The following is a 71449-nucleotide window of genomic DNA, read 5'->3' as shown; positions in this document are numbered from 1 at the left end:
ATTCAAGACCAGCTTCAGGAAAAAGATACATCAAAAACTACACTAGGCGTGGTGGCACACACCTGTAGCAACTCAGGAGGCAATGATAGGAAGATTTCCAGCGTGGGCAATTTAGCAAAATTCCATCTCAAAGAAGGCTGGGGATGTAGCTCAGGGATGTAGCAACCCTGGGTTCAATCCCCAGTACCAAGAAGAAAAGAAAAAGGTACTTCTTTTTTTCGTATTTTTCTATTTTTTTATTGGTTGTTCAAAACATTACAAAGCTCATGACATATCATATTTCATACATTAGATTCAAGTGGGTTATGAACTCCCATTTTTACCCCAAATACAGGTTGCAGAATCACATCGGTTACACATCCACATTTTTACATAATGCCCTATTAGTAACTGTTGTATTCTGCTACCTTTCCTATCCTCTACTATCCCCCTCTCCTCCCCTCCCATCTTCTCTCTCTAACCCATCTTAATTCATTTCTCTCCTTGTTTATTTTCCCATTCCCCTCACAACCTCTTATATGTAATTTTGTATAACAATGAGGGTCTCCCTCCATTTCCATGCAATGTCCCTTTTCTCTCCCTTTCCCTCCCACCTCATGTCTCTGTTTAATGTTAATCTTTTCTTCCTGCTCTTCCTCCCTGCTCTGTTCTTAGTTGCTCTCATTATATCAAAGAAGACATTTGGTATTTGTTTTTTTTAGGATTGGCTAGCTTCACTAAGCATAATCTGCTCTAGTGCCATCCATTTCCCTGCAAATTCCATGATTTTGTTATTTTTTAGTGCTGCGTAATACTCCATGGTGTATAAATGCCACATTTTTTTTATTCATTCATCTATTGAAGGGCATCTGGATTGGTTCCACAGTCTAGCTATTGTGAATTGTGCTGCTATGAACATTGATGTGGCAGTATCCCTGTAGTATGCTTTTTTAAGGTCTTCAGGGAATAGTCCAAGAAGGGCAATAGCTGGGTCAAATGGTGGTTCCATTCCCAGCTTTCCCAGGAATCTCCATACTGCTTTCCAAATTGGCCGCACCAATTTGCAGTCCCACTAGCAATGTACAAGAGTACTCTTTTCCCCACATCCTGGCCAGCACTTGTTGTTGTTTGACTTCATAATGGCTGCCAATCTTACTGGAGTGAGATGGTATCTTAGGGTGGTTTTGATTTGCATTTCTCTGACTGCTAGAGATGGTGAGCATTGTTTCATGTACTTGTTGATTGATTGTATGTCCTCCTCTGTGAAGTGTCTGTTCAGGTCCTTGGCCCATTTGTTGATTGGGTTATTTGTTATCTTATTGTTTAATTTTTTGAGTTCTTTGTGTACTCTGGATATTAGGGCTCTATCTGAAGTGTGAGGAGTAAAAATTTGTTCCCATGATGTAGGCTCCCTATTTACCTCTCTTATTGTTTCTTTTGCTGAGAAAAAACTTTTTAGTTTGAGTAAGTCCCATTTGTTGATTCTTGTTATTAACTCTTGTGCTATGGGTGTCCTATTAAGGAATTTGGAGCCTGACCCCACAATATGTAGATCGGAGCCAACTTTTTCTTCTATCAGGTGCAGAGTCTCTGATTTGATATCAAGCTCCTTGATCCATTTTGAGTTAACTTTTGTGCATGGCGAGAGAAAGGGATTCAGTTTCATTTTGATGCAAATGGATTTCCAGTTTTCCCAGCACCATTTGTTGAAGATGCTATCCTTCCTCCATTGCATGCTTTTAGCCCCTTTATCAAATATAAGATAGTTGTAGTTTTGTGGATTGGTCTCTGTGTCCTCTATTATGTACCATTGGTCCACCCGCCTGTTTTGGTACCAGTACCATGCTGCTTTTGTTACTATTGCTCTGTAGTATAGTTTGAAATCTGGTATCGCTATACCGCCTGATTCACACTTCCTGCTTAGCATTGAAAGGTACTTCTTATTATATAATTTTTAAATTTTTTAAGGTGCCATCTTGGTTCTTTGCAATCCACAGGTCGTCAGTGTCTCAGACAAGGGTCTTAAACTTTTGTGGGTTAATAGACCATTTTAGGAATCCAAGGAAAATTATATGTACTGTCCTCAGACAAATGAGCTCCATGGGTCAGCTTTCTGTCATTGTGACAAAATACCTGAGATAAACAACTTAAAAGGAAGAAAGATTTATTTTGGTTCTTGGTTTCAGAGATGTCAGTCAATCCTGGTCCCCTTGCTTCTGGGCCTGCGCAAGGCACAGTATCATCTCAGAAGCACACGGAGGCGGGAAACTGCTCATCACAAGGCATCCAGGGAACAGAGAGGAAGGAAGGAAGGAAGGGGTCAAGTCCCCTTCAAGGGCACACCCCCAGTGACCTAACTTGCTTCCCCTAGGCCTCGCCTCTTAGAGATTCCACAGTTTCTCAATAGTGCCACAGGCTGGCAACCAAACAGACATTTAACATCTGACCTTTAGGGGCATTAAAGATTGCAACATACAGTCGCATACTCACAAAACTACATGTATTTTTTCTTTTTTTTAAGAATTTTAATATTTATTTTTAGTTATTGGTGGACACAACATCTTTGTATGTGGTGCTGAGGATCGAACCTGGGCCGCACGCATGCCAGGCAAGCGCGCCACCGCTTGAGTCACATCCCCAGCCCCACATGTATTTTTCCTGAGGATATACATTGAAGTCTCTCTTTAGGGTTGTGGTTCTCATGTTAAGAACCCCTGTAGCCTAGTGATAGAGTTCTTACTCAGGGCTGGCTCAGAGGCATAGGCCTATAATCTCAGCTACTCTGGAGGCTGAGGCAAAAGGATCACAAGTTCAAAGCCAACCTCAACAATTTAGCAAGGCCCTAAGCAATTTAGGAAGATCCTGTCTCAAAATAAAAAATAAAAAGGGCTGAGGATATGGCTCAGGGGTTAAGCACGCCTGGATTCACTCCTCAGTACCAAAAAAAAAAAAAAGAGTTCTTAACTAATATGCACGAGGCCTTGGGTTTGATTCCCAGCACCATCAAATAATAGAAGAAGGAGAAGGGGAAGAAGAAGAAGCCCTATAAAGAAGAAAATAGAGGGGCTGGGGATATAGCTCAATTGGTAGAGTACTTGCCCTGCATACACAAGGCCCTGGGTTTGATCCCCTCCACCACCAAAAAAAAGAAGTAGAGAGTAGAGTCTGCAAATGACACTCAAATGGAAAGAAGAAATTTTAATATTGAACTATCCACTCAGGACAAAATATGCTGGGACCATGGGCCAAAAGCTAGTAAGACTGTCACTAAAAGGAAATGTCAAGTTTTACATGTTACTTATATTTTTAAAAAAACAACTATAAAAATGTATGATGGATAAGACTAGGTAGTTCATACCAAAAAACACCAAAGAGTTCAAACCAATTAACTCAACAGAAATGGTTGAGAAGAAAATGTCAGTTGAGGGTGAAATACTCAGCATATTCCTTCTGTTGGTCAATGCCTGGAACACTGACATTGATTCTGTTTTTTTTTTTTTTTTTTGGGGGGGCGGGGTACCAGGGATTGAACTCAGGGCACTCAGCCACTGAGCCACATCCCCAGACCAATTTTTGTATTTTATTAGAGACAGAGTCTCACTGAGTTACTTAGCACCTCCAAGTTGCCGAGGCTGGCTTTGAACTCGAAATTCTCCTGCCTCAGCCTCCCCAGCTGCTGGGATTACAGGCATGCGCCATGGTGCCCAACCCTGAGGTTGATTCTGGAGGCCCTGTTTAATGAGGCACCTTAGCACACATTTAATGGCAACAGGATGGCAATAGCAGTTGTGTGCTAATGATAGTGACTGACTTTAAAACAGGGCATGTGGCACATCAGTAATCCCAGCTATTCAGGAGGGTGAGCAAGAGGATCTCAAGTTCAAGGCCAGCCTGAATGACTTAGCCAGAACTTCTCAAAAATAAATAAATGAAGGGATGGGAAGGTAGCTCAGTGGTAGAGTGCTTGCCTCACACATACTAGGCCTTGGCTTAATTTCCCAACACTATCAAAAGAAATTTTTATTTTAAAAAATAACTGGCAAAGAAAGAAAGAGGCAAAACCCTAATTTATAGCATTTTCTGATTTCTCTAATGTAAACCCTCTCACCATGACTGACAATGTAAGTTTGTCAACTGACTCATAAAACTTCTGGGTATTTAGCATCTGGTTCTCCTGAGCTGGTGTGGCTGATTCCAGCATATCACAGACAAAGGGGGTCTGGAAATGGGGTCATCTAACTAAACAGTCAAAAAGGACTGAGGCTCCCGAGTTGGTTGAGAATGAAGACTTTTCTGGGGAACAAGAAAGGACCCCTTAATGACTTGAAGACTCGTCTTGAGGAAGTGTCAATAGATTCCTGAAGAGTCAGATGGTAGAGCTAGCATCAAGGACGAGAAGTTAGCAAGAGACAACCTTGAACTTGAAATAAGAGAGAATCTCCCGTCTTGCAGGGAGAAGGGACTCAGCTAAGGCAGAAGGTCCACAGATGGGGATGTGGTGGAGCTGATTCTTGCACCAGGTAGGAGGAGGCCCGGACCAGGGATGGAGCTCAGTGATAGAGCATTTGCCTAGCATGTGCAAGACCCTGGGTTGGAGTCCCCAGTACAAAGCTAAATACATAGATAGATAGATAAATAAATGGTGGGAGGTGACAAGAGGTCCCAAGATGGACTGCAAAGGACAGACTCAACTGTCTACAATCCACAATCCATTGTTTTGTCTGAGTTCTACGATTGCCAGGGTATTGTTTTCCTGGTGGTTGTCTAGTGTTTCCACCGCCTGGTGTTGACTCAGCATTGGAGAGGACGTCTGACAGCCCAGCCTCCATTGGTAATGCGGTTTCCATGGGAAGATGTGTTGGATTTCTGACAAATGATACAAAACAAACTTTTGAAACATGATTCTCTCGGAACTGTCTGTTCTATTTCCCTTGTCCTTAAACTCCTTGAAGAATCCAGCTGCCTTCCTTGTGCTACTGTTCTGAGATTTGGGGCCTGAGACTCTGTTGGCTTCATTAAATCGTGATTTTTCTAGATTTCAGATTCCAATATGGTTTGGACCAAACAAGAAGGAAGGACGGAAACCTGGCCCCACCGGAGTCCGATTTTCTCAAAGTAACTTCATAATTCTATCTGAAGTAAACAGCCAGGGGGATTGTATATTTTTTTTTAAAGAGAGAGTGAGAGAGGAGAGAGAGAGAGAGAGAGAATTTTTAATATTTATTTTTCAGTTCTCGGTGGACACAACATCTTTGTTGGTATGTGGTGCTGAGGATCGAACCCGGGCCGCACGCATGCGAGGCGAGCGCGCTACCGCTTGAGCCACATCCCCAGCCCCAGCCAGGGGGATTGATCATCTTGCTCTGCTAAGAACATACCCTGACACCTGCAGCGACATTCTCTTCTCTTCTTAGGCCCCGGTAGCTATTTATATCTGTACAACACAGACATTGTGTTTCTGGTGCTTGGTTACAATTTGTCTTATCATCTTTACTATGTACCTTTTGGCTACTCTCCAGTTTGTTCCAGGTGCCTTACTCCTGCTTTCCTAAGACTGGAAGCCTTGACCTTATACTTGCCTCTAACGTAGTCATCTTTTAGGGCCTCCCTAAAACTAAGGACAGGCTAGGCTCTGTGGCACACACCAGTGACCTCAGCTACTTGGGAGGCTGAGGCAGGAGAATTGCAAGTATGAGGCCAGCCTCAGCAACTTAGAGAGGCCCTAAGCAATTTAGCAAGAAGCTATCTCAAAATAAATTGATTAAGTGCCCCTGAGATCAATCCCTGACACCAAAAATGAATAATAATAAAATAAAATAATAAAAGATGCTGGGATTGTAGCTCAGTGGTAGAGCACTTGCCTAGCATGCATGAGGCCCTGGGTTCAATCCTCGGTACTGTGGGGAAGACGGGGAATTTCAAGGACATTAGCAGTGTGAGGTGAGGGGTAAAAGAAAGCTGGGCACAGTGGGGCACGCCTGTGATCCCATCCTCCCGGGAGACTGAGATAGGAGGTCTGCAAGTTTGAGGCCAGCCTCAGAAACTTAGTGAGACTCTATTACAAAATAAAAAGGGCTGGGGATCTAGCTCCATGGCAGAGCACCCTTGGGTTCAATTCCCAGAACCAAAAAAAAAAAAGGTGGGGAGAGACCCTGACCTTGGAGACACATACATTTAGTCAGAATGCTGTCATTTATTAGCCGTGTGACCTTGGTGAACTATTTAGTTTCTGAGTCTTGGTTTTCTCATCTCTAAAAAGGAAATGATCGTCTGCTTATAAAGTGTCTGTCACATGCTGGGCACCCAATCTATGGTCATTCCTACCAATGAGCACGTGCTGTATGACACCATTCAAATGGAATTCTGCAACAGGCAAAACTAATCTATAGTGACAGAAAGTAGATCATGGGTGGCCTGGAGCCAGTGCGGGCAGGACGGGGAGATGGACAGCAAAAGGCCCAGGGAACTTGTTGGGGGGTGGAAATGTTCTAGATCCCGACTGTGGTGGTGTTCTCATGGGTGTGGACGTTGCTCGTAACACGTCCAACTGTGCGCGGAAAGTGGGTGCGACTACCCCTCATTAAGCTGATTTAAAAAAAGAAAAAAAGTTCATTCACTTCCTCTCTCCACCAATGAAAATGTGTGCTGCTGGATTAAGGGACACATTCCAGAGCCAAATCCACATTTTAAATTACCTTTCATGTAGGAGGCAGGAGGATCACAAGTTCAAAGCCAGCCTCAGCAACTTAGCAAGGCCCTAAGCAACTCCGTGAGACCCTGTCTCTAAATATGAAATAAAACTGGGAATGTAGCTCAGTGGTAAAATGCTCCTGGGCTCCCTGCCCCGCCCCCCCCCAAAAAAAAATTACCTTTCATGTTAGATTATTCATACTACTGGGGACTTTGCAGCACAGATTGATATAAATAAGACTTGGCTTGATATTTGTTCTCACTTTCTAACTAACTTCAGTGTAAAATTAGAGAGATGTGTCATAAGGGGGTGGAGGGGGCCATGAAATGATGAAGGTATACTCAGAGACCACGCATTTTCAAAAATCACTAACTTAAAGGAAAAAAAGTATTTTCCTGGTGAAATATTAAAAGCTTCTTGGGCGAGGCTGTTCAAGCCCTTGGAGGCCCACTTCCTGCCACAGTGTGCCCAGGATGCCATACATGGACCTTAAAATTTAATGTTTGCCCTGCTGGGTTACTGTCTTGCTTTGGTCTGATCCCTCCTTTCTACTTTCCTTTTCCTCTCTTTTGGAATGGGTGTATTTACCCTGTGCCAATGCATCTTTCAAGTATGTAACTTCTTTTTTATTTGTATAGGGGCTCACAGATAAGAATTTCCCTTGAATCTCAGAGGAGACTTTTTTTTTAATATTTATTTTTTAGTTTATTAGGTGGACACAATATCTTTTGGGTAAGCTTTTGTGTTCTCTTTATGTGGTGCTGAGGATTGAACCCAGTACCGCACGCATGCGAGGCGAACGCGCTACCACTTGAGCCACATCCCCAGCCCCTCAGAGGAGACTTAAAATTAGACTTTTTTCTTTTCTTTTTCTTTTTGGTGCAAGGGATTGAGCCCAAGGGCGCTTGTATACTGAGCCACATCTCAAGCCCTTTTTTATATTTTTGAGACAGGGTCTGGCTAAGTTGCTTAAAGCCTTGCTAAACGGCTGAGACTGGCTTTGAACTCAGGATCCTCCTGCTTCAGCCTCCTGAGCCTCTGGGATTACAGATGTGTGCCACTGCACCTGGCTAATAATTTTTATTCTAAATACTAATGTATAATTTAGTTTTTGGGGTTTTTTTTTAAATGATGAGGCAATAAAGTAAAAAACATTTGAAAATTTTAAAAATATATATATTAAAAGCTTCTTACAGAGCTGGGAGCAGTGGCGCTCTCCTGTGATACCAGCACTCAGGAGGCTGAGGCAGGAAGATCACAAGTTGGAGGCCAGCCTCAGCCGGGTGTCTCTAAAAAAAAAATAAAATCAAAAGGACTGTGGATGTAGCTCAGTAGTAAAGCCCCCCTAGGTTCAATCCCCAGCACTAAAATAGTAACAACAACGTCAACAAAATAATGACAATAATAAAAGCAACAGCAACAGCAGCATCTTCCAAATCAGGATGATGGCAATGAGGGCTCAGATGGCATAGTGGTCTGAGGGCATCACATGGTCCACTCACAGTGTTTTCCCTATCCCCTCATCACCTGCCCTCACCAAAGCTCCTCTTCTCTTGTAGGAGGGCGTGGGGGCATAGCAGAATGTCTTGGAAGGCATTTGCCTGGAATCTGCCCTTGCAACCTTTTTGCTTCCATTTCATTGGCCTTGACTTTGTCATGTGTCCTCAGCTAGCTACAAGAGAATTTGGGGAATTTAATCTCTACTTAAAACAGGCCACATGACTGGATGTGTAAGCAGGTATACTTTTGTAATCTCAGCCACTTGGGAGGCTGAGGCAGGAGAATCACAAGTTTGAGACCCTGTCTCAAAATAAAAATGTAAACCAGCTGGGGCCGGTGTCTATAATCCCAACGACTCAGGAGGTTGAGGTAGAAGGATCACAAATTCAAAGCCAGCCTCAGCAACTTAGCAAGATCCAGGCTCAAAATAGAAAATAAGAAGAGCTGGGGATGTAGCTCAGTGGTAATGCACCCCTGTGTTCAATCTCCAGAGCCAAAAATAAATAAATAAATAAAAAGGGCTGGGATGAGCTCAGTGATAGAGGACTTGCTTGGCATGTATGAGGCCCTAGGTTCAATCCCCAGTCCTGCAAAAAAGAAAGAAAGAAAAGGCCACATGACTAGCTAGAAGGAAAAAGAGGATAATGGATATTGGCATAGGTGACAATCTCTGCCCAAAGCTCTCTTTGGTAATAGAACATTTTAGAGGCTAGGGATATAGCTGCTCAGTTGGTAGAGTGCTTGCCTTGCAAGGCCCCAGCACCACAAAAAAAGAACATTTTATTCATAATGGCGGAATTTGGGAAATGATCTAAATTAATTATGAGTATCCATATTGTGGTCATATTAGGTGTATCAGGTGATTATGTTTATCCATAATTCTTGAAGTGGAAACAGATCAAGGATAGCATATTATTAAATTATAAAAATATGAGCTTTGCTCTATAAAATTGTATATATACATATTTATTTGTTTGTTTATAGTCTGGATGTGCTTGACCACTAAGCCACATCCCCAGCCCTATTTTGTATTTTATTTAGAGACAGGGTCTCACTGAATTGCTGAGCACCTCACCTTTGCTGAGGCTGGCTTTGAACTTAGGATCCTCCTGCCTCAGCCTCCGGAGCCACTGGGTTAACAGGTGTGTGCACCTGGCTAACATATCCATTTTTCAAAGCAGAAAAAAAAAAAAAAAAAAAAACCCTACTCTCACTTGCGTGGATCTCTGTGTTTCTCAGGCATATCGTGAGTGCAGCTGAAGCAGGTGGGATTCTGAGGGTGTCTCACCTTCCCTTAGCACCCAGTAACATTCCGTGAAGGGTTGCCTGGGGGCTCTGGACAGTGGTATTTGGGATGCTGTTGATCACAGGCCTGTTGATCCCAGGAGAAAGCTGTGTCTGAAGTTCTAGGAATCATCATAAGTGTCAATCCCAGCTACTCGGGCAATCTAGCAAGCCCTGCCTCAAAATAAAAACAGGTGAGGATCTAGCTCAGTGTCCAACACCCCTGGGTTCAACCCCAGTACCAAAAGAAAAAAAAAAAAAAGTCAGTGATTCCAAGCGTAGCTTCTGGTTGGGTTCAGCCAATGGAAAGGCATGGAAGGACACAGAGAGGCCAGGGCAGCTGGGTGTTACTGCAGGTTGTTTGCTTTTCTAGAATGAAGGTCAGAACTCTTGTTAGACAGCTTTGTTCACATGCTGCAGCCCCCTCTCTCCCTATTCCCTCCCCTAGCCCTCAGCCCTGCAGGAGGGAGTGCCCCTACCTGACCAGCCTCAGGGCTCAGCACTGCCCCCTGGGGTTTCCCAGCACCTGCCCCAGGCCTTTGCAAATGGCTCTTTTTTTTTTTTTTTTTGTTCTATCCTCATATTGCCTCACTTGAGTGTGCCCTCTGGACCCACAGCAGGGACTTGGAAGACAGGAAGGGAAGCAACACCCAGCACTGAGAGGAAAAAGAAACCAAATCTACATGGCAGAGAAGTTGAAGGCAAGCCAGGGGTTATGAAACCAAGGGAGAAGTTTCAAGTAGGAGGCAGAGACCAAGAGTTTTTTTTGTTTGTTTGTTTGTTTGTTTTTCCTGGCACTGGGGATTGAACCCAGGAGCACTGAGTTACATCCCCAACCCTTTATACTTTCTATTTTGGGACAGGATATCTTGCTAAATTGCTGAGGCTGGCCTCAAACATGAGATCCTCCTGCCTCAGCCTCCCCAGTCACTGTGCCCTGGGAAAGGCCAATAATTTCATGAAAATTGTGAGAAAGTAAAAAAAAAAAAAAAAAAAAAAAGATGAGAAGGCTGGGAGTGTACTTTAGAGGTAGAGCACTTGCCTAGCATGCATAAGGCCCTGGATTCATCCCCAGCAAAGAAAATAAATAAAAGAATGAGATCTCAAGTGTGTATGGGAAGGTCCGTCTGCAGCATGAATGGAGGAATGAGAAATGGAGAGAAATGAATGGTGGTTATGGCAAAGGGGTCTGATTCACAGGTTGGGAAGAGTAGAGAAGGGAGTGCAGCTGAGGAGAGAATTGGGACAGAGGCAGGAGGAAAGGCAGCCGGGCTAAGCAGTGAAGAAACATGGATCTTTAGTCCAGGTGACATGGGCAGGTGGCAACTCCAGGAATGCGTGTATGCGTGCAGATATACAGCACCCACACTCACTCTGCACACGCACCAACACATACACACCACGAGCTTCACCCCAACCACCACGCACACACCAAAGAGAGCTAAGTTTGTACACGTGCACACACCATATCACATACCCGACAGTCACTGTGCCAGAGCCACAGTTCTCAGGAGCCCTTGGAACATCTGATTTTTGCTTTGCTGTGATAAACTTGTCAATTTGTTGGCACTGAGGGAAAACCCTGGTTGTTACTCTCCCCGTGATAAAGGATAGCTCACTGGGCAGAGTAGGTACTCCATGGGTGGCTATGCTTCCTGGCTCCCACCAAGGTGTTGGCAAAGGCTACACCTGTGTGTGCTGATCTCCTAAGCAATAACCCAAGGAGCACCTAAAGATGGGCCTCACCAGAGCAGGGCACACACCTGTAATCCTACCTACTCTGGAGGCTGAGGAAAGAGAATCACAAGTTCAAGGCCAGTCTAGGCAATTTAGCAAGACCCTGCCTCAAAAAAATTAAAAGGGGGGCTGGGGATGTGGCTCAAGCAGTAGCGCGCTCGCCTGGCATGCGTGCGGCCCGGGTTCGATCCTCAGCACCACATACCAACAAAGATGTTGTGTCCGCCGAGAACTAAAAATAAATATTAAAAATTCTCTCTCTCTCTCTCCTCTATCACTCTCTCTTTAAAAAAAAAAAAAAGTGGCTTCTATACTTTAAAAAAAAAAAATTAAAAGGGTTGGGGATGTAGTTAATGACAGAGCACCTTGGGTTCAATCCCCAGTCCCATGAAAAGAAAGAAAGAAGGGGAGAGAGAGGGAAAGACAAGAAGGAAGGAAGGAAGGAAGGAAGGAAGGAAGGAAGGAAGACGGGGAGCCGAGTGCAGGAGTGCACTCTTGTAACCCTAGTGGCCCAGTGGCTCAGGAGGCTAAGGCAGGAGGATCACAAGTTCAAAGCCAGCATGAGCAATTTGGCAAGGCCCTAAGCAACTCAGTGAAACCCGGTCTTTAAGTAAAATATAAAAAAGGGCTCGGTAGGGCTGGGGATGTGGCTCAAGCGGTAGCGCGCTCGCCTGGCATGCGTGCGGCCCAGGTTCGATCCTCAGCACCACATACAAAGATGTTGTGTCCGCCGAGAACTAAAAAATAAATATTAAAAAATTTGGGGCTGGGGATGTGGCTCAAGCGGTAGCGCGCTCGCCTCGCATGCGTGCGGCCCGGGTTCGATCCTCAGCACCACATACCAACAAAGATGTTGTGTCTGCCGAGAACTAAAAAAAATAAATAAAATAAATATTTAAAAAAAAATTCTCTCTCTCTCTCCTCTCTCACTCTCTCTTTAAAAAAAAAAAAAATTCTCTTAAAAAAAAAAAGGGCTGGGTATGTTGCTCAGTGGTTTAGTGCCCCTGGGTAGGGCTCCACCAGTCACAACCAAAATGCCTGTTCACTCAATGGACTATTCTAGAATGAAAATGAACTACAGCTACGTGCTACACAATACACACATCCTTCCTTGTAACATGTTGAGTAGGAAGAGCAAGATCCAGATCACTACATACATGCACAGTACTGTTTTTATAAAGCTCAAGAACTTTAACAACACTCAACCTGGGGCTGGGGTGTAGTTTAGTAGTAGAGTTCATACTTGGCATGCACAAAGCCCTGCCAGCCACTCCCTTGCCACCCCCCAAAAGTAAATACTACATAGTTTAAAGAAAGAGGCCTATAAAATAAAAACTCTTTCAAAAGAAAATGCTGCCAGTGCATACCTATAATCCCAGCAACTTGGGAGGCTGAGGCAGGAGGATCCCAAGTTTGAGGCTAGTTTTGGCTATTTAGGGAAGCCCTAAACAACTTAGTGAGACCCTATCTTAAAATACAAAATCAAAAGGGTCAGAGATATAGCTCAGTAGTAAAGCACCTCTGGGTTCAATTCCCGGTATTAAAAAAAAAGGCTGAAGATGTAGCTCAGTCGCCTGATTACACAAGACCCTGGTTCAATCCCTAGCATTGGGGGGGGCGGGGAGAGTAAGAATGCTAAACACAAAATTAGGGAGGGTGGCTATTTCCACAAAACAGAACTGCTTGCTTGCTCCATTTCTGGATCCTGGACTTTGAAGGGACCTTGATATGACTAATCCAAGCAGATTTTTTTTTTTTTTTAATCTGGGTGAGGTGAGGGACTGGCTTCTGAGGATCTTTTAGGTGGCTAGATGTCATTGCCAGTGACCTGTTTCCTGGGCTGCGTTCACTACCCACCCTAATAAGTCGCAGTAGCAGCGAGCCATGCTTGGACCAGCTATGAGACTGTATTATGGAACAGGGGTCCTGCTGAACCCCATTCCGCATGTCCTGTTGCTACAAATAAAAATAAATAAAGTCCTCTCAGCTTGACCCTAGTTCTGCTTATTTTTGTACTTCCTCCCACAGTGAAGCCGAGGGGTCACTGCAACCTTGCTCTTGGCAATCGGGGTTAGTAGTGTGAGGCTGGGCCGGAAACGAAGGGGGGATGAGGCCATATCTGCTTTAACACTGTTTTAGATAGGCCCTTTGTGGTGAGGGTTTCCAAGAACCAGCGCAGCAGTTAAAGGAGCTGAGCAACATTTACAAGAAATGCGCCCCTGCCCCACCCCAACCCCCACCTCTTGTCCCTCTTCTCCTCTTTTTTACCGCCTCCGACTAGTCCTCCCTCCCAGGCCAGAGTAAAATAGCGCTCAGACAGCTCCACTGTGTATTTCCACAAAACAGAACTGCTTGCTCCATTCTCTGGACTCTGGAATCCAGACCTGACCTCTGGATCCTGGACATGGAAGGGATCTTGAGATGACTAATCCACACAGGCTTTTTTTTTTTTAATACTAGAGATTGAACCCAGAGACGCTCTACCACTGAGCTGCATCCCCAGCCCTTTTTATTTTTTGAGACAAGGTCTCACTAATTGCCCAGGCTGGCCTTGAACTGGTGATCCTCCTGCCCAAGTCAAAGAATTACAGGTGTGCACTATTACACCTGGCTACACAAACATCTAACTAGCAAGGCCCTGGGTTCCATCTTTGACACTGCATAGAAAGAGAGAGAGAGAGAGAGAGAGAGAGAGAGAGAGAGAGAGAGAAGTGGTAATGAGCACAGATGGCTAGGGTCTCAAATTCTAACCTGTTATTTCTTTTTGGGGAGGTACCGGGGGATTGAACTTGGGGCCACTCAACCACTGAGCCACATTCCCATTTCTATTTAGAGACAGGGTCTCACTGAGTTGCTTAAGTGCCTTGCTTTTATTGGGGCTGGCTTTGAACCCGTGATCCTCCTGCCTCAACCTCCCTAGAGGCTGGGATTACAGGCCTGCACCACCACACTAGGCTCTGACCTGTCATTTCTTCATGTGACCTTTAACGTGATACTTAGGCGGTCCACTCAGTTTCCTCCATCTGTAAAATGGGGATAAATAATGTCATCCACCTCATGGAGAGTCTTTGTGAGGATAAATAAGTTAATTCATGCAAAGCACAGTACGGGCTGGGCATGCAGAGGCACAGAGCATTGGCTAATATCACTAAGGAACTGCAGGGTAACAGTCCCTTCTGGGTGTTGCCCTTAACAAGGTTACTGTCACTTTCCTTCTAATCCTTTGCATCCCCTCCCTTCACCCAGCATTCTGCACTCCAAGGCCAAGCCCCACCTAAATAACCTAAATTCCAAGAAACCCCACCTAAAACCTTTCCTTAGATTCACAGAACTCAGAGTGGGCTTGTAACACTCTCCCACAATAACTAGCCTCAGGAGAAGAACCCCCCCCCCCACAGCTGCGAAAGGACCCTTCACAGCCCCAAGCCCAGGGGGGTGGGACTTGGAGGAGCAGCCACTCTATTTCTCTGGGCTGGCACTGAGAAAACCTGATTCCTTCTTCCCCCCACTCAGCTCCTGAATATTGGCACTGGCAGGGTGGTGGGTAGCCTGCAACCTGACTCCCAGTCACGCGATGTGTCTGTCACTAGGCTAAGGGCTGTGAAAGATGCAGATGGATGAATCAATGGGATCCTGATCTATGCAGAGATGGAACCTAGGGCCTTGTGCATGTAAGGCAAGCACTCTACCAACTGAGGTATCTCCCCAGCCCTGTGGAAACCTTTTCTAGAAAGCATTTTTGACCATCCAGTCTGACTCAGCAACCCTGCCATCCTAGCAACAGAGCAGCCGTACGTGATGTGTACATGCATGAAATTTATGTACGAATACTCAATTGTGCTTCATATCATCTTCACATACAAGGACATTATTTTTCACCCAATTTACACTTGCAAATGTAAAACCCAGGCTGGGCAAGGTGACGCTCAGGAGGCTAAAGCAGGAGGATCGCCAGCCTCAGCAATGTAGGGAGGTCCTAAGCAACTTAGTGAGACACTATCTCAAAATAAAATGTAAAGAGCTGGGGATGAGGCTCAGTGGTTAAGTATCCCTGTTACAAAAAAAAAAAAAGTAAAACCCAATATGAGCCTGGGGGCTGTACAAAAACTGGTGCTGTACCAGATTCAGTCAGACTGATGCCTAGTCTAGTTGTAAGGGGAGTATCAGCCTCACTGGATTTCTCTGCTCCGCCTGTGTTCATTGTCCGGTTTTACAGGTAGGCAAACTAAGGTCTATCCTTCAAAAGCCAATTGAAATGTCACCTCCTCTTTGAAGCCTTCACAGGTTGCCTCTGCCAAGGGGATTCGTAAATCACTCCATCTGCTGCCCCCTACATAAGTCCAAATACATCCTTTACTTTTAAAATTTAAAAATAATTGTTCAAGACAAATCAGAAGTTATAGAGTAATATAAACACCTTATGAGACGTTGCTGAAAATCGAAGGTCCCTGTACAGAGAGGTACCTCCAGATCACAACCTCTCTGCCGCCTCCAGAGAGGTAAGAGCCATCATCCTGACTCCAGGAACTTCTTGTCACCCTGTACTTTTTGGTACTTTTATTGCCTCCATGAAGTAGCAGAGAATTTGCATTTACATATACTCACTACTTACTCTATCTTCCTAATAACCCTATCAAGGAGCATCTCTGTTTAGAGATTAGTCTCAGAGCTGGTAATGATTTGCCTGGGGTATTTACATAAGTGATAGTGCTAGGATCTAGGCCTAAGGCTGATTCCCAAATTAACTCCTAAAATGACCCAGAGACTAACTATGACCTCCAGCACTTCCCACACAACTCCTGATAACTTGCACCCAGTAGGAACACACAAACTCACTTCACAGAAGGGTGGGGTTTTGCCAGATTTTATTTTTTTGGATACAGGGTCTAGCTAAACTACCTAGACTGGCCTTGAACTTGCAATCCTCCTGCCTCAGCCTCCTGAGTGGCTGGGATTACAAGTTAATTTCAGGCCCGGAGCAAATTTTAATTGTTCAAGTACAAATTTCCAAGAGATAACACTCAAGAGATTGGCAATGTTTGTGTGTGTGTGTGTGTGTCTGTGGACTCCTATGCACACAATTTGAATGAGAGGGAATAGTGAGAAAGATGGGGAACCTCAGAAAATCAGCCCCCCATAATCAAGAAATCCTTCCTTCCTCTCTGCAGCCACATGGGGACTGAGCTGGGGTTTGGGACCTCATCCAAGCTTAAGGTAGACAATGAAGGATGAAGGGTATTGTGGTTTGGATCCTGACCCTGACAAGAGTATATAGGGCCAGATTCCAAAGATTCTGTGGATGCAGGAGAAGGGTGAGAAAGATGACCCACAAGGGAGGAAGAATAATAGGGTGGCTCTTGATATTTATAAAGAAACAAGAAAGCAACATACTAATACTTAATATATGAGTTAATAGTGACACAGCTACAGTGGTTTCAGAATATCAGGCTGTGTTCAGACTACCACTTAGTGGATTCAGGGGTTCTACCATCCAGTTTAAGTTAAAGTAACTCACAGAATAGACAAGGGGCCTATTAAACAGATTCCTGAATAGAAGCCACAGACTAAAGGTACTAATAGAACAAGCAGTAAGACAATGGCAGAGCTAACATTTCACCTATTCCCAGTATAAACCCTTTTTTGAGCACATTGGAGGGAAATGTAAAATAAACACAAGCATTTTCACCCACCATTGTTAATGACTGAACCTCACATTAAAGGTGAAGGGAACCTGAAAAAAACAACACAGGTATAGAGCTTTCCATTAGACTCTTCATTTATCAAGGATATGCTCAAAACAGTTTGTATTCCTAGATGAGTCTCACTACAAAGCCAAGGTTGTTCAAATCCTGGGCTCAAGCAATCCTCCTGCTTCAATCTCCCTAGTAACTAGAACACTAGGCACCTCACCATACCTGACTGCAAAATTTATCAGTGGTAGGGCTGGGGATATGGATTGGTGGTGGTAGAGTGCTTGCCTAGCATGTGTGAGGCACTGGGTTCAATTCTCAGCACCACATAAAAACGGGTAAATAAAATAAAGGTATTGTGTCCAACTACAACTTAAAAAAAATTGCTTTTTGAATGTGGACTGGGTGCCGTGTCACAAATCTTTTAATTCCAGCAACTGGGGAGGCTGAGGCGGGATTGCAAGTTTGAAGTCAGCTGAAGCAATTTTAGCAAGGCCTTAAGCAACCTTGCCAGATCCTGTATCAAAATAAAAAGGGCTAGGGATGTGGTTCAGAGGTTTTAAAAAAGTTTACTGATGCAAGAGATACATGTTCCCACGTCAGCATTGTTGGAGAGGACGTCCTACAATGATAAAAATGTCCTGTACAGCCAACAAGGTAGCCAGTAGCATCAAGTGGCTATTAAATACTTGGAGGGCTAAGGATGTAGCTCAGTTGGTAGAGCGCTTTCCTTGTGTGCACAAGGCCCTGGGTTCAATCCCCAGCACCACCAAAAAAGAGAAAACAAAAAACAAAAACTACTTTTACAAAAATCAGAGGATGTCCTATTTCATTAGGGCCCCCTCATGACAAATCATGTCCACATTTGCTTAGTAAAAATGACTACCCCAGGACTCCAGCTGAAGTAAACCAGTACAAGAGGCCTTTAGTCCCTCACTAAAGGGTTCAATAAATGCACACCAAGTTAGCCTGCCTCTGCACAGACAAGGATCAGAAACCACAAAGTAAGACAAAAGGTTTTTATTCAAAAAACGCCAAGTATAAAAAAAAAAAAAAATAAGATCTCTTTTATTCCCCTGTACAGTATTTCACTCAGATAAAACCAGCAGGCTACATGCTGCTCAGAACAGCCCCAGAGAGGATCCGGAAGGCACACCACCCAGAACTGCGTCTCATATATCTATCCTATATACACTAATCAGCAATGCCCCTCTCCCCCACCACCCAGGGAGCCCAAACCCACTGACATGAGTAGGCTCAGGGCCCCCACGGAAGTCAGGGAGCTGTAGCAGCTGTCCCGCCTGAGTCCCGTCACCCCACAAACAGAGCAAGCGTCGCAGCCCTCCCCAAAAGGTCCCAAAGTCAGAGGAAAGGAGGAAAGAAAGAAAAAAAAAAAAAAACAACCAACAACAACCTAGGGCAGCAGCTGTGGAAGCTTAAGAGCAGGAAGGGAACCAAATAAATAAATAAATAAATACATAACATTGACCTCCAGGTTAGAATGCGCATCTTTCAAAAAAAAGTAAAATAACTTAAAGGCAAGAATTTTTTAAAAATTAGAGCAACTACAATCCTTTTGTATACTACCATGCCAACTGTACACACATTTACAGCTTTTCTGTTGGTTTGCATTGTTTGTGCATTTTGTGTGTGTGAGGTCTTGGCTTTGAAACAGTTAAGTAAGAACCAAAAAGGAAGACCAGTTCACTGGGAGTTTTACTAAAGGAGGCAGAAAAAGGGCAGGTGGCTCGGCAATTGGCCCTGTAGCCTCTTCCATGGCACCTTTCATATGGAGAAGGGGGAGGGAGGGGGGAGGAAAACAGGGAACCAAACCCAGGCAGATTTTTGGAGAAGCAGCAGGTAAGAGGCAAGTTCAAGTATTTCTCCCAGCACAGCCGGAGTCCCCACAGAAGGCACTCAGAAGAGTCGGAAGAGGTGACAGGGACTTAAAATGGTGCTAGTCCTATCCCATCCCAACCTGTTTTCCCCCTACCCGACCCATCGCGGCATTCAGCAGAACTCAGTGATGAAGGGAACAGTTTCATGGCAGGGTTCTCCCACCCCCACCCCCCACCCCGGGATTTTGCGGAGTCCAGCAATGCTGGACACCCATGAGAAGGAGAGAGTGTCTATGGGAGGAGTTGAGGCCTAGGACACCTGGAGTGGAGTCTCTTCCACCCTATTGGGAAGGCAGCCTCCAGGGTCCTGGGGTCTGGAATGAGTTGTAAATGTTGTTCCTGTATCAAGCACTGTCCTGCTTGGTGACAAGTGTCACCGGTAATCAGGAAGCTGAAGACAAAAGCTTCCCCTCCTTGAGCATCTGATAGGGAGGGGAGGACCTGCCAGAAAGGCTGCTATTTGCTAGGCCCTGGTGACAGGCTGTGGAGATGGATCTCAGCAGTCTCTTGGGGCAGGAGGACATCTTGCATCCAAGGATGATTCTGGATGTCTTCGAAGGATGGCCGATCTGATGGTCTCAGAGCCAAGCACCATCTAATTAGATGCTGACACTCTGCAGAAAGCAGAACAGTCCAAAGTTATGAATGACTCAACTTGTTTTTGCAATGCAAAGGTCTTCCCAATTTGTCTCCCAGGGGCCCACAGGTCTGAGACCCTGAGCAGGCCATGCACTGTACACAACACTGTGCCCAGGTACTCTTTAGTAGGAAACAATGAACTTATCTAGGACGCCCCAGGCCGCTTTCAGCTAAAAAGTGGCTCCCCTATTAAACCTGTGGTTTTCAAACTTCAATAGCTAGGGCCTTTCCCACGACACCCACTCACCAGAAATAGGAAGGATGATGACAAGAGATTTTCTATGAGACATCACTGAGCACGGTGAGGTGATTCAATTCACCTACCAACTTAACAATCATGAAACCACCCAGAATGAGGTCACTGGGACCATAACATTTGGCCTTCAGGGAGATGGCTCAAAGAGCCCTTTACTTTTTTATTCCCTGGCAAAGTAACAAGGAGTTAAGGGATGTCTCCACTGGTAATTAAATATTTTCAGGAGTTGTGAACAGAGCTTGATAGAAGAGTCCTTGCCTACCATGCAGGAACACCTGCAATCCAATCCCCAGCATGGGGGGCGGGCACTTTTCAGGAAAACCAGATGGTCTTTTCTTAGTATGCTTACACATTTCCTCTGACCTCCCAAGAGAAGTTCAAGTGCATATGATCCCTGAGACCAGCTCATGTATAAACCACGGGCCTACAATTTTGCTAAGCCAAAGAAAAGACCATGGCATTTCCTGGAGAATGAAGCTCTCCAGAATTCAAGACTGCCCCAGAGGTGCTAATAGCATCATGGTTCCTATTTTTCCTTAACTCGCAGCTCCCTGGGGGTCAGAGATGTGGCTCAGTGGTACTTCGCTTGCCTACCATGAGCAAGCTCTGGGTTCAATCCCTAACATTGCCAAAAATTAAAAAAGGGGGACTTCCATGAAGTTACCTGAAGAGACTCTCTGTCTGAAAAAAACTTGGCCCCTGATGATCTCTTCATCGTGTTCAAAAGGAATATCTCCACACACCATATCATACAGCAGGATCCCCAGGGACCAGACAGCTGCGGACCTGCCATGGTAGCGATGGTAGCGGATCCACTCTGGAGGACTATACACCCGGGTCCCTGCAAGCCAGGGGAATAGGAGAGAAAACACTCTTTTAACAAAAAACAAACATAGCTACTTGTGTTCTCTTTAAAAAGTACCACCTCCCCCTTTTCACAGGAGCTGGGTGAACTCCATTTTTGCCCTGTGGGCTCAAAGGAAAACGAAGGAGAGATTTATGGCATCTCTCCAACCCAAAGCATTACCCACCTCTCTACCAGCCCAAAGCATAAACTGAAATCCTTTACAATTCCTCCAAGAAACAAACAGGACTGGCTGTAGACCCAAAGTCTGAGGTGAGAATGTGGCAGGACCACCCACAAAGGGATGAATATCTACAAGTTAAGGACTGTATCACACAGAATATCCTTAAACTTTGCTCTACAATGCCCAGGCCCCAGGTGAGATTCTCATCACAGATACAATCCAGGCAAAGATCCTTACACAACACCCTAAGTCAAGGTGCCTTCATCCCCACCGTCTGAGAACCAGGGGGCAGGCACCCACATCCTTTCCTCCCCAGCTGAAAAGGTAGACAGAGCTGCAGGGCTGGTTTCAGACCACGTGATTCCTGTTTACAAACTTTGGATAGTAAAAAAAAAAGGGGGGGTGGGGGTTGGGGAGAGGTCATCCCAACGGTGCTCACCAGGGGGCAGCAAAGACTTGAAGGAAAAAAACATGGGAGGACCCAGCCAGCCATTAACTGTTAAATACAAAAAACGCAGCCCAACCCAGCGTCCTCCAAGGGCAAATAAACACAAACCACAAGCCAGAGTCACAAGTTTTGAAAGGCTGTCGTTTGTTAGGGTAAGCCACTCAGATGATGACCCACCCTCCTTCGCTTTGATCTCAGGCTCTCCATTCCTTCTTTTCTCAAAGAACCCGCTCCAAGCCCCTCCCTAAAGTAAGATTGGTTTTCATCCTCCCTGCGGACACCCAACTAATGTTCAAACCAGCAACAGATCTTATTTCACAACATTCATTCCTTACCCCCTCACCCCACAACACCCCCTAATTTGTTTATACATTTAGTGAAACTACTATTCCTATTCCTTAACCCTCCCTACATCAAAGGGGAAAGGGAGGGGGGACTGCGGCTCTAAGAACTACCTTAACAGAAAACTAACTCCCTTATGAAACAAAAACAAAAACTACAAAACCGGCATCAATTTTCATCTCTTCCCCCTCCCACCACCCCCCTTTTACTGGCGGGGAAACTGGGTCAGACTTTGGAAATCTGGGCTACAGCCGGTTGCCCATAATCTCGGGAAAAGTCTGGAACCCACTGAATTCCACTGAAAAAAAAAAATAAAATCAAGCCAGAAACATTACAGGTTCAGCTGGCTTGAAATCCCCGGCTTTACTACTCTGGGAAGCTCTCCTTCGCCCCACCCCTGCTAGCATCGAGCCAGGCGGCCCAATGACCTTTACAAAAGGCCGGAGCAGGAGACTGGCCGAGGCCTCCAGGCCCGGCCGCGACACCTGGGCAGCTCCCTCCCGGGCTGGCTCACCATCGAAATCTGTATATACGGTGTCCTTGAGCAGCGCCCCCGACCCGAAGTCGATGAGCTTGAGCTCGCCGCGATTGAGGTCGATGAGGATGTTCTCGTCCTTGATGTCGCGGTGAAGCACCCCGCAGTTGTGGCAGTGCCGCACGGCCTCCAGCACCTGCCAGAAGAAGCTGCGGGCCAGCTCCTCTTGTAGGGCCCCCCTTTCCGTGATAAAGTCGAAGAGGTCTTGCACCGGCTCGGGCCTCTCCAGGATCAGGACGAAACTGTCGGGCCTCTCGAACCAGTCCAGGAGCCTAATGACGCCGGAGAAGCCCGAGCTCACCTTCTTCAGCAGGACCACTTCCATGGGCACGCGGGTGCCATTGGGCTGCAGGGACGAAGGGCTGGTTAGGGCGGGAGCCGGGGCGCGCCCTACACCCCACCCACCGTTCCTGGGGGTCGCTCCCTTCAGAGCACTCACCAGCTCTCCCCAGTCGGAAATCCGGTCCTTCTCCACGTGTTTGATGGCCACCTAGAAGCCCCAAGGAGTAGATCGTTAGATCCCCTTGCCGGGGCCAAAGCACAGCCGCGTGCCCCGCGCCCGGCGCTCCCTCCCCACAGCGGGGCGCCCACTCACCGGCAAGTTGTCGGCGACACGGATGCCTGAGTAGACGGAGCCGAAGCCGCCGCTGCCCAGTAGCGGGCCCACCTGGTACTGCGACTCCAGGGGCTCCTTCTCTTTGCCTAAGAAGGGGAAGACACAGGGTACTCAGCATCGGCCCGCGAGCCCCCAGCCTCCTTCCCACGCTGAGGGCGCCGCCGGCGCCCCCATCCTCGGACCCGGAGAACCCTTACCCGGCGCCAGCTTGGTGGTGTGCAGGTCGTTGCAGGGCGCGGCGCGCAGGTGGGCGAGCGAGTTGATTTTGGACAAGAGCATCCCAACCTCCAGGGTGTCGGCGCAGGGAACGTGCCCAGAGAACCTGCGGCAGGCGCTGGGGCTGGGGCTGTGCGGGTGGCTGGAGCTGTTGCTGCGGCTGGCGTTGCGGCTGTGGCTGCGGCTGGCGCGGAAGGCCGAGGGCGAGTCGGAGGACAACTGGGGGCGCTGCCGGGGCTGGCAGAGGGAGGGCGAGTCGGCAGGGTCAGGCAGCGTTGAGGACGACGGGGTGAGAGGCTCCTAGGGTTTCTGCGGGACAGAAAGCTCGTGGTAGCTGCTGCTGCTGCTGCTGATCCCGCCGCCACTGCCGCCGACTCCTCTCCGGCCTCCTCCGCCGCCGCGGCCGCTGCAGCAGACGCCCGGCTCGCCCCGCCGCCAGGAGTAAAGGGGCGGAGCGCGCCGGCGGGGAGGGCGCGCGGGCGGGCGGGGACGGGGCGGGGCCTCACTGGGAGGCCAAGGCGGGGAGCTGGGCTGCCGGGCTGGCGGAGGGAGGAGAGGGGGTGGGGAAGCGGCGGGACCAGGCAACTCCTCTGGGCCCCCGCCCCGCGGGCTTCGTGGCCGCGCCCCGGCCCCGCCCCCCATCGACCCGTATTCAACCAACCAGAGGCCGACTGATCTGCATAACGCGGTGCGCCCCGCCCCCGCCCCGCCCCGCTCTCGCGGTCAGAATGGTCTCTACGCCGCCACGACGTGGCGGGAAGGAAAAGGCGCCAAAATGGAGGGGGAGGGGCGCGGGGCGTGAGGGGAGGCGGGAGCTGGGTGTCGGGCCGCGAGGGAGGAAGGATGGGGAGGGGCGTATCGATTCAAACCCAAACAATAACAAAGCCATCAAAGGCCGCCCGAGGCCGGCTCTGCGGCTCTCGGTTTCTCGGAGGTTTTTGGGTCAAGGGCTCGAGCTGGAGCATAACAAGTTGCGCGGAGACCACGGGCGTTGGTGTGTCAGGCGGGGAGGCCGGCGCGCCGGGGTGTGAGGGACTGTGTGTGTGGGGACGCCGACGAGGGTGGTCTTTCTGTGTGACTCAGACTCGAGACCTCCAAGTCTGCCTGGGCGGGTTGACGACGCGCTGCGGGCCGGGGCTGGATCCCGGGGGTTTGCGTGTTGGGGGGCGCGTGGGGGGCGACAGCTCTGTAAGCCGTGAGTCACGGCGGTTTCACGGAGGGAGTGGAGGAGTCACCGCCTGGAACAAAACTGGGGGAGAACTCGGCTGCGTCGGGGTGGGGACAGCCGACCTGGGTTGTTAGAGCGGGCTCCAAGGTCAGCCCCCGGATTCCCGTTTTAGAAAACGCAGAAAGGTGCCAGCGGGCCCCCGTTCCTGAGAAATGACGCGTGTGTCACAGTGCCCGGGGAGGAGGAAATCACGACACAAATATTAGTATTGTGGTGCCAGCTGCTGCCTCAGCCCCTCCGCGCGGGCGGGAGAGGGAGGAAAATTCCCGGTCTGGAGCGAGGGTGGGAGGGGCGCGGGGTCTCAGGGGGTCCGCACGTTGTAGTCACCTGGCCGTCGCCTGTTGTTAACCGGCAGGCGGTCCCGGCCATCGCGGGCCCACCCCAGGCCCGCCTCGAGGGACTCGCCCCGCCGTCCCCGCGCCCCATGGAAATAACCCGGGGAGTTGCCCAGCCCACTCTCGTCCTTTGTCCTCGGAAACTTCACAGAGTTGATGAGGACGTGGGGAAAGAGCCCAGTCACGTTCCGTGGAAGCCAGCCGCCGAGTTGGCGGGGCCGGAGCCGCTGCGAGCTAACTGCACCCCGTTTTCATTTTTTTTTCAAGTTCCTGCCTTTTAAAGGGAAAATGAGGAGCGGTTACCGCTCCCCTCATGAATGGATCTGAACGTGTCCTTTACAAGTTTCCCGGGCTTGCTCCCTAAAACGCCCCGCACCCCACCACTTAGGCGTTTATCTTCTAAAACTACAGATTCACCCCGTGTTTGTGTTCTGTGGCCTAGCTCATTCATTTTTGATGACTAGGAGAAAACCCAGGGGAACAAGAATTATTCCCTTTTTGCAGATAGGAAAACGAAACAGAAGGAGGGTGACACAGGGTCGTACAACAGCCAACACAACCGCTCAGGAACAGAAGAAATGACCCAAATTCAACTCCAGAGTACTTAAAGCTTTCCAAAGCTCTGAAACCCTTTGGTAGGCTGGGGATGTGGCTCCAGAGCGCTGGCCGAGCATGTGCAAGGCCAGGGTTCAATCCCCAGCACAACAAAAAATAAAAATAATAAAACTCCTTGGAACTGAACAAAACCTAAGTAAATGTACATACACGTGTGGCCCCAGTCCCTCTAGCCTCCCTTTCCTCTCAAGCCCTCAGGCCTAGCCACAGAGGACTATCCCCGCTTGCTCCCATCACCTAGCATTGCCGTGCTGTCTATGTGTTTAGATGTGACACATTTTTTCTTTTGATAAATACAAAGAATAGTGATGGGCATGTTAATACTTTCTGTGTTTGAAGAGTCAGTCAATCTGTCCAGGGAGTGCTCTTTCCTATTCATTTACTTATTTATAGGCCAGGGGAACCCAGGACCTTGTACAAGCTAGGCAAGCGCTTTACCACCCCAACTCCACCACTTCACCTACGGGAGAATATTGTAGTTTCACTGCTTTTTTTTTTTTTTTTTTTTAAGTACTGAGGACATGATCCAGGGTGCTGTACCACTGAAGTATATCTCTAACCTTTTCTATTTTGCAATAGAGTATCACTATATTGCCCAGACTGGTCTCTAACTTGGGATCCTCTTGCCTCAACCTCCTGAATAGCTGGGATTACAGGTGTGGGCCCCTAAGCCTGGCTACTTCTACCACATTTTTGCTGAACAAACTCCAAGTATTCCTTCACTGTCAACTGCTAATCATGGGTTGTTTGTTTGTTTGTTTGTTTGTTAACTTCTTAGTTATTTATATTTTGTCTCTCTTTTTTTTTTTTTTTTTTTTATTAGAGACAGGGTCTCACTGAGTTGCTCAGGGCCTCACTAAGTTGCTGAGGCTGGGTGTGTACTCTCCATCCTCCTGCCTCAATCTCCCAAATTGCTGGGATTTCAGGCATGCACCACTGGCTGGGGTCTCCCTATTTCTAAGTATATTTTTAGATGTTGATGGGCCTTTATTTTGTTCATTGATTTATATGCAGTGCTGAGAATCAAACCCAGTGCCTCAAACATGGGAGGCAAACGCTCTACCGCTGAGCCACAACCCCAGCTCCTGGCTCCCTATTTCTTGAGTGCACTTTATCCCATATTTGTTGGTGGAGGAGAAGACCATGACCCAAATATAAATTGTGATTAAAGTCAATTTATGGGCTAGGGTTGTAACTTAGTGGTACTTGGCTAGCATTCCAGGAGTCTTAGGTTCATTATTACAGGCATTGTGAGGAGGGAACAGAAGACAATTTTTTTTTTAAAGTCAGCTGATAGCAAATTCAGGTGATTTAAGTGAGTTTAAGCAAAGGGCAGGAATCAGGAATGAAAACTTACAATTGAGTTATCCTGGTTACAAATCTAGGATGTGGCACTTACTAATTGTGTGATATTGGTTAAGCTACTTAGCTTTCTAAGCTTAAGGCTGAATAGAGATAGAAGTACCTACCTCATTGGGCATTTGTAAGGAGCAAGTGAAATTTTGCATATACAGTGTATAATGTAGTATAGAATAAACCTCTAATAAATGTTAGCATGATGATAGCAATAATGCTGATTTTGGGGGGCTGGGGATATGGCTCAAGCGGTAGCGCGCTCGCCTGGCATACGTGCGGCCCGGGTTCGATCCTCAGCACCACATACCAACAAAGATGTTGTGTCCGCCGAGAACTAAAAAATAAATATTAAAAATTCTTTCTCTCTCCTCTCTCACTCTCTCTTTAAAAAAAAAAATAATGCTGATTTTGAGTAGGACAATGGTGATGAAGAGGGGAAGATTTTTGAAATGATCTTATATATTGAAGGGTCCAAGGTGAAATCCTGAAAAAATAGTTGGATTTAACCATCTTCAGCGTGAATGTTCAAAAATACTTTAATGAATAAAATCTAATTCAACCCTACTTTTTCACTTTCTCTAAAATCCTAAATATTTAATTAGCGCTGATGTGATTAGCATTAAATACATCTTTTGCATATGTGGTGAGTACATCAGAATTGTAAGTTACAAAACATGGACCCAGCCCTTTATTTATATTTTATTTTGAGACAGGGTCCCACCAAGTTGCTGAGGCTGGCCTTGAATTTGTAATCCCCTTGCCTCAGGCCTCTCAAATTGCTGGGATTACAAGCATGTGCCATCACACCCAGCTCAAAGGGTAGTTTTAATAATAAAAATGAAGCACTAGTGCTGTCTCAAAGAATCAGAAAAACACTCTAATAATAAAATCACAAGTGCTTTTGGAAAGCTAAAGGTCATAATTGTACCAACATTTCTCTGGAAAGGGGGGCATTTAGTAACATTGAACAATATCCAAAGTCATTCTTGGTGATTTCCATATTCTTACCTGCTGTAGATTTCTTTTGTTTTGCTTTATACCGAGGATAGAACTCAGGGACACTGTACCATGAAGCTACATTCCCAGCCCTTCTTATTTTTTATGTGGAGACAGGATCTCACCCCATTGCCCAGGTTGGCCTGGAAGTTGTAATCCTACTGCCTCAGCCACCAGAATCAGTGGAATTAAAGATGTGGGCCACCGTTCCTGGCTCTGAAACAAATTTAATCAAGTCATTGTCCAAGAGATGACTTTAGCAATTTCTGTAATCACAGACTTTTAGAAATAAGTTTGAAAGGGAGGTCTGTACACATTTACTAAAATACTTTTGAGTTTAGTCAATGTACTTACAAAGTAGGACTGTAGTTTTTTTTTTCTCTACACACTATTTGCAGTTCATCAGGTAGAAATAATTTGGGTCTATACCATTTACTTCTCTCTCTCTCTGTATGTGTATGTATGTGTGTGTGTGTGTGTATATATATATATATATATATATATATATATATATATATATAGTTCCAGGGATTGAACCAAGGGGGATCTGAATCACTGAGCCACACCTACCAGATTTTTTTAAAACATCTAAAAATTTTTAATTCTTTTTTATTTTGAGACAGAGTCTCACTAAGTTACTGAAGCTGGCTTTGAATTTGTGATCCTCCTGCCTCAGACTCCTGAGCCATGGGGATACAGGCATGCACCACCATGCCTGGTTTATTTCTCTCTTAAAAGAAAAAAGTTACTGGGCTAGGTGTGTAGCTCCCTGGTAGAGTGCTTGCCTGGCATATGCAAAGCCATGGGTTCAATCCCCAGTAACCATCAAAAAAAAAAAAAAAAAAAAAAAGAAGGAAGAAAGAAAGAAAAACTTTTTTTTTTTTTTTAATGAGACAGTCTCAATAAATCGTTCAGCCTAGGTTTGAATTTGGGATCGTCCTGCTTCAGCTTCTCAAGTAGATGGGATTACAGGTGAGTACCACCACGCCTGGCTTACTCCATTTTTTAAGTTTAAAGTTCAATTTTGAAAAATCCACTGTTTTTTATTTTACTCTCTCGTTCAGCAAAGTAAAAAGAAGGAAAAATTTGGAGAAAGCCAATTGCAATACCCTTCTTTCTATATCTTAAAATATCTTGTTACCTCAACAGTTATAAAATTATTTAGAAAAATTAAAATTTCACATGTATTTCATATATGTGGAATATATGTGCAGATCCATTACAAATTGTGAGACATGAAATGGTCTCAATTTAGAAAGACTAAAAAATCAGGCCGAGTGCAGTGATGCATACCTGGAATCCCAGCAGCTCAGGAGAGTGAGACAGGAGGATCAGGAGTTCAAAGCCAGCCTCAACAATGGCGAGGAGCTAAACAACTCAGCAAGACCCTGTCTCTAAATAAAATACAAAAAATAGGCTCAGTGGTTGAATGCCCCTGAATTCAATCTCCAGTACTAAAACTAAGCTGGGTGAGGGTTCACACCTGTAATCCCAGCTGTTCAGAAGGCTGGGGCAGGAGGATCTCAAGTTAGAGTCCAATCTTGCAATTGAGCCAGAACGAGTTTCAAAAATAAAGTAAAATAAAAAGGGTTGGGGGCTGGGGATATAGCTCTGTTGGAAGAGTGCTTGCCTTGCATGCACAAGGCCCTGGGTTCAATCTCTAGCACCACACACACACAAAATAAGGTCAGAAATATAGCTAAGAGGTAGAATATACTACTGCATCCAATCTTCAGTACTGCCAAAAAGAGAGAGAGAGAGAACAATTAAAACTTGTAATAATTGTGAGAACTGTAGATAGCTAGGAAATCCTGAGTTCCCATCTTCAGACTAGTCAGGGAATCTCAAAGCATGATGCTACACGCCTCTAATCCCAGCAACCCAGGAGGCTGAAGCAGGAGGATGGCAAGTGTAGAACCAGCCTTGGTAACTTGGTGAGGCCCTAAGCAACTTAGTGAGAACTTGTCTCAAAATAAAAAGTTCTGGGGAAGTGGCTCAGTGGTGAAGTACTCCTGGATTCAATCTCTGGTATTAAAAAAAAAAAAAAAAAAAAGGTCAAGGAATCTATGTAGTCCAAGTTAGAACTGGCTCTTGTCCTTGATATGATATGACATTTGTTTCAAGTTTATAAATCTCAGTTTTTAGTTTCCTCAGCAAGATTGGAGAAAGTGTTTTTTGTATTATGATAAAGAACAAATTCATTACCCATTCCTTTGTTTTTTTTTTCTTTAAAGAGAGAGTAAGAGAGGGAGAGAGAGAGAGAATTTTTTTTTGAGAGAGAGAGTGAGAGAGGAGAGAGAGAGAGAATTTTTAATATTTATTTTTAGTTCTCGGCGGACACAACATCTTTGTATGTGATGCTGAGGATTGAACCCGGGCAGCACGCATGCCAGGTGAGCGCGCTACCACTTGAGCCACATCCCCAGCCCATTCCTTTGTTTTTTTTTAAGGAACATAAAAATAATCTAAATTTATTTTTTGGAATTCTACACATTAGTACTGAAAATTTAAGTAAGAATCAATATTTATTAAAGATACTGTGGGCTGGGGATGTGGCTCAAGCGGTAGCGCGCTCGCCTGGCATGCGTGCGGCCCGGGTTCGATCCTCAGCACCACATACCAACAAAGATGTTGTGTCCGCCGAGAACTAAAAAAAAATAAATATTTTTTAAAAAAATAAATAAATAAATAAATAAATAAATAAAGATACTGTACACAAAGATTTTATAGTTCCTGAATATTTCTGGATAGGTAAAAAATAAAAAGGAGTAGCTTATAATGTATAAAGGCTACAGGAAGCCTGGAGACTGTTACAAAATACCTTATTAGAAGACTAGGAAAATGTATGTCTCAGATCAAAAAGATCAGGCACGTGAACAAATAACCCTGAAAGTCTAAATGACAAAGAAAAGGGGCCATCGTGTGTGTGTGTGTGTGTGTGTGTGTGTGTGTGTAAGAGAGAGGGACAGATAGAAAGGCATGTATCAGAAGTTGGTAAGCAAAGTGTCTGCCATTGTTTAAAAAGTGGGGAAAAAAAAAAGCCAGGCAGTGTGGCCAATGCCTGTAATCCCAGTGACTCCAGAGGTTGAGGAAGGAGGATCACAAATTCAAGGCCAGCCTCAGCAATTTAGCAAGACCATGTCTTAAAAGTTAAAAAAAAAGGGGGGGGGCTGGGGATATAGTTCAGTGGGTAAAGCATGCTTGGGTTCAGTCCCCAGGACCAAAAGAAAAGAAAATAAATAAAGAACAATGTACTAAATGTACCAACAGCCAACATTGGCTGATCATCACTCACATAAATCCTCATATAAATCCTATCACATGAGCAGTTTTGCTGTCTTCATTAGTTTACAAATAAACAAGAACTGAGAGAAGTAATTTTCCCAATGCTACACAACTAAGTGGCAGAGCAATCTCCTAACCACTCAGAAATTCTATTTCTCCAAGGATCATGAGATGAGTTTAAAGGATTTAAGAAGGGCGGGGCATGGTGGTACACACCTGTAATCCCAGCAGCATTCCATGATTTTCTTTCTTTCTTTTCTTCTTCTTCTTCTTCTTCTTTTTTTCCCCCCTTTGGTACTGGGAGTGGAACCCAGAGCCTCGAGCCTGCTAGGCAAATGCTCTCCCAACTAAGTTACATCCCAGTCCTGTCATTAAGTTCTGATGATATCCTCCACAAGGTCAGAGTTCAAAGGAAGCTGAAGAAGCCAAGGAAGGCTCTACGGAAGACCTTCGTGTGGACCTTAAAGTATGAACAGGAGAACAGGTAGCAAGGAGAGAGGAAAGGGAGTGAGTAAAGTCAGGAATAGAAGCAAAAGATGCTTTGTGTTATGTTCTTTGTATTGCCCAATACTTGTGAGATGAATGAATAAAAGTTTCTTTAAATAAAAACAGAAAGCCAGGAAGGGAATCAGGGGGACCCCCTGATGCCATGATGCAAAATGGGTAAGAAAGACATGAAAAAAGCTCGGCGTGGTGGAGCACCCCTGTAATCCCAGCAGCTCAGGAGGCTGAGCCAGGAGGATCACAGGTTCAAAGCCAGCCTCAGTAAAAAAAAGCGAGGCACTAAGCAACTCAGTGAGACCCTGTCTCTAAAATATAAAATAGGGCTGGGGATGTGGCTCAGGGCCACTGAGTGCCCCTGAGTTCAATCCCTAGTACCCCCCAAAAGAAAAAAAGAAGAAAAGAAAGACATGAAAAAGACGACAGACTTTATTTCAGTCTTTACTGAAGAAGAAACTAGGAAAATTCTCTATTCAAGTGATCTTTTGAAGTTCATAGCTTAAGAATCCTGTATCAGCTTACATCCTTGTTAATGCCTGCAGTACTCAAGCTCCAAATGACGAACAAAGACATGCATTCACATGATTGGGTGAAATCCATTCAATAATTTGGAGAAACTTGTATTTTCAACATATACTTCCTCTTTTCCAATGTTTTAGTTCTCTTTTTAGGTGGCGTACTAAAAACAAACATGGACAGCTCACCACAGCCGGAACTAAGAACAAGTGGACTGACTACAAATACATCATTTTTATGGCCTTTGATGTATAACTTTGACAAAGTTTCTTTAATGTGACTCTTTTTCATTTCTATTTCATTTTGTTTTTGAAATGGAGTTTCACTGTGTTGCCCAGGCTGGTCTCCAATCCCTGGGCTCAGGGCTCCTAAAGAAGCTGGGACTATAGGCCTGAGCCACCTGATTGGCAGTGGGAGGGTCCTTGAATGCCTGAGGACAATCCCGGCTCACTCTAGAGAACTTAATGAGTCCCACTGACCCCTACGTAGGTAGGCATGGTGTTTTCCTCTGTTAGGTCAAGCTTGCTTCTGTGCTGAGTGATGTTTCTTTATTAGAGAGACACCCACTCACTAGATAGGAAAGTCAAACTTATCTTGGCAGTCATCAGAGGTGTCTCTGAAGTCATTCTTATGAATGAGAGTTATGTTGGCAAATAGCCAGTCCTCTGGAGAGGGCTATAGAGACAACACACATGATAGCCTTCAACCACTTTGCACACATATCCCCAAGTTCAGTCTGTGCCTTCAGATCAATTCAAGGCCAATTGGACTTCTTGCAGGTTTCCTTGAACACTTGAGCCAATCATTTTAAAACTCATAGCAATTATTTTACTGGTGGCCTGACACAATCATATTCTTTTGTTATCTGAGTATTTACCGTCATCCGTATCATCTTTAAGAATAGCAAGCATTGCTGGGGTGGTGCTGGCCTAGAGTGGCCGCTGTGCAGGAGGCTAGGGCATGAGGGTTCCTTGGAACCAGGAGTGCGGTGCCAGCCTGGGCAACACAGTGAGACTCCCCTCTCAAAACAAACCAAAATGGGGCTGAGCTTGTCACTCAATGGCGGAGCGCTTGCCTAGCACATTCGAGGACCTGGGTTCGATCGATCCTCAGTACCACATAAAAATAAATAAAAGTATTGTGTCCAACTGCAACTAAAAATAAATAAATAAATAAACAGGGCTGAGAAGTGGCTCAGTAGAATAGCACTTGCCTGACATGTGTGGGGCCCTGGGTTCAATCCCCAGCATCACAAAAACTAAATGAATAAACAAGTGTGCCACTGTGCCAACAACAGATACTTTTAAAAACAGCCTCCTATTCAACGCAAAAGACAATATGTGTAAAGTACTGTGAATTTCCCCTGCCTCAATCTTTATTCCTGCCACTTTTGTTATATATTATAGTGAAAAAATAGATGGTTGTTTACTCTTTCAAAAAATATAGACTTCAGGGCTAGGGATGTAGCTCAGTGGTAAAGTGCTTACCCAGCATGCACAAGGCCCTGGGTTTCATCTCCAGCAACACACATACCAAACAGCTTTCAGGACAATTTTTCCCTTTTTGGAAAAGCACTTTTATAAATTAAGATTGTCCAATTCCAGCCAGGCACAGTGGCTGCTATAATCCCAGCAGCTCAGGAGACTGAGGCAGGAGGATCACGAGTTCATGCCAGCCTTAGCAGATTATCAAGGCACTTAGCAACTCAGTGAGACCCTATCTCTAAATAAAACACAAAATAGGGCTGGAGATGTGGCTCAGTGGCCAAGTGCCCCTGAGTTCAATCCCTGGTACCACCCAAATAAATAAATAAATGAACATTAAAAAATAAAAAGAAATAGGTATAACCCTAGGTGCACATGTGCACACATGATTACACCAGAGTAATTCTATATCATGTACAACCAAAAGAATGAGAAGTTATACTCCATTTATATATGATGTGTCAAAATATATTCTACAGTCATGTATACCTAATTTGAACAAAAAAAAAAAAAAGAAAGAAAGAAAAGAAAAAAGAAAGAAAGAAAGAAATAGGAAGCCAGGCATGGTGGTGCATGCCTGTAATCTCAGTGGCTTGGGAGGCCGAGACAGGAGAATTGTGAGTTCAAAGCCAGCCTTAGCAAATTGGAGGCACTAAGCAACTCAGTGAGACCCTATCTCTGAATAAACTACAAAATAGGGTTGGTATGTGGCTCAGTGGTTGAGTGCCCCTGAGTTCAATCTCTGGTACAAAAAAGAAAAAAGAAAAAGAAATAGGTATAGACTAATTTATAAAGAGACAATATCTAATATTAATTAAACATTTAGCCAGGAGCAGTTATGTGCCTGTAACCCCAGCAGCTGGGGGGCCTGATGCAATATGCAAATTCAAGGCCAGCCTCAGCAATTTAGTGAGGCCCTAAGCAACTTGGCCAGACCTTGTCTCAATATAAAAAATACAAAGGGCTGGGGATGTAGCTCAGTGGTTAAGCACTCCTGGGTTCAAACCCCAGTACCTCCCCAAATTGAGCATTTACCATATGATTAGTGCTATTCTAATTAATCACTTATGTGCCATATATATGGGATATATATATATATATATATATATATATATATATATATATATATATATATATACACACACACACACACACACACACACACACACACACATAGCACATGCATTTATATGTTTTTCTCTAACCCTATTAATTATCATTATACCTAGGAAGGTGAATGTCCACAGGTGAGCGAGATGCCAGCCCTAATTCACGAGCTATCCCTGAGTTACTCTTTGTGTGTCAAAGGTCACATTCAGAGCACAGAGGACTATAAACCAGATTAAATAAAATCAGGAAGCAAGCTAATGAATGGAAGGACAATAGAGTCGGGAGATAGTTTCCTTCAATATTGTGCCCAAGAGAAATGAAGGGCGACTAGAACAATGTTAAAAGCTGGGGCTGAGATACAACTATTGCCTAGTGTGCACGAGACCCTGGGTTAGACACCAGCACCAGGGGAGCGGGAGGAAAGGGGAATGTATGTGAAAAGAAGAGCTTCTGGTGGCGAGGCATACAGGGGAGCGGGAGCCATAAGGGGTTTTGCTTGCTTGTTTGTTTTTGAGGGTTTTTTTAATGCTGGAGATGGCACCCAGGACCTTATGCGTTCTGGGTAAGCACTCTAACATGGAGCTACATCCCCAGCCCGGAAGCTATAATCTTTATAGCAGTGAGATAAGAATCCTTGTATCTTGAAGTGGTATTGACTGATTTGGGAAAACAATTAATAAACATTTGCTGAACAGCTACTATATTCAAAATATTGTGCTAAGAACCATGGAGATAGATAGAAACAAGACATGATCCTAGTTCCTGCTTGAAGATCATATATATGGCCTGGCACAGAGGCACATGCCTATAATCCCAACGGCTTGGGAGGCTGAGGCAGAAGGATCATGAGTTCAAAGGCAGCCTTAGCAATTTAGTGAGGCCCTAAGCAACTTATTAAGACCCTGTCTCAAAATAAAAAGGGCTGGGGATGGGGCTCAGTGGTTAAGCCCCTCTGGGTTCAAACCCCAGTACAAAAAAAAAAGGATTTCATATATATGTACACATACACATATGTGATGTCATATGTGAATCATAAAGATTTAGAGCTGGATGGAAACTTAAAGAACTTCTCACCTAATCTCTTATTTATTTTATAGGTGAAAAGACCAAATTTCAGAGACAGGAAGTGATTTGCCAGAGTTCCCACAGCATTTCAGAGCGAGGAGAGAACACAGATTTGATTGCTACCCCGGCTCTGTCTATTCTCTTATAGAGATATAATTAGTACGGAAAGGGAGTATTTGCCAAGTGGTAAATTAATGGTACAGGCGAGGCGTGCTCCTTCCTATAACATGTTTACGAGTTCAAGTTCTAAATGCTAGCTAACAAAAACTTTTTCTGGGGAATTTTTCAGGTGCAAAGGGACTTTCCAGTTGTCTCTTCAGCTGCTTTAGCACGAAAACAGAAAATGGCCCAGTCTGTGCTCTCTCAGTGCACCTGTGCCACCTCCATCATCTACCTCACATGTGATCTTGATATGTCAGATCAGTAGTTCTGAAAGTGTGTGGTCTCCAGGCCAACACCTGGAAACTATGCAAATTCTTGGGCCTCCTCTAGGCCCACTGAATCAGAAGCTCAGGGGATGGGCCCAGGGAATCTGTGTTTTTACAAGCCATCCAGGTAACTCCTGTACTTTGGAGTTTGAGAACCCCTGGTCTACACACAGCTCTCCATGGAGATCGCGAACCCCTGGAAGGCAGGGACCATGTCCTACAATTTTTTATTTCCCCAGCCAGGACCAAGCCTTGAACTCCTGTATTTCTGAAACATCCTATGACCAACATCCCATTATTCACCTCTTTACAGACCATGATTAGCACCTTTAGATTTACTTTATATCATGGACTGAATTGTACCCCTCACCCCCGAAATGTACCTGTTGAAGTCCTGATACCCAGGATCTCAGAATGGACTGTATTTGGAGGTAGGACCTTTGAAGACGTAATTAAAGTAAAAGGAGAAAGTGAGGTCATGTGGGTGGGCCCTAATCCGATATGACTGGTGTTCTTATAATAAGAGAAGATGAGAACACAGACACACATAGAGGGACAAATATGTGAAGACAGAGGGAGCAGATGACCATCTATCAGCCCAGGGGAGGGGCCTCAGAAGAAAACAACTTTGTAGACACCTCGGTCTCAGATTTCCAGCTTTGCAATGGTGAGAAAAAACTTCTGTTGTTTACAGCACCCAGAATGGGGTCCTTTGTTATTAGCAAGTTAATACACTTAATTAAATTTTACAAAAATCCTGGTCTCAGAAATCCAGGAGTTCCCATCCAAGCCTATGACAAGACAGTGTTATTTTTAGATGAATCTGTAAGCCCCGGAGTGTTTGAGAAACTGCTCTTCCATGCTCAACATGAGCACGGGTTCAAGAGTCAGAGATGGGTTTGAATCCTGACTCAGCCTCTTAGGAGTTGTGAAATCTTAATCTCTAAAGGCTCAGTTTCCTCACCTGTCATTTGAGGCTAATAATAGCTCCCTCCTAGAGGTCATTCAATAATTGGCAAGTATACCATAGATACTCAGAACTGGCGACTTAAAAATTATAATTAACCACAAATTATTCATATGGATGCTCTCACAGGAAGAAGGGATTAGAGCAGAATTTTACTGCAATGCTTAAATCTGCTCCACAAACATATAATACTCTAGTGACTTTTTTAAAGACTGTACAAAATGACATAGTAAGTATTTTTCTGAAGAAATAAAGTTAAAAGTCAAGGTAATAAAGGTCAGAATAAGAAAAGAAGGGAAGCTGGGTGTGTTGGCACTTGGCTGTAATCCCAGCAACTCAGAAGGCTGAGGCAGGAGGATCACAAGGTCAAGACCAACCTCTGCAATATAATTTGAAGCCCTAAGAATTTAGCTGACACCTTGTCTCAAAACGAAACATAAAAAAGGGCTGGGGATGGCGATGTGACCCAGTACCCCACACTTCTGATTAGGCATCCCTGGGTTCAATTCCAGTACCAAAAATCAAGGAAAGAAAGAAAGAAAAGAAAAAGGGCTGGAGATGTAGCTTGGTGGTAAAGAGACCCTGGATTCAGTCCCTAGTATACCTCCCACAAAAAAAAAAAAAAAAAAAAAAAAGAGAGAGAGAAAGAGAAAAGAATAGGGGGGGGGGGGGCGGCAGGGCAGAGAAAGAATGTCAGGGATGTCATAAAAAGATATAGCTCTGGGGTGAGGGGAGCTGGGGTTGTGGCTCAGCTGTAGAGCGCTTGCCTAAACGCTTGTGATGCTCTGGGTTCAATCCTCAGCACCACATAAAAATGAATAAGTAGTCCATTGCTAACCAAAAAAAAAAAAAAAAAGAATAAGTAAAACAAAGGTATTGTGTCCAACAACAACTAAAAAATAAATATTAAAAAAATATAACACTCAAGAATTGTTGATGAGTAATTAGGCTGTATGAAGTTAGGAATTGTGGATTTTGTCTTTGTATTCCCAGTATGGCACCTGGCACTTACTATAAACTCAACAACTTTTGATTGAATGAAAGAATGAATGGTCTTTTTCGAAGGATGACTATAGAGATTATACAAAGACATTTCACCCCAAGTATGTTTATGCAGAACTGGGGATGCGTTTTAGCACTGTGCAATCGAAACTTCAATTTTAACCTGGGAATTCCGGGTCATTGTTATTTATTTTTATTTTTATTTATTTTTATTTTTTTTTAAAGAGAGAGTGAGAGAGAGGGGGACAGAGAGAGAGAGAGAGAGAGAGAGAGAATTTTTAATATTTATTTATTTTTTCTTAGTTCTCGGCGGACACAACATCTTTGTTTGTATGTGGTGCTGAGGATCGAACCCGGGCCGCACGCACACCAGGCAAGCACGCTACCGCTTGAGCCACATCCCCAGCCCCATTTATTTTTATTTTTTATTTTTGCAGTACCAGGGATTGAACCCAGGGGTACTTTACCACTGAGCCACACCCCCAAGCCTCTTTCATTTTTTACTTTGAAACAGAGTCTTGCTAAATTGCTGAGGCTATCCTCAAATTTGCATCTTCTTCCTCAGCTGCCCAAATCACTGGGATTACAGGGGTGCACCAACAGGCCAGTTAGGTTACTTTTATTTTTTTAAAAAAATGTCATTTTGGGGGCTGGGGATGTGGCTCAAGCGGTAGCGCGCTCGCCTGGCGATAAATATTAAAAATTCTCTTCTCTCTCTCTCTCCTCTCTCACTCTCTCTTAAAAAAAAAAAAAAATGTCATTTTGGGCTGGGGCTGTAGCTCATTGATAGAGCGTCTGCCTCACATGTGTGAGGCATTGGGTTCGATCCTCAGCACCACATAAAAATAAATAAAGATATTGTGTCCAACTACAACTAAAAATATATATATATATTTTAAAAAATGTCATTTTAACGATATTCAAAATAGAGAAATCTCATCTGGAGAGCCCCTGTAACCCACATTCTCCATCTCCCTCTCTTGCTTTTTGACCAAACCCTCCTGGCTGTCCCCAAGTTTCTTTTTTTGTTGTTGTTCTTTTTTCCCCCTTGTATTCTTTGCACAGTCCCTGAGTGACCCAGTACCCCATACTTCTGACCCTTTGGGATCAGGTTTCTCATTAAAACTTATTGGTCTTTGCCTGCTTATCTCTGGGACTCTACTGAGCCAACTAATCTGATAAATTAATTTAAACGGAGGTGCTAATGAGTGATAATGGCTGAATTCGAGTCCACTTCCTGATAACCGCTGCATTTTAGCAGCACTTTACTCTGAAAGGTAAGTAATACATTTCAGGCAAGTGTCAGGGCCACTGGGAAAAGATATTTTAAGCAGGGGGATTTCCTCAAACCCCTCACATTACACCATGTAGACAGCTGCCTGTCCCACATGATCTAGCCAGCTCCTTGGCAGGCAGTTAGCAGCATTCAGGGGACACTAGAGGAAACAGGTCTGTTCCTCTTCTCAACAGAGCTTGGAAGCAGGGACTGCACGGTTATGTCACTGAAAGGAAAAGGGTATTTACTCTGGAAGCTACCGGGAAAGCGCACCTTCCCTGGACTTAGAGAAGACCCTCCTCTACCTACAATTGTAAGAACAATTGAAATCAGAAACCATCCATTAGTGCCCCTATGGTTTGCTACAAAATGATTTCTGAAAAGGACATAAAAATTTTTAGGGAATTAGGACCTTGTCTGGGGATGCCTGAATGGCTAATGCTAGGATTAACAGACGGACATGATTATCTGGGACATACAAACTCTGGGAAGGGACTGGTCATATCAATTTCACAGGTGAAGAGTTTCTAGACATCAGTATGAATTCATAGGAGCAGGCCCAGGAGAACATTGAGCCTAATCTTAAAAGCGGCTGCCTCAGGAGGATCCCAGGTTCAAAGCCAGTCTCTCAGCAACTGAGCGAGCGAGGCCCTAAACAACTTAGTGAGACTCTGTCTCAAAATAAAAAAATAAACTGGGTTTAGTGGCACATGCCTAATAATCCCAGCAACTCAGAAGACCAAGGTAGGAGGATCACAAGTTTGAGGTCAGCCTCAGCAATTTAGCGAGGCCCTAAGCAATTTAGCAAGATCCTGTCTTAAAATAAAATATAAAAAGGACTGGGGGTGTTGTTCAGTGGTTAAGCACCCCTGGGTTCAATTCCTGGTACCAAAAAAGAAAAGAAAAGAAAAAGGGTTGGGAATGTGGCTTAGTGGTAGAGTGCCCCAGGGTTTAATCCCTGGTATGAAAAAAAAAGCTGTCTCTTATCCAGTTTTATATATTTAAATGAGTTAACTATGCTAATAACTTCACATACATTTAAATATCTAATCTGGAGCTGGGGCTGGGGCTCAGCGGTAGCGGTAGCGTACTTGCCTGGCAAATGTGAGGACCTGGGTTTGATTCTCAACACTGCATATAAATAAATAAAATAAAGGGGGAAAAAAGATCTAATTCACTGAAGCTGGAGGAAATAGGGATTGTTATCCTCATACCAGATAAGTAAACTGAGGTAAAGATAGGTCAAGCAACTTGCCCATGGTCAAATGAGAAATTTGGGATTTGAAGCGAAGTCTTTGAAATTCAAAGTTCATGGTTATAACAGGTACTTAACAGTCTTCATATTGCAGAATCAAGAATTTTAGAGTTCAGTAAATGAGAACATCCTTTTTGATTATCCAGACACCAATTACTACTACCAAAGAAGATGTTGCCAGGCATAGTAGCACACATTGATGATACCAGCTATTTGGGAGACTGAGGCAAGAGCATCAGAAGTACCAGGTCAGCCTGGGCAACTTAGCAGGACCCTGTCTCAAAACTAAAAATAAAGTAGGGGACTTGCAGGGGGCAGGCACTGGGAGTGTAGCTTAGTGGTAGAGCACTTTTCTAGCATGTACGGTTCCTGGGATCAATTCCCAGTACAGAGAAGAAAAAGATTGTTGAGAGCCACAGTTTAGTCAGAATGACGCCTGGCATTTTTGCCAGAGGGAATGGTTGAAAGGTGACCCTGCTCTGGGATTAGGGTGGCTCTGGGATTAGGGTGGATCCTGCTGGGAATCTGAAAAGAACCTCACCCCCCCACTGGCACCAAGGCCAAATTTTGGGGCCAACAGAGGTGAGGCAAAGAACCTCATCCCCCCACTGGTACCAAGGCCAAATTTGGGGGCCAATAGAGGTGAGGCAAAGAACCTCAGCCCTCCACTGGTGCAAAGGCCTATCCACAAGTATGGCTGTATGCTGGACCAGTAGCCAATGACGGGTAAGATCCAATTACAATGGTACCAACCTAAGACAGGAGGCTGATGCCTTGAGGTCAGCTCATCCGATGACGGGTAAGGACCATATGTAGTATTGGACAACCTAAGACAGGCACAGTCCCTAAACCACATGCTTGTTGTTTAATTAAACAGAAGGGGGGAGATGTTGAGAGCCACAGTTTAGTCAGAATGACGCCTGGCATTTTTGCCAGAGGGAATGGTTGAAAAGTGACCCTGCTCCAGGATTAGGGCAGATCCTGCTGGGAATAGGGCGGCTCCAGGATTATGGCGGATCCTGCTGCCTAGGGCACCTGCTACTTTGGAGTTCCCTTTGAGTTCTGCGCGGAGCCGGTGGAGGCAGTGTGTTCCCAGGGAAGTGTGTGTAGAGTGCCGGTGAGAGTTCAGGAATAAAGGTTGCTGTTTGAACCTACAAGGCTTTGTGGCGGCTTGGTTATTTTGTGCCCAGCCAGACTGCGGCATTAGATTTTACTGCCTCTCAGGGTAGCCTGTTCTATACAGCTGTCGTTGTTGGGAATTTGTTGTTGTTGTTTGTGTTTGTTTGTTTGTTTGTTTTGATACTGAGGATTGAAACCAGGGGAGCTTAGCCACTAAGCCACATCCTCAGTCCTTTTTATCGTTCTATTTTGAGACAGAATATAAGTTGCTTAGGGACTGGCTAAATTGCTGAGACTGGCCTTGAGCTAGAGATCCTCCTGCCTCAGCCTATGGAGTCACTGGGATAATAGGCATGCACTCCTCCTGGCTTGTTGGAAAGCTTTTTCAAAGTTAAATTAAAATATGTTTCCCTGTAGCTTTCCTTCATTTGGTCTGGAGAATCAAAACAAGGTACTCCTCTTGATGAGGTGCTTTTTTTTTTTTTTTTTTTTGGTACCAGGGATTGAACTAGGGCACTCAACCACTGAGCCACATGCCCAGCTCTATTTTGTATTTTATTTAGAGATGGGGTCTCACTGAGTTGCTTAGTCCCTCTCCGTTGCTGAGGCTGACTTTGAACTCGAGATCCTCCTGCCTTAGCCTCCTGAGCCCCTGGGATTACAGGCGTGTGCCACTGCACCCAGCTGATATTCAAGTTTTACAGACAAGGAAACTTACGCACAGCTATTCTGATAATTTTATGTCTTTCTTTCTCTATGAGTGTGAAGAGAGAATGGGATGAGATAGCACTTGCTATCCAGGGAGTGAGACTTGCATTTCTCTTTGCTTATACAGTACCTTCCATCTTGGCTCCTTCCTTCACACACTTCATGAACACCTCTCACTTAATCAAATCTTATTCCACAGTGATTAGAAGTAGGCCAGGGATAGTGGCCCATGATCCCAGCTACACTGAGACTGAAACAGGAGGATCCCAAGTTCAAAGCCAGACTCAGCAACATGATGAGACACTGTTTAAAAAAAAAAAAGCAGGGCGGGGCGGGGGTGGGGGAGGGATCCGGTTGGGGATGTAGCTTATTGGTAGAGCACCCCTAGGTAAAAAGGTAGTGGAGAGAAATCCAAGTGACAGGTGACCATCAATGACTATAAAGAGTGTTTATGCCAAAGCTGTGGTCCACACCTGTAATCCCAGCAACTCAGGAGACTGAGGCAGGAGGATCCTAAATTAGAGGCCAACCTGAGCGAAGCCAGACCAGTCCCAAAATAAAAAAAAAAAAAAAAAAGATACAGCACAGGCGTTTAATCCCCAGTGCCTTAAACAAGCGGGGAAACAAATATAAAAAGGGTTGTGGATGTAGCTTGTAATAGAGTACCCTTGGGCTCAAGGTTCACTGCCTAGTAATACACACACACACACACAGTGAGTGTGCCCTTCTGAGGAGTATAAATTTTATCAAGGGTAGGAAGAATCCTAGGAGGATTTTAAACAAGCCCTGGCTACCACACGATGGTTTGTACTTATTTGGTCTTATCTTCCCTTATATTCATATTCAAAACTCCAACTTATATTTATATGTATGTTATTCATATGTACAACATGTGCTCCAAATATATTTGCTGTTTGAGGGAAAGAAAGGAAAGGAAAAGGAATCATTCGAGTTCCTCTTTTTTCATAACGCAATCACTTAGAGTTGTATTCTCCATGTGAATGAACTGGTAAAGTTGCCCAGGAGCCAAACAAGATTAATCTTAAAATTTGTATTGCTGGGATCAAACCCAAGGCCTTGCACATAGTAGGTAAGCCTCTACCACTGAGCTACACCCCAGCACCACAAAGGGTTTTTGATGTTTTCTGGTATGGGGATTGAACACAAGGGTATGCTACCCCTGAACTACATCGTTAGGTCTTTTAATTTTATTTTGAGACAGGGTCTCTGTAAACTGCTAAGACTGGCCTGAAACTTTTTGTCCTCTGCATTAGCCTCCTGAATAGCTGGGATTTGGATTACAGGTTTGTGGTCATTTTGCCTGGAACCACCAAATTCTTTTGTATTTATAAATCTGAATGTGATATGTATGACAACTATTTTTTTTTAAAGAGAGAGAGAGAGAATTTTTTTTAATATTTATTTTTTAGTTCTCGGCGGACACAACATCTTTGTTGGTATGTGGTGCTGAGGATCGAACCCGGGCCGCATGCATGCCAGGCGAGCACGCTACCGCTTGAGCCACATCCCCAGCCCTTGACCACTATTGATTTAAGTGAAACCTTTACATCCATATCAGCTTAATTCTATTGAATTAAAAAATGAGGGGCTGGGATGTGGCTCAAGCGGTAGCGCGCTCGCCTAGCATGTGCAGGGCGCTGGGTTCCATCCTTAGCACCACATAAAAATAAAAAAATAAACATGTTGTGTCCACCGAAAACTAAAAAATAAATATTAAAATTTTTTTAAAAAAAATAATTTAAATAAATAAATAATAAAAAACGCCACTGCTGTTGGGCATGGTGGCACACTCCTGTAATCCCAGCAACTCAAGAGGCTGAGGCAGAAGGATTGCAAATTCCAAACCAGCCTCAGCCTCAACAATTTAAAGAGGCGATCAACAATTTATCAAGATCCTGTCTCAAAAATAAATAAATAAATAAAAGGGGTTGGGGATGTAGCTTAGAGGTAAAGTAGTAGAGTGTCCATGGATTCAATCCCCAGTACCAGCAAAAAACAAAACAAACAACAAAAACAAAAACAAACCCTGTGTACCCTATGGCTCTGCAGGGCAAGTGTGAAAGCTAGAATACAATGTTAATCATGGGTGGAATCGATTGATTAAGCTAATGCTTTGTAAAACTGGTGAAAGTGATAAAATTCATTACAGGAACTAACTCCTCCGTCAACTTCCCAGTCAAAGCCCTAAATCTCCAAATCTCCAAACGTGTCATCCTGAGCGAAGGTGCCCAGATTCCACGGAAACCAAACTAGATGGCAGAAAAGACCCCACCCTCGAGGACCGGGACTCTCAAGTGTGGCCCCCTAACCAAGAAAAGCAGCATCCAGGAACTTGTGCAAAATGCAAATTCTCAGCTCCCTCCCCTTCAAGTGTACCTGGCACCTGGGGGTGAGGCCCATCACTGCGATTATTAACAGACCCTTCAAGTGCCCTCCATGCCGGAAGCCAGTTCCCTACGTGAACCACGATTCTCCATTACTTTGGCTGCCCTTTGCCAGGAAGGGTGGAGATGGAGAATATGGGAACCTCTTCCCACCTCTTCAAGGACCTTTATTGTCTATTGGTTGGTTGGCTTGGCCATTATCCTAATAAGGGTGGAGCACAATACCCATTAGGCAAAACATAAACCAGACCTGTTCCACGGAACAGTGAAGTCAGTTTTCCTTGGCTTTGCCTTTGGTCATTAAAAAAAAAAAAAAAAAAATGATTGCTTCATGAGCCTCACTGGTCTCTGAACTTTTCCCTTTTCTAGTAAAAGTACAAATTCCAGCTGGAGTTCTTGACCAACAACGTCTTTCTTCAGAAGTTGCTGTCTTCCATGCTTTGCTGAGTTCCAGAGATAAGATAAATAATTTACCAAATGTAGGTTTCTGATTACTCACTCTATTAGCATTTAGAGCCCAGAGCTCTGGCCCCTGGGGAGTTGGATTTGTTCAGATGCAGCCCATCTGCTTTTGTTTTTTTGTGGGGAGTTTTTTTGGGGGGTGGGGTTGCCTGGAAAAGCCAGGGAGCTCCCAGCATCCCACACATACTTTGGGGATGAACTGCCTGGATCTTATGGGTTTTACTGGAAATTCTGGGGAATGCTATTTTATTATTTAAAAAACACACAGCTGCTAAGTCTCTTTTCCCCTCTCTCCCTCCCCCACCCCCCTTTTTTTTTAAAAAAAAAAAGTAAAAACAAAACTCTCCATTTCATTTTCAAAGATTGTACAAAATTATCAGAAGGGTATTTTCAATCTTGTGCAATGTATTTATCCTAAATGTGTGCTGCACACTCCAAGAGTAATTTCAGGGGATTTTATAGAAGAGATTAAGTAGAGTTTCTCCTAAATCAAGTGACGCTGGGGGAAAAAAAAAGGGGAATTGTCTATGCCATGAAAGCATCATTTTTCACTCACACAAATTTCTGAAGAATAGTAGCAATATCAGTGGTGATGGATGAATAGAAGGTTTGTATCCTGAGTTATTCCACCGGCTCTTCCTTTTATGGCAAGTGCATGCCATTATTATTTCATAGAGGTTTTAAGAGTAAACTGGGTTGCCCTGCGTGGTGGCACACACCTGTAATCCCAGTAACTTTGGAAGTTGAGGCAGGAGGATCACAAATTTGAGGCCCTCAGCAGTTTAGGGAGACCCTGTCTCAAAATAAAAAGTAAAAAGGGGGCCTGGGGTTGTAGCTCAATGGTAGAGCACTCACCTCGCATGTGCGAAGCCCTGGGTTTGTTTGATCCTCAGCACCACATAGATAAATAAAATATTGTGTTCAACTACAACTAAAATATAAATATAAAAAAAAAAAAAAGTTAAGGGGCTGGGGATGTGGCTCAAGCGGTAGCGCGCTCGCCTGGCATGCGTGCGGCCCGGGTTCAATCCTCAGCACCACATACCAACAAAGATGTTGTGTCCGCCGAGAACTGAAAAATAAATATTAAAAATTCTCTCTCTCTCTCTCTCTCTCTCTCTCTCTCTCTCTCTCTCTCTCTCTCTCTCTTCTCTCTCTCTTTAAAAAAAAAAAGTTAAAAGGGCTGGGGATGGAACTCAGTGGTTAAATGACCCTGGGTTCAATCCCCAGACGTCCCCCCCTCAAAAAAAACAAAAACCAATAAATTCTGTTAACAGAAGAAATCACTGCAAAAATAGATAGCAGGTTTTTTCCATACCAAGGATTAAGCCCAGGGGTTCTCTACCACTGAGCTACATACCCAGCCTTTTTTAGCATTGGGGGCTGGGAATGTAGCTCAGTTGTAGAGCGCTAGCCCAGCAAAAAGAAAGGAAAAAAAAAATTTTTTCAAAAGGTCTTGCTAAGTTGCCCAGCCTGGCCTCAAACTTGCAATTCTCTGCCTCAGCCTCCATATAATAAGTGTTCTTTAATTTCCTCAGGACAATCTGATCAACAACTTATTTCATATAAAGAAATGGTGACACACTAATCCCAGTGACTCTGGAGGCAGAAGCAGGAGGATTGTAAATTTGAGGCCAGACTCAGCAATCTAGCAACATCCTGTCTAAAAGTTAAAATTAAAATTTTAAAAAAGGTGGGGGCTGGGGCTGTAGCTCAGTGGCAAGGCACACGTGCCTTGCACGTATGAGGCCCTGGGTTAGACGCTCAGCACCACATAAAAATAAATAAAATAAAAATATTGGGTCCATCTACAACTAAAAAAAATTATAAAGCGGGGGCGCTGGGATATAACTCAATGGAAAAGCATCCTTGGGTTCAATCACCAGTTCCAGGGGAAAAAGGTGGGGGGTGGGGAAGAAGGGGAGGAAAAGATTGATTTAACTACATGCCTAAGTGGTATAGCACAGTGGTACGTGGGTCTTATTTTAGTGACCCCTAGGGAAGAGAATTTGCATGTAGCCTTCCATATAAGACCTTTGTATTTTCATGGATTTTCCTAATGCAAAGTCAGGATTGCACATCCTATTTCCTAGGATAAGCACCCTGTGAAAAAAGTAAAATAATGACATGATGACATCTTACTAGGAATCTATTGTTTTCTGGCCAGTGATTTAGGAGAAAGCCCATTGTCTCCCACTGCCGAATTGCTTTAGAAGTCTCCTGTATGGAAATGAAAGTCTAGGGTTGGTTCGGGTGTGCAGCTAGCTGATCGGTTAGCTGGGATTCAAGAATAATATACATCAGGATGGGGAACCCCACGAGAAGGATGAGAGAGAGAGGGAGAGAGAGGGGTAAAGTCGGGACACAGAAGGAATTCCTTGTGCTTCACAGCTCTGGGTCTGAAGCAATTAGAGAGTGAAAGGTGTAGAAAGCTACCTGCCACCTATTTTGTGTTTCTCTGGGAGATTAACCTACTTTCTTGGCTCATTTTCTTCTCCTTCCTCCATCCGTGGGTATAAAAGCTGTGGTAGCTGGCAGCCTCAGATGACTCCAGCAGCATCTGTTATCTAGTTCCAGGGCCTCCTGGGGACACACAGAGTCATTTACCTCTTATTTCTTTTACTTCCTCCCCAACAGCAGGTAAAAAGTCTGCCCTGAGCCTAGCCACCATCTCCCTGGCCACAAGAATCCGCTCCACAAAGGGTGGCGAGTCAATAGCTGGCCCCTGAGCTCTTCTCTTTTTTTCTTGTCTTCTGACAGATCCAAGAGGCTGGAGCAGTAAATCTGAGAAAAGCAGGCATATACACACACGCACGCACACGCACACACATGCACATACGCGCGCGCACACACACTCAAGGAGAACTCAGTCCCGGGCACTAGCTCTCCACTTCTGCAGGCCGTATGCTGTATTGAGAGGGTTTCATATTCTCCTGCAGCATTTTTTTTTTTTTTTGGGGGGGGGTGCTGGATGGCTGAATGAAACAGCCTTCCCTGCAGACATCAAAGCGTGTCTCCAGCATAGCAAACTCTCCAACCAGCCTCCCGTCTCTCCGGCTACATTCCAATTGAACTGGGGCTGCCTTGCATGATAATCAGGCCTAATTACCGCTTTATCCCTTGATTGTTGTGCTGAGTTTTGGAACTGCAGAGTTCTTTTCTCAGCTTGGGTTCTGCCTTCCCTCGCCCGCCCTCCGCCTCTGGAGCGCGCCTGTCTGAGGCCTGAGATTCAGCCATTATAATTAGCCAATAGGTGAAAGGGGCAGGACCGTGCCTTGGGGACGGCAGCTCCTGGTCCACTCAGTAAACTTGCATTCCTGTCACCAATGAGGGGAGACCTTGCTGTTTACAAGATATTCTGAATGCCAAGCGAGTTTTGAGAGATTTATTACTAGGTTAAAGAGTCAAGCAAAGGCCAGAAGACTATCCTCATTGCCCTGAGGTGTTTTCCTACCTTCTCTCTTACCACACACTCAGGGCACAAAAACCTCCTCTTTTTCTTTTTTGGTACTGGGAATTGAACCCAGGGGCACTTAACTGAGCCACATCCCCAGATATTTATTTAGAGGCAGGGTCTTGCTAAATTGGTAAGGCCCTGCTAAATTTCGGAGGAGGCTGACTTTGAATTTACATCCTCCTGCCTCAGCCTCCCGAGTTGCTGGGATCACAGGCGTGCACCACTGCTCCCAGTGACTTTTTCTGAGGGGGTAGGGGGCTGGGATTGAAGCCAGTGGTGCTTTCAAACAGAGCTAGACCCCCAGCCTCTTTTTTTTTTTTATTATTATTTACTGTTTGGAGACAATGAAACCAGAGTTATGAGATGAGAATAGATTCCCTGTTTCCCCAGTTTCCTCCAGGTTTTTTTTTTTTTTTTAAGAGAGAGAAGTTTAATAGTTATTTATTTATTTTTTAGTTTTCGGCGGACCTCCTCCAGGTTCTTATCTTACAAATTTTGAAGAATCAGGGGCTGGGGATGTGGCTCAAGCAGTAGCGCCCTCGCCTGGCATGCGTGCGGCCCGGGTTTGATCCTCAGCACCACATACCAACAAAGGTGTTGTGTCCGCAGAGAACTAAAAAATAAATATTAAAAAATTCTCTCTCTCTCGCTCTCTCTCTCTCTCAATGAATAAATATTAAGAAAAAAATCCATGGACCCTCATGGGAGGGAAGAATAAACAGAGTAATATTTATTTAAGCGAGAAGAGGTAAGAACCCCCATGTGGGAGGGGGGAGTTTATATATGGTTCTGCGTACAGCACGGAGCAAAATGTATGTAAAATAGGCCTGGAAAAAGTTTGGAGGCTGTGGCCTCCCATAACTCCCATCCGGCCTTGCTCCTGCTCTTAATATGTCTACTGCTTAGCCTCCTGACCTGGTTCTGAGTTTGAATAAGAATGACAATTGATATTCTTATTTAACAAGCTGTCTCTAAATGGCCAAGGCTGGCCTTCAACAAGCAACCCTGACTCCACCTTCCAAGTACCTGGGGTTACAGGTGTGCACCACCACACCCCATCTCCCACTCCTGCATTTTTTTAGGGGAGTGCAGGGATTGAACCCAGAGGCACTCAACCACTGGGCCACATCTCCAGCCTTTTTTTTTTTTTTTTTTTTTTTTTGAGACAGGGTCTTGCTAAGTTGCTTATGGCCTTGCTAAATTGCTGAGGCTGACTTTGAACTTGTGATCCTCTTGCCTCACCCTCCCAAGCCGCTGATATTACTGCCACAAAAAACTCTTTATGTTAAGATGATCAGAAGAAAGGGAGTATAAACCAGGACTTCTGGAAGCTTTTCCATAATGTTTTTACTTGGTAAGATGTATTTAAATATCTTAGTTTCCCTAACTGTAATAGGAACCTCAGATAAATATTCCAAGTGAAACAAAGTTAGCCCTGAGTTGCCAATTATCGAAGCTGATGTTGGAACATGTTTGTTTATTATTACTATTTTGTCTATTTTTATTTTACTTTATTTTCTTGTGGTGCTAGAAATTAAACCCAGGGCCTGCTGGGCGTGGTGGCACATGCCTGTAATCTTAGTGACTTGGGTGGCTGAGACAGGTGGATTGCAAGTTCAAAACCAGTTTCACCAACTTATTGAGGCCCAAAGCAACTCAGAGATCTGTCTGTAAATAAAATGCAAAATAGGGCTGGGGCTGTGGCTCAGTGGTTGAGCGCCTCTGAGTTCAATCCCCAGTACCAAAAAAAAAAAAAAAAAAAAAAAAAATTAAAAAGGGCTAGGGATGTTGTTCAGTGGTTAAGTATCCTTGAGTTCAATCCTATGTACAAAACAGCAGCAGGTTAGGGGGTATTTCTAGTTAAATCCCAAACTAACAAGTCAAGCCTTACTGCTGGTATGTGGGGGCTGTGCTTTGATCAGCAAGGGTTAAATTAACCCCAGTGTTTTAGAGATAAGGAAGCTGAGGTCCTGAGAGATTAGTACTTGCCTTTGCGGGCACTGTTGTATCATTGACTTCATAGAAGCCTGTGACCTGCTGGACAGCAGGTGCAGGCTGCATTTACCTGAACATAGGAAGTTCGGAGCAGAGCTGCAGCACTGATTTCTCCCCAGCAGCATATGGATGCTCTGGGGAGCCGCAAGGTGTGGCTGTTCTGCCACAGTCTGTCGTTTCTTATCATTGTTTTTCTGCATTTTCCAACTCTGGCCTCTTGAATTCTTCTTGGAATTCCAGGAGGCTTCTTGGGCAATAATGAGCCCCATTAAATGCATGACCCTGTGCACTAACATGTACCCAGACTTTATCCTGTTTTTGGTCAAACGCTAGTACATTGAGCAAAGTAGCTAACAATCCTGAATTGCAAAAATAATATGGATTAGTCATCTCTGAAACACATTCCCTAATAACAGGCAAGGGAGCACTTCTTGATGCAGGAAATCCTGTTTCACACAGAGCTGGTGAACTCAGGGAATTTTCCCAGAGCTGGCACAGGTTCAAAATGGCTTTCTCACCCTCCTGGAAGGATGGATAAGATAGCTAATCATCCTTCATGGAAAGGATGCTCAGCAGTTACTTCCTAACCTCTGAGGGTGAAGTCAAAGAAGGTGTCTCTGCCCTCTGGGTCCCTGTCAGTGACAGAACTCAGGACAGGGAACCCAAGAACTGACCTGTTGGCATATTTCATAATCACTAAGACAATTTTTTAAAAACATTACCAAGCCGGGTGTGGTGACAAACGTCTGTGATCCCAGACATTAAGGAGGCAGCCTCTGCAATTTAGTGAGACTCTGTCTCAAAATTTAAAAAATAAGAAGTTCTGAGGATGTAGCTCATTCGTAATGCATCCCTGGTTTAATTCCCAGCAATGGGGGTGGGATGGGGAGAGGGAGTGGGGCCCTGCTCAGTGGTTACAGCACTGGCTGGGTTCCAGCCCCAGCAACACATAATAATAATAATAATAATAATAATAATAATAATAATAAAAGTAAAAACCTTTACCAGAGCCTCTATTCTCTGCCCATCACCTCAAATAAAGCACCTCTTATTCTGGGTTTAATACAATATCTGTTGGAAAGCCAGCGACTCGGGGTTAGAACACTCTGATCTTTCCCAAAGACCTCAGCTCTCAGCTTTGAAGCGTCCCTTGTTTCATTTGTATCTTTTCTCCCTGATCCACTGACACATTTTTCCCTGAGCACTTTCTGTTTGGAGGCGCTTAAGAGGAGACAGATGAATGGGAGTCAGACTCTGCTCATGGCTCAGTCCCGATCCGGGTGAGGTTTGAAAGCTGAAGGAGCAGAGCCCAGGGAAAAGTTAATTTGGGGTGCTAAGCATGTGGACTTGGGCTTTTGTGCGGGTGAGGAGTGAGGACGTGGAATGAGTCAACTCTTTGGGAGGTGGGGATGGGGAGGGGAGCGGGGGGCCTCCCCGGAGCCCGGAGCCATTAGTAATCTGCTTTGTGAATGGAGTTCAAGGAGGGGGTGGGGGGCGCACATACTTGGAATTCCTTTATCTGGGTGGGCTTCTCCTCTCCAAACTTTCAGGATGTGGGAAATGGAAGATGAAAGAAGCGACATTTCCAGCCTATCGGGTTACACAGTGTAAAACGCCGAGGGAGAGGAGCAGGGGGTGGGGACCGGGCGGGAGGCTCGGGCGAGGGGCCGGGGACGCCCAGGTTGGGAGCCGGCGGGGAGGGAGGCCGGCGGGAGGGCTGGGCGCGCAGATCACGTTTCTCATCACATCAGAGCTGTGGAATTTCCTCTCTTCTGGGGGTGGGGGAGGCCCTGCGAAGATGAAGTTGGTTTAAGGTTAGTGGGTGATGAATAATGGCCCAAAGACGCGCTCACGGGGGGTGTTACCAAGTGACCGGTGTTTACAAACAGAGCTGTCCCGGTGGGGTTGGGACGCGGGTGCTGGGACCCTCCTCCGTCCCTGCTGTTGACCGAATCCTGTGACCCGAGAACGGAGTCCATGTATGGATTGTATTTGTGTCTGACCTCTGTGGTATGCAGAGCCCCAACTCTGGGGCTCTCGGAAGGCGGGGAGCAGCGGGACGGGGAAGGTGATTAGCCCAGGCGGGAGGGCCCCGGGGTGGCTGCAGGATCCGCGCCCTCCAGGCGTAGCCTGAGCTCTGCTTTGTGTCTGGGGCGTCCCTGGGGCGCCCAGGCCGGATCTGTTTCTGTTCTACTTAAGCCACGTGCTCCACACCACTCCGTTGTCACCGCCTGGCTCTCAGTGGGCCTTTCCTCTCCAGAGACGTGTGTATTTTAAAAATTCTACCCGGGGCCCACGTCCCTTCTCTCAGGGAGAAGCACCCAACCCTGAGGCCCTCCCCAGGGGTGGAGAACTTCAGCTAGGTGGGGGAGGTGCTTCCTCAGGCCAAGTACACCCTCCCTCTGGGGGAAGAAGAAACGCTGGGGAAGGCCCTCTGGGTCAAGTTTGGACCCCAGATGAAATCCCGCTCTGGCAAGAAGAAGAGCAGGTGGGAGAACAGAACCCAGCAAAGAGGGCGGCAGGCGGTTGAGAAAGAATTTCTATTAAACCCTGATACCAACCATATTTGAGCAATGTTTTGTTCTAATATTATGGTGGGTAGAAAGTTATTAGGTGGCATATAAATCATCACATACTAAAGATGACAAAAATATTGCTTGTTTTCAAAAAAATTAGAAGACAATAAAATCTGCTTGTCACAAATCATTGCAAGCTTCATTGAATCTTTTTTCCCTCCTGTTTCAGAAAGCTGTTTTCAACCATCTATTAGTGCCATCTAGTAGTCTAGTGAGAGGTTCAGTTAATAAAGATTTCTGGTTGATAGATTGCTAGAGGAAACAGACTTTTTGATCGCTCTTTGAATTGCTACGGAGCTATTACAATACATTGACTCCATTTTTTATCATTTAACAAACCAAACACTCACATTCTCCCCCTCCTTTCTCCTTTGCCAAACACCACCACCCTCAATAAGTTTTCCTTTTCTTCCAAGGGCAGCTATAACCTTGAACCTTGCTAGACTCCAGTGAGTCTGCCTAAATCCAGACGGATCCTTTTTGACACCCATAGTCATTTTCTAAGATTGACTTTTTATTTCTTCTTTCTTTATTTTTGCAGTACTAGGGATTGAACCCAGGACCGCTCACATCTCCTGTCTGCTGGGCAGGGCCTTTACCACTGAGCTACACCCCAAGCAAGCCCTGGACTTTGTTTTTGTTTTGCATTACTGGTGCTGGGGACTGACCTCAGAGCACACTCTACCACTGAGCTCCATTCCCAGCCCTTTTATTTATTTATTTTTAATTTTGAGACAAGATCGCCCTGAGTCGCCCAGGCTGACCTAGAACTTGCGATCTCCCTGCCTCAGCCTCTTGAGCAGCTGGGATTATAGGCCTGTGTCACTATGCCTGGCTGACTTTTTTTTTTTTTAATGAGGCCTATTAAATTTGGACAGGTACTATATTTGAACTGGTACTTCTGGATTTCTGAGTGGTTTCCTAAGAACAGGTAAGGGGAGTAACTGCAGTGATATTTCCTGTGTGCCCAAATGAAATAAGTCAACAACCTACCTTTCTATTCTTAGCCGAAATGAAAATTAATTTCTGAAAATTCTATGGTCAGCTTAGCCCATGGTAGCCTGCTGTTGACCTTAGTGTGGAGGACCTAAGGACTCAAATGTTGCAATTATAGCTGACTTGGATTACTGGCCTTATTTACCAGCTGGGCACCTTGTTTTTTATTGAGCTAACACTTATACAGCATTTGCTCTGTGCCAAGCACCGGTCTAAGCATTTTACAAATATTTGCTGGGCTCATCCTCACCCGGCTGTTGTTATTATATAACACTATGATGAAGCAGTGTTGCCATTATCCTCGCTTTACAGATAAGGAATCTGAGACTTGGAGATCTGAGGTCACTTGCCAGCTCTAGCACAGCCCCTGCTAGGTGGGGACATCCAGCTGTTTCCACACCGACCACCATGGAGCATTGGACAAATCACTCTGCTGTGCCCAAGGGCCAGCGAGGGGCTTGAAACCGCAGGCAGCTGGGGAGACTCCACACACACAGCAAAAACCACGAGCATTTGGCATCTTGGGTTCTAGGCAGCCAGAGGAAAGCCAGATTTCGAAGGCTGCTCTCCCCAAGGCCACCCCCAAGTCCCCGCAGCCAGTGTCCGGTACCTTCTTATCATTCAATTCACAGCCTCAGTCCTGTACCATTTCCGTTTCCTTAAGCTGCATCTAGACATGATTCTGGTCCCCACCAGCTTCTGACCTCCTTACTCATACTGTTTACAGTGCGGCCTCGCCCTTCAGACTGCCCCGATTTCTAGATAGGAATTTGGCTGCCCTGTTGACTATGATTCAGATTTTCACCCCAGCCACCTTGCGCCAGGTCCTCCTGTGGACACGCCCCTCTGGTCAGACTGGCACCCTGGGGCCCTTTCAGCCAGCGCTGCTGAGTGGGGGCAGGGCCCCAGTGGAACACATCCCACCCCTGAGGGTTTGGGCAGGGCCCTGGAGGACATGGAATGAAACTGAACTCTATAAAGGGTTTGGAGTAGTAGGCGGGGTAAGGTCATAAAGGGGGCTGTCAGGAGGGGTAGATTGGCTGGAGGTAAGGCATGAATAAGTGCATGGTCATTGCTGGATTTGTGGGGCACAGGGCGAGGAGAGCCACCCCACCCTTGTCCAGGGTTGGTTGTTGTTATTTGTTTGTTTGTTTGGGCTGCGGATTGAAACAGTACAGGTGAGGACCACAGCACCCAGTCTCCTCCAGGGTTTCTTATAAGAAGCCTCTGTGAGGTTGCTGCCTGGGGGGACAGGACCAGGGTGCTTGTGAGGAGCTGGACAGGACTAACTGAACGCCTTGGCAAATGTTTACAGAATAGACTATGTCAGATCTCCAGATCTTTCAAAATACTAATAGCCCCTGGAGGGCTGAAACCTGTGAGCCGCAGTCAGGTCTTCCACACCTTGGTCTTGAAGGAAAAAGGAAAGGCTGGAGGAAAGACGCTGAAGAGCAGGAAACCCAGTGTGTTCTGCTGGGGCTCACCTGTTGGGGCCACTGTGAGGTGCAGACTGCAGGGGTGAAGCTCCAGCAGGTAGACAGAGGAGCCCAGACAGGAAGCCTTCCTGTGCACCTCCATGCCCTAGTGCTGGAGATGGAACCCCAGGCCTCGGCACACTGGGCAAGCCCACCTGAACCACACCTGGCCTCTCCACTCTACTCTTAGCTCAGCTCTCCCTCCTACCCCACTCCTGCCCTTCCACAGGGTGCCTTTCTGGGGATCAAACCCAGCGCTGCTCTACACTGAGCCACATCCCAGCTATTTTTTTGGGGGGTAGGGGTGCCAGGGATTGAACTCAGGGGCACTCAACCACTGAGCCCCAGCCCCAGCCCTATTTTGTATTTTATTTAGAGACAGGGTCTCACTGAGTTGCTTAGGGCCTCACTGTTGCTGAGGCTGGCTTTGAACTCAGGATCTGCCGCAGTCTTGGCTGGGCACAAGATCACGAGCCACTCACAGCTTTGTAGATTCAAACAGCAATTCTTTATTCCCGAACTCACACCGGCCCTGTACAAACACATTCTGGGGAAATCCAAGTTCTGCCGCACAATTCACGTCCCAAATACTTTCTCAATTCAACGAGAACTCAACGGGAACTCAGGCAGCAGGATACGCCCTATTCCCAGCAGCAATAACCTTAAACCTGGAACTGCCTTAAATCCAGATTGTCCTAAACCGGGAACGCCCTAAACCCAAATTATCCTAAACCGGGATACTTCCTAAAACCTGCAGGATACACCCTAAACCTGGATCCACCCTCGTCCTTGAGCAGGGTCACCTTTCTCAAACACACATGCAATGTCACAGCGAATTTCCAAGGCAAGTCCATTTAACATGGGGTACGCTGGCAAGGAAATTTCGATGCGTCATTCCTACTTGGCAATGGCCCTCAGCAAGGATCCTCCTGCCTCAGCCTCCTGAGCTGCTGGGGTTACAGGCGTGCACCACCGCACCCAGCTCCAACTGTTTTTTATTTTGAAACTACATTGCTGAGGTTGGCCTCCAATTTGTGATCCTCCTGCCTCATCTTCCAAAGGCAAGTGTGAACCACCATGCCCTGTTCAACTGCTCTCTTTTTATTAGGCTTTTCAGCCTGTTTCACCTACATTTGTTTGTTTGTTTATTGGTACCAGGGTTTGAACCCCCCAGGCTCACTTAACCACTGAGCCACATCCCTGGCCCTTTTTAAATTTTTATTTCGGGACAGGGTCATGCTAAATTGCTTAGTCCCTCTTTAAGTAGCTGAGGCTGGCTTTGAACTTGGGATCCTCCTGCCTCATCCTCCCAAACAGCTGGGATTACAGAGGTGTGCCACTGTGCCTGGTTATTTTTTATTTTTTGTGGTCCTGGGGTTGAACCCAGGAGCGTTCCACCATTGAGCGCATCCTCAATCCTTTTTATTTTTGTTTTGAGACAGGGTCTCACTACAGTCGCTCAGGCTGGCTTCAAACTTTCAAGGCTTCAGTTTCCTGAGTCACTGAAATTACAGGTGTGCCCCACCACACCCAGCTCTCTCCTTCCTACTTGTCATTTTATTCTCCACCCTTGGTCTTCTTGCTGTCACCTCAATTGATTCTTTCTTTCCTATCCATTTTTTTTTTTTTGGACTCTCCAGTACCAAAAAACACAGGGGCGCTTTACTCCTGAGCCATATCCCAGTCCTTTTGGGGGGTAAGGTGGGGGCAGGGTCTTGCTGAGTTTTTCAGGGCCTATGCTAAGTTGTTTTTTTTTTTTTTTTTTGTGTGTGTGTGTGTGTGTGTATGTGGTGCTGGGGATTGAACCCAGGGCCTTGTGCATGCAAAGTAAGCACTCTACCAATTGAACTATATCCCCAACCCAGCTTGCTAAGTTCTTGAACCTGGCTTTGAATTTATGATCCTCCTGCCTCAGCCTCCCCAGTGGCTGAGATTACAGATGTGGGCCACTGTGCACAGCTCTAAAAGGAATTTTATTTTTTTTTAAATATTTATTTTTAGGTGTAGATGGACACAACACAACACCTTTATTTTTATATGGGGCTGAGGATCCAACCCGGGTCCCGCCCGTGCTAGGCGAGTGCTCTACTGCTGAGCCACAATCCTAGCCCTCTAAAAGGAATTTTTTAAAAATGTTTTATGGGGGTGGGGGCTGGGATTGTGGCTCAGCGGTAGAGCGCTAGCCTAGCCTAGCACGGGCAGGACCTGGATTGGATCCTCAGCACCACATACAAATAAATAAAATAAGTGTATTTTGTCCAACTACAACTAAAAAAATTTTTTTAAATGAAGGTAGATTTAAAAAAAAAGTTTTATGCGTGTATGTTTGACTCTCTGCATTTTTTTTATGTTTCTTCTGCAACTCTAGGTCAGGACTTGTAGGGGGGCAAACACTGGTGTCAGCCTTGGGAAGGGGTTTCCCTGCAGCTCAGTTTAGTGGCTAGAGATTGTCATCCCAGCAACCACTGTTTGTTTTCCAGCATCAGGTGCCAGGTTAAGGGCTCTTGATCCTTACCTGTGCCCATCCCTGTCGGATGAATGAGGAAACTAAGACTCGGGATTGAGCAAATTGCTCAGTGGTAGCTTCGAGTTTTGGTTCCAAGCTGACATTGACCGTCCAGGCTCCGTGTCACTGCTTCATACCGAATCCTTAGGACCATGCTGTGGTGCCCAGGCTAACCTTGAACTCCTAGGCTCAAGGGATCCTAACTAAGAATAAAGGCATGTGCTACTGCCACCAATACTATTCTTACCATCCTCATTTTCTAAGTCAGGAAACAAGCTCACAAAGGTTAAGTAATTTGTAGATGTCACACTAGTAGGAAATGGTAGAACCAGACTGTGACCCCAGGCAGTGGGATTCCCAGATTTAGTTTTTTTTTTTTTTTGGTACCGGAGATTGAACCCAGGAGTGCTTAACCTCTGAGTTACATCCCCAGCTCTTTTTATTTTTTATTTTGGACAGGGTCTTGCAGAGTTGCTTAGTGCCTTGCTAAATTGCTGAGGCTGGCTTTGAACTTTTGATCCTCCTGCCTCAGCCTCCCCAGTTGCTGGGATGACAGACATGCATCATCACATCCGGCCCCAGCTATAGTTCTTTAACCACTGCATTTAGTTATTCAACATCTGAAAGAATGTCACACAATTTTTGGTTTTACCCTTTAAGTGAACCCAGGGAAGAACCCCCAGGACAGGGCACCTTCGAGTCCCTGACAGTGTGCGGTGGAGAGTGGTGGCCTGGGGGGCTGAGAAGGTGAGCAGAGAGAAGGGCAGGAGCAGGAGGTGGGGTTTGGATTGCTTTGCTTCGTGCCCTGGAAATGCAAACACAGCTCTAGTTCCAGGGCTGGCTGGGATGGCTGGCGGAGAGCCTGGGGAAGGGAAGCCCCATCTCAGGGCGCAGCACAGGACCCTAGGGCAGTGGCTTCCCCCTCTCTGACCTTTAGCTCCTGCTGATAAATTGGCAGCAACTGTGTGACATCAAGGAGACATTTTCTTCTTTGTGAGCTCAGAGCTTCCATTTAAAAATTCCTCTGTCACAAGACAGGCTGCAGAAGCCCAGTCACACTTGTGCCCACAGCAGGTGACGTGCACTTGCTCCAAGACCTCCCCAGGGCTGTGCAATCCCAGGGATTCCGGCAGCCGCCAGGATGCCCATGTAAGGTGCGCTTGCTGGCCTTATTTATCCCCGTGGTGCTGCCAGCTCTTGGAAGGCCTGCAGGCATGGGATCGCGATCACGGGGCTGCTCCCAGGCGGGGTGGCACCGGCTGGCCAACGGCTTCCCCTAGGCCTTGGCTTTCCCTCCTTCTTGTCCTTACTCCTGGTGAAATTCAGGACTCGGATTCAAATTAATTGAGCAGTGAGCTCAGAAGTCATTCAAATGTGTTTTTCTTTCTTTTCTTTTTTCCCCTAATGTCTGTCTTTCTCTCCTTCCTTCCTTCCTTCCTTCCTTCCTTCCTTCCTTTCTCTCTCTCTCTCTCTCTCTCTCTCTCTCTCCCTTTCTTTCTTTCTCTCTCCCTCCCTTTCTTTCTTTCTTTCTTTCAATTTTGTGTGTGGCACTGGGGATTGGACCCAGGGTTCTCTACCACGGAGCTACATCCCCAGCTCTTCCCTCCCTTTTTAAAATTTTGGATAGGTTCTACCTAAATTGTTGAGACTGACCTCCAGAACGTGCGATCCTCCTGCCTCAGCCTCCCGAGTCACTGGGATGAGAGGCATGTGCCCTGTGCCTGGACAGACCTGTCTCCTGGGCTTTTGGGAGGGGCACTGAAGTGGAGGGAGGAATGTCGTGACTAAATCACAGGATGATAGAAAGAACTATTATTTCAATATAGGTAAAGGGCAGAGGTGAAGGGAACTGAGACCTCTTAATACTCCAAAGCCCTCATTTTACAGAGGAAACTATAGGCTCCGTGGGCATGTGACCCACTCAAGTCCACAGCAAATTAAGTAGCCATGGCAGGTTAGAATTGATGACCTTGGGTAAGTTACTTTTTTCTCTCTGGACCTCCAGTTCCTTCATTCGTAAAGTGATATGGTGGGGTTTAATGATGTCCAAGACTTCCTTCCAGATCTTAAAATATAAAACTATGACTGAAACCATAAATGAGTGACTCTCTCAGGCCATGGGGACCCTATAGATCCACTGAGCAGGGTCCTGGGCAAGACACCAAGGTGAGGGCCATGTGATGAACAGAGAACTCGTGGACTGTAGTTTCAATTGTTTTTTTTTTTCTGTGTGTGTGTGTGTGTGTGTGTGTGTGTGTGTGTGTGTTACTCCCTTGGAATGAGCCTGGGGTGCTTGACCACTGAGTTACGTCCCCAGAGTTTTTATTTTGAGTCACTAAGTTGCCTAGGCTGCCTATGAACTTGGGGATCCTCCTGCTTCAACCTCCTGAGCCTCAGGGATTACAGGCCTGCACCTCTGCACCCAGCACCTCCTCTTCCCTTCCCAAGCCTCCGAGAGACATATTTCCTGGTTTCTGCTGGTTAGTGACCCACCATTCTTCCAGCCTTTAGCATCATTTGTCAAGGCCGGCACTTCAGTCTGTTTCCGGTACTAATCTTCCTGCTTCTCCTTCTTGAGTAAGGTTATCATCTCCATTATGTAGATGAAGAAACCGAGGCTCATAGATTGACATGCTTGCATATTTCCTTAGCAAATATGTGGTGAATCCCTCGAGATCCCAAATCTGGCTGGAGGCCAAGCCCCAGATTTTACCCACTGCCTTGCCCCAGTTTTTACCCATGGCCTTGTGCGACTTCCCCTGGGACCCTGAAGCTCTGACTGTGGCCCTCAGCTGTGTGTAACAGTACTCAAGAGAGTGAGGTCAGCCGGGCACGGTGGCTCACGCCTGTAATTCCAGCAGCTCCAGAGGCTGAGGCAGAAGGATCGCGAGTTCAAAGCCAGCCTCAGCAATGCCGAGGTGATAAGCAATTCAGTGAAACCCCGTCTCTAAATAAAACACAGAATAGGACTGGGGATGTGGCTCAGTGGTTGAGTGCCCTTGAGTTCAATCCCCGGTACCAAAAGTGGGGAGAGAGAGGTCATTGGCTTCTCTGTGAAGACCCAATATCTTAGCCCTATTCTGAGGCCACAGCCTAGACACTTGAATTTGACCTCTTATCTCATCGTGAGTACTCTGGGTTAGGGCTCCGTTTAGGGAGAAGAACTAAGATCATTTGTCTTTCCTGGCTACTGGACAAAAAATTCAAAGTAATCAGCTGTCATTTTGTTCCTCTGAGTTTCTTAGTAGCCAAAGAGGATAAAAGCCCACTGAGGGTTAGGGTGGATAAACTACTCTCCATGGATCTGCATGTAGACATTTGCTAGAGTCGCAGACTCAAAACCACCCTCCTGAGAGGAAAGAAGAGAGTGAAGGAAATAGAGAGAGGGAAGGAGAGGAGGCCCTACACCAACACTGGTTTATTCAGGACAAAGCAGCTGAGCGGGGCCCGAGACTGACACTGTCTTCTGCGTTCAGCCTGGGTGTAGATACAGGGCCATGGGAGAGTGGGGGGATTTTTGAGGTTAGGTCGTGGCTACGGGGTTGTCAGGGAAGGGTCCTTTTGGTCCTCACCTCCATTCTTGGAGGTGGTCACTGTTCTGTGGTATTTTCAGGACTCCAGTCCCAGGTAGCAATTTCCTTTCTTTGCGTGCTGATGGAGCACTGCCTGGGGTTTAAGGTCAGGCTGAGTCAGAGTGATTGGGAGGTGACTCTTATTTTATGGTGAGGACATGTTTCAGAACCGTGTCGCCTGTGTCAAGTTCTCCCTAACATTCCTGCCTTTTTCTTTTTCTTTAATAAGAAAGGGGTGAAGGGAGAGGGGGTGTCCGTGTGTCTCTAGCTACTTCCTGCTGGGAGGGGGCTTCGTCCGAGGACTCCTGAAGGCCTTGGCATTGAGCAGCTCTCATGGAGCCCAGCAGGGGGATGCTCTGCACCCTCTGGTTGGTAGTGGAATCGATGGTCCTCTGTAAAGTCGAGGTGAAGAGCCGAAACTCGGAGGGCCCCACACACGGCCACAGTTATACAGAGAACTGGGAAGGAGAAGGGGGCTAACCAAGAAAAATAGCCAGGGGAGAAAACCATCCCACTCCATGATCCAAGAGGAGGAGTACTGATGGGATTTGGCAGCCTGGTCTCTTAACTTTTCATGCCACCCCTCACCAGGCCAGACTTGTTCGTGTGAAAGCAGCAGCTCACTCGCTCTCTCTCTCTCTCTCTCCAGGGATTGAACCCAGGGATGGTTAACCTGAACCACATCTCCATCCCTTTTTATTTTTTATTTCAAGACAGGATCTCACTAAGTTGCTGAGGCTGGCTTTGAACCTGAGATCCGCCCGCCTCAGCCTCCCAAGCCACTAGAATTACAAGCGTGTACCACCTGGGCGTCAGGTCTCGTAGGAAGGGCACAGATTCCTCCTTTTTCTGCAGTTAATGAGCTTAGTCCTCATCTGTTTTGGGTCTGTTTGGTTCTGAAACATGGACAGTTGGGTGGGGATTTCTCGAAGGCTGTAGGCCATTTCCTTGGATGGTCCTGCAGCATGGTGGGCAGAGACTCCTACTACTGCTGCTCCTGGGCGGTTGCTGTAGTTGTGCACTGACCCACCAGGAGGGGAGCCAGAGGGGCAGTTCGTTTTGGTCCAAGTAGGGTGAACATTGGGATGGGGAGTGGTCCCCCCTCGATGGGCCACTGAGGGTGGGGGGTGAGGAGGGCCAGGGCGCACGTTCCTGTCCAGGGAGTGGTGAACAGATGTAAGTGCTGTTCCCACCCAGGAAGAGGCTCCCTGGTTATGATGGAGGCAGCCAGAGAGGTGCCAGGAGACTGCTGGCTGTAGTTGAGACGACTGCGGCCCCACATCCGACCCTGGTAAAAGGTAAAGGTGGCAGCTACGTGCGCAGCTCCGAGGGACCGATACTGTGTCCAGAAGTCGGGGCTCTTCAATTAGAATGTGGAGGGTTTGGAGGTTTAAGGACACGTGCCCAGGTAAGGGGAGGCCGGCAGTGGTCTGGACTGACGGGATAGGGCTGCTGTTCAGAGAGGCGCACTGTTAGTGGACCTCCACTGGGCACAGCCAGGACAGGTGTTTAGTCACAGGTGCGCTCCAAAGGGCGCAGGGAAGGGGCGCTCTCCTCAGTGGCCTGTGGGCCCCGCACAGGCCATGCGCTCAGAAATGGGCTGGGAGAGGAAAGGCACAGTTCCACAGAGAGGGAGGAGGGGGCCACAGGCGCCTTCTCCTGGGCCCCCGACTCAGAGAGGAGCCCGGAGGCGGCCTGCCGCGGGGACAGTGATGTGCGAGGCAAGGGGTCGGCAGCCGTGTATCAGAGGGCATGTGTCGCATGGCAGGTCACAGACTCTGACAGTTTTCTCAGGGGAGGGAGAGGAGCCCTCTGGTGCCCGCCCTGGTAGGAAGAGGCTGGATGGCGACATCAGCGGAGCTCGCAGGGTGACCAGACCCAGCAGGTGGGAAGGGCTCTGGGATGGGCACCAAGCAAGGTCCTGGCAGTGAGGACAATGACCTGGCAGAAGTTGGGGTGGGAGAGAGGCGGGCAGAAAGAGAAAGGCGGGCAGTAAAGAGATGCGTGTTCGCGGGGAGCGACCTCATCCTCCAGGTCTTCGGGTTTCGGGGTCCAGCGAGGAAGCGGGGCCAGATCGAGGAGGGGGGACGGGGTGAACGGTGGGTGACGAGTGGAGCTCTGCCCTTTTCAGCTTGGAATGGGGCGTCCAGGGCGGGGATGACCTCAGTGTGGCCTCGGGGCCTTGTGGAACTCCCCGATGTGGACCTACACGTCTGGGTTCAGGGGAGTCGGAGCGTCTGCTCCCCCGGCTGTGGGTTTAAAGGGCGCTGAGAGTCGGTGGCTCCGGAAGGACTTGCTCTGCTTGTCGTCTGATTAGGCGACCTGTGGGGTGTGAGGCTGGCCGGGTGTCAGGAATGGGAGGGGCAGAAAGGAAAGCCCTGGAGCAGCAAGGGACGGCCACAGCGGAGCTCGAGGGCTCGGGTTGAGGGGTTTGGGGGGACAACTGGTAAACCAAGAAGCGCCAAGGGAGAAGCTAGGTGCAGGAGTTTGGTGGGAGCATCGGCTTGGGGTGTGGTTTTAGGGGGCACGGCGGGGGGGCTCCCCTGTCCTGAGGGTGGGGGTGACATGGGTGTGGAGCCGCCATGTGATGTGGGGGCTGAGACAGGTTAGTGGCCTTGGAAACGCAGGTTGGGCCACTGTCCAGTTGGACAGAGGTGGGCAGCCTGAGTCTGGGGTGATGTGATCTAGGAGGACGGAGGCCACCGTGGGAGTCTTCTCCGAGGTGGGAGGAAAGGTAGACCCGCCCTGTGAGCATCCAAGGGTTCAGAAAGGTCACCATGAGAAGCAGAGGGACTTAGCAAGGAAGCCAAAGTTAGGAACCCAGAGGCAGAAATAACTGCCAGTCCCAGAAAGGAAAGAGGATCACGTTGGGTGGGGACTGGCCATCCTGAGGAGCTGTCTAGGGACAGTGGGAGTGGCTGGGACCTGGGGAGCATGCGTGAGTCCCAAGTGGGCCAGTCGGGTTGGAGCCACGTGGGCCTGCTGGTGGGAGGTGCAGTAGCCTAACTTATTTAGAAAATTAAGAGGAGGGGAGTGTGTCCGACAGAGAGGTCACAGGAGGGGCTGCAGAGGAGCAGGTCACCCACATGCTGTGGCAGAGGACCAGGGAGAGGTTGGGATTAGCCAGGTTGTGAGAGAGGGCTTGGCTGAGCACAGGGCCTGTCCCTGAAGCCCTGAGGAAGGACCATCCAGGTCAGCTGGGTGGAGAGGTTGGTGTCAGGGTCTGTCCCCATGGAGGCAGACAGATCTTGAGAGGAGGGTCTGATGGGATGGTGACTGGTGACAGGGCATCTCTGAGGCCAAGGACTGGAACTGGGTTGCAGATGAGGGAACAGGAGCAGGCGTGAGGCCTAGGACCAGAGGATGCGTTGGGACAGCGGCCAATTAGTGAGGACAGGTCCTGGACTAGGGGGACAGTACCCCAGGTTCTCCACCAGCCAGGACTGGGGTCTGTCCCTGTGGGGCATTGGCGGTGGAGGGTGTTAGCCCTGAGAAGACAGGAAACAATGGGCTTGGGGCCCCGAGGTCTTGGGGACTGAGGGATGTGGCACTGTGCAGGGAGGAGGCAGGTCTGCAGGGAAATCTTCACAGGAGTGTGGAGGGTGGAGGGTGGCCACGTGGTTGGAGGTGTCCCCTGCCAAGGCTGACACCTCAAGGAGGAGCTCAGGGATGGTGGGGGAGGCCTAAGAGGATAAAGGGGCAGCGGGTTGGGGAGCTGTGGCGGGAGCTGAAGGAGTGGAGGCGCTGGCTTTGGTCAGGTGTCCCCAGCGAGGATGGGCATTGGCATTGGTGTGACCAGGAAGGAGTGAGAACAGAGTGTCGGAAGGTTGCAGAGCAGGGGACCCATTCCTTTAGGGGCAGGCGCAGAGGGACTTCCCTCAACGCACACGACAGAGGTGAGGAAGCTTCTGGAGGAGGTGAGGAAAGACTTGCCCGAGTCCAGGAAGAAAGAGCAAGGCTCACCAGGTGCCGATGGCGGTGGGGGTGACAGTCCGGGGGCTGTCTGTCTCCTGTAGGTCGGCTGACTGTCCTCAGGCTGAGGGGTTTCCAGCCTGGGTTTGCATCCGTGGACTGTGGGAACTGGAAGCCAACGGGAGGAGAGTCTCGCTGAGCGCATTCCAATTTCCGGGGTCCCCCTTTGGTGGCAGACAGGGCAGGGCCCTGGCGGAGGTTTAGAGTTGGGGCCTGTGTTTTCCCAATGTCCCTGCTGGCCACATGTGAAGCGGGTGCCTGGAGGTGTGGAGGATGACATGGAGGACACCTGTTTATGGGGTCTGTGGGGCCCTTGAATGAGTGCAGCTGCCCACACTTGGTATTCAGTCTGACCTCATTTTGAGTTTTGGGGTTTGGGGGGAAATACCGGGGATTGAACTCAGGGGCACCACTGAGCCACATCTCAGCCCTATTTTGTATTTTATTTAGAGACAGGGTCTCACTGAGTTCCTTAGCCCCTTGCTATTGCTGAGGCTGGTTTTGAACTTGCGATCCTCCTGCCTCAGCCTCCTGAGCTGCTGGCATGCACCATCACACCCAGCGAGTTTTTGGGTTTTTGATCCTCCTCTCTCTTCTTGTGGACCCTGAAGGCTGGTCTTACAAGTTCATGTTGAGGGGTCTGGTCCGTCCCCAGGTTTGGAGCTTTTCTCTGATACCTTGGGCAGACTGGGAGGTGAAATGTCAATGAGGTAGAGTCTGCCGTCTTCTGAGTCAGGGTTGTGGTTGGTGTATTTAATCACAGCCTCTGAGAGGCCAGAGAGGAAGGGGGCGGGGTTTCCACCAGCGCCTTACGTGATTTCTCTCATCTTTCTATAGTTAAGGCAGCCGTTTCCATTCCCGCCTAGAGGCCCGTGATCAGGGGCCTGGCTTGGTCCTGTCGGTGAAGTGGTCTGGTGGTTCCAGGTGGGGTCAGTATGGGCAACTGCCCGGTTGTTGGCAGGATTTTGGCGTCTGCGTGGGCCTCAGCTGCCCACAAGATGCGATCCTTATACTCAGGAGAGACAGAAAAAAAGAATGACACAAACATCGTGCCCGGTGAGGGTGCAGGACTGCGAGATGTGTAGGAATTCCTTCCAAAAGTTGGTCGGTTCCAAGTCAAAAGAGCCCAAAGGGTGAGAGGTCACCTAGGGAGCCAGGAGGTAGACACAACAGTGCCTTCAGCACCTGCCACCTCAGGGAAGGGAGGACCTTGGAGGGAGCAGAAGTTCCCATGGGGGAAGCCCCCAGGGTGGGGGTGGGGTGGGGAGGGAAGAAAAGGGGTGAAGGGAGTCAGGATGAGCGTAAGAAGGAGGTTGATTGTGAGGCTGGAGAGAGGAGGTTCCTCTTGGGGTCAAAATCAAAGGGTTAGGGTTAGGGTTGGGGATACCTGGAGGGGGGTTGGGGAGAAGAATGTGAAAAGCTGAGCAGTTCTGGCAGAGAGACGGTCTGGAGCCAGAGGCCTGGAAATAGGGGACCTCGGACCATTTGCCACTGTGATGGAGAACATTTTCAAGGTCCTGGAGAATTTGGAAGTCAAATGTGCTGTTTTCTGGCCAGTAACTGTCCTTGTCCATTTGTAGGAGGACAGGCAGGATCACAGAGGAGCACCAGTCTTTCAGGTTTGACTGTCTTGGAGCCCCAGGGTCTGGATGTGTTTGGGAAGGAACCCCAAGGGGACATCTCATGGGTACTTTGGGGGGTCTGGCCCATGCTGGACAAATGGATGGAGGAGGGCCCCCAAGGATTCCAAAATCAAGGGGCGTCTCCACAAGAATTGTGTTTCTCTAATGCTTTTCCAGGTGGAGTGACAGGTGAGGGAGGGGTGTCCCTTAAAGAAAGCCTGTCATTGCCACTACGTGGTGGCAGGGGTTTCTCTCGCCCAGTGCTGGGATTTGTCAGAGGAAGAGTATCCAAGGAGAGAGAGACTGAGGCAGGGATTCCAAGAATCCAAGGGACCTGGAGGGGGTCACTCACCCAATAGGCGAGGGCCAGTGGAGAAGTCCAGCCATGTGAGTGGTCCTTATTGAAGGGAGAGGAAGGAGAATGAGAGGGGGGAAGAAAGGGACACTGGGTCAAGATCAAGGGAAGGCCGGAAGGGCCACCTATGGTGGTAACCTCCAACTCTGGTCTGGGTTTCAGCACCAAAACATAAGGAAAGAAGGGAATGAAGGAAATGGGGTGGGGGAGGGGAGGGGCCCAGCAGGTACCCCGGTTTATTCTGTACAAACCTGCTGAGGGGGCCCAGTGGAGAGGACGTGTTCCACTTTCAGCCTGGGGTAGATAAGCGAGGATGAGAGAGTGGGGGGATTTTGAGGTTAGGTCGTGGCTACGGGGTTGTCAGGGAAGGGTCCTTTGGTCCTCACCTCCATTCTTGGAGGTGGCCACTGTTCCATGGTGAACCAGGTATTTTCAGGACTCCAGTCCCAGGTAGCAGTCTCCTTTCTTTGCGTGCTGATGGAGCACTGCCTGGGGTTTAAGGTCAGGCTGAGTCAGAGTGACTGGGAGGCGACTCTTGTTCTAAGGTGGAGGACATGTTTCAGAACGGTGTTGCCTGTGTCAGGTTCCACCTAACACCTATGACTAACTCAGTTTTGTAAGTTTGAGCCACTAAAATATCTTCTGACTCTCCTGAGTTGTGCTCCCTGTGGCAAGGCACCTGGTCAGCAGGTGACACAGCACGAATGGAGACAGCAACTGAATATGCAATAATACCCTGTACCTTTCTTTACCTTCGGGGACCTGCCAGGAGTGAGGATTCTACACATACTGCTGTCATCAGAGACCTGAGGGTTGGGGACTGTGGGTGGGATTTGGAGGCCACAAGGAGACCCTCAGGAACAAGCCAGTGCTTCGCTCATTCCTCCCATAACACTTACTGAGCACCCACAGGGGCAGTTGGGTCTTGGACTGTGTAGTACTGGGAATTCTGGAACTAATACTCAAGAAGTTAAAGACCAACTTACAAGCAAGACTCTGTTATGCAATGAGAGACACGCTGCCCTGGGGCTGCGGGCACTCGGTGGAGGCATGGTTAGTTTTGCTGGGCTGGGGTGAGGTGCCGGTCTGGAAAGACCTCACTGGGAAGCTGTCCTTTGAGCTGAATCTTGAGATAAGAGGAGGAGGGGAGAGTACATTCCAATCCAGAGAAGAGCTGGAGCAAAGATTCAAAGTACTAGGTGAGCATGGGCAGAGCAGAGAATTTAGAGTCCAGAATATTCTCCAGGAAGTCTGCTTGTCTTTATGTGAAGAACAACCTCTGCAGCTATTAGTCTATATCATCCTCATCAACATCATCTAAGCTAACATTTATACAACTGAGGATGTGGCAGACACTCTGCTAAATGCTTTACTCACATTGTTTAAAAAACAACAACCCTGAAAGGTAGCTATGAGGAATACCAATCTACAGGGAGGAAACAGAGGGTTAAAGAATTTGGGAACGGTGGCTCACAACTGATTCCAGGAACTCAGAAGCCTGAGGCAGGAAAATTGCAAGCTCCAGACCAGCCTGGGCAACTTAGGGAGCTCCAGTCTCAAAATAAAAATCAATAAAAAGGGCTGGGGATGAGCTTGGCGTGTGAGGCCCTAGGTTCAATGCCCAGTACCACACACACATGCACACACACACACACACAGGATATTCATCCAGCCAGGTATGATGGCGCAGGCCTGTAATCCAGTGGCTCAGGAGGCTGAGGCAAGAGGATCGCAAGTTCAAAGCCAGCCTCGGCAACAGTGAGGCCCTAGGCAACTCATTGAGACCCTGTCTCTAAATAAAATATCAAACATGGCTGAGGATGTGGCTCAGTTGGTAGAGTGCTTGCCTTGCATGCAGAATGGCCTGGGTTCAATTCCCAGCACCACAAAAAAAAAGAAAGTAAACAAACAAAAATAGGGCTGGGGGGCTGGGGATGTGGCTCAAGTGGTAGCGCGCTTGCCTGGCATGCGTGCGACCCGGGTTCGATCCTCAGCACCGCATACAAACAAAGATGTGTCGGCCGAAAACTAAAAAATTTTAAAAATTTAAAAAAAAAAATAGGGCTGGGGCTATGGCTCAGTGGTCAAGTGCCCCTGAGTTCAATCTCTGGTACCAAAAAGGAAAAAAATAATAATCATCATCATCATCCAAAAGCCCTTATTATTATTATTTTTTCCCTTCTCTGTTGCTGGGGATCAAACCCTGGACCTTGTTCATACCAGGTGAAGGACGATGCTCTTATCATTCTCTATATTTCCAGTTTTTTTCTTTCCATTTGCTTTGTAGATGATTTGTGGGGAGGGTGTGATGGGGTGCACTTTTTTTCTCAAGTGTGTGTGTGTGTGTGTGTGTGTGTGTGTGTGTGTGCACGCGCGCGCGCGCGCGCTCATACCCAAGTGCCTAAGCAGGCCTTGCTCCTGTCCAGGGAACACTCAATGGAAGTCACCCATTGGGCTTCCCCATGTCCCCATGATGTTCCAGCAACAAGATTCTGTACAACCTAAACCAAGGAACCAAGTGTGAGATCCTCCTCCTCCTCCTCCTCCTCCTCCTCCTCCTCCTCCTCCTCCTCCTCCTCCTTCTTCTTCTTTTTTTAAATGAGAAATATTAAACCAAAGAAGAACCAAAGCACATTCAGAAGTGTTCATTTAACCATCACCACTGCCCAAGACGTTTGCCTGGAAACTGTGCTAGTAAAGTTGTTTCTTTCTTTTTTCAAAATGGAAAGTGGTTTTTTAAGTCAGTAAAAGGAAGAGGAGTGTCGTGGGAGGGGTTGACGAGGTTCGGGTTTGAGGGTGTCTAGAGAACGCAAACCTCATTTTACAGTGATGTAAGGGAAAGGGAAAGGGACGTCATTCTGCCCAGCCCTGAGCCAGCCCAGCCTTACCACGCGGCCTCCGTGACTAGGAGGGTTTCTGAACAGAGTACAGATGCGTTCTATTTTAAGATGAACTGCGTTGGGTAAGGATGAATTAGAAGGGAAAGGATTTACAAGAGATTCTGGTTTCTGGCTTGGGAGTTATGTTAAAATCCGGGGCTGCCGCTCAGGGTGGAGCACCTGCCTGGCAGGCACAGTGCCCTGGGTTCAGTCCCCTGCACTGCCAAACAAGAGAAAAAGGAAAATCTGGAGGTGGGGCTAGGGGTGTAGAGGATGGGCTTAGCATACAGGAGGCTCTGGGTTCCATCCCCAGTCCCCACTACCAGGCCCAGTTTGTGAGTGAGAAGTGGGAAATTAGAACCTGAATTGAGATGACAAAGGAGAACAATGGTAGGGGACATGTAATGAAGATACTGATATGTGACAAATACCTTTTCTTTTTCTTTCTTTCTTTTTTTTTTTTTTTTACAAATATATTTTGCCACACACATAAACTCTGATTCTTCTTCAGCTGAGAATGTAATTCCAGCAACTCAGGAGGCTGAGGCAGGAGGATGACAAGTTTGAGGCCAGCCTCAGCAACTTAGAGACACCTTGCCTCAAAATAAAAAATAAAAAGGGCTGGGGAGGTGGCTCCGTGATGTGATAAAGCACCCCTGGATAAATCCCCAGGACCAAAATAAACAAACAAACTAACCAGCTCTGCTTTTTCAATTTTTTTAAATGTTAGGTTTGTTTTTGGTTTTGTATGGTGGACCCTGCTGGTATCTCTCTGATACCATCTCTTGCAAATCTTTTCTTGGCGGGCAGGAGGCCACTTGTTGCAGGTACCTGAGTGAGAGACTCGCTGACGTCGTAGCTGGAGTTTGAATCCAAACTCGGCCCCGGACTGACTTGGAAAAGAATCTAAACTTGGCAAAGTGCCTCCCCCTGTCTTCAGCAGCAGGCTAAAAAGTAGTGTTCCCCCTGCCACCCCCAGCTAATAGACTCTATCTAACAGCCTCTCTTTAGAGAGCCTTTGAGGAGACAGGACGTTTGTTTTGGACCTCATTATCCATTTCAGCCTGTCCTG

At 46.8% G+C, this 71449-nt stretch overlaps 1 protein-coding gene across 1 annotated transcript; it reads right to left on the bottom strand.

The window, feature by feature from the left end:
- Positions 1-17887: 17887 nt before the first annotated feature.
- PIM1 (Pim-1 proto-oncogene, serine/threonine kinase) lies at positions 17888-24821 on the bottom strand. Its single transcript, XM_081296117.1, has 6 exons — positions 22841-24821; positions 22623-22729; positions 22467-22517; positions 22007-22373; positions 20339-20515; positions 17888-19393 (listed from the first exon to the last, which is right to left on the bottom strand). The coding sequence occupies exons 1-6, from the start codon at positions 22920-22922 to the stop codon at positions 19236-19238; spliced, it is 942 nt and encodes a 313-aa protein (XP_081152243.1). The 5' UTR covers positions 22923-24821; the 3' UTR covers positions 17888-19235.
- Positions 24822-71449: the final 46628 nt, after the last annotated feature.

The sequence above is a fragment of the Spermophilus citellus genome, assembly GCF_964194105.1.
Source record: "Spermophilus citellus genome assembly, chromosome: 5".
In the NCBI taxonomy this organism is placed as follows: Eukaryota; Metazoa; Chordata; class Mammalia; order Rodentia; family Sciuridae; genus Spermophilus; species Spermophilus citellus.
Note: the sequence above shows the minus strand (reverse complement) of the source record. Positions and strands in the feature narration are given on the sequence as shown.

Coding starts and splice junctions, on each gene's coding strand:
- PIM1 (XM_081296117.1), bottom strand. CDS start 22,922: ATGCTCTTGTCCAAAATCAACTCGCTCGCCCACCTGCGCGCCGCGCCC. Junction 22,730..22,840: donor CACCACCAAGCTGGCGCCGG/GTAAGGGTTCTC, acceptor TCCCCTTCTTAG/GCAAAGAGAAGGAGCCCCTG. Junction 22,518..22,622: donor GTGTCGCCGACAACTTGCCG/GTGAGTGGGCGC, acceptor TGGGGCTTCTAG/GTGGCCATCAAACACGTGGA.